Here is a 72,089-nt window from a genome sequence, read left to right on the forward strand (position 1 = left end):
CAGTGGCCACTGGGACTGGGATGAGGTGTAAAAAAACAACAACTTTATATCAAACAATATCCATCCATTTTCTACCGCTTGTTCCCTTTCGGGGTCGCAGGTGACTGGAGCCTATCCCAGTGACTTTGGGCCTTAGGCGGGGTACATCCTGGACAGTGGCCAACTCGTCGCAGGGCCAACACAGAGACATAGAAATTACAGCCATTCACTCTCACATTCATTCGCTAGGGCCAATTTAGAGTCACCAATTTTGCCTAACACATGCATGTCTTTGGACGGTGGGAGGAAGCCGGAGAACCCGGAGAGAACCCACGGTAACACGGGGAGAACATGCAGACTCCACCCAGAGAGATCATGTGATGTTGGTCTGGTCCGGGAATCGAACCCATGATCTCCTTCTTGGGAGGCAAGAGCGCTAACCGCCATTGTCACCGTGCACCAGTAAACAATATGTTTACTGAAAAACATATGACATTAAAACATAACTCACCAAGAACACAAGGTGAATTAGACTTTTGAAAGATTTGAATCAGATGAAGGAGCTTTTATTCTTTGTCCTGAGCTTTCTCGTATATTAACAAATACTAATGGAGGAAATTTGGACACACTGTATTCTATACATATTTTCCATGGTATAAAATACTTTTTTGTGATTAATGCTTTATGCAACTATTAATAATGAAACCTAACTTAAAAAAAACATCCTGATTTGGCAATATGCCACAGTTTAAGATTTGATGGACTATTAAGTGTGGTGGTTATTTCTTGCCCTTTCGCTGCTTTCAAATTATTTCACCATTTCCTAAAATACTCCATCACCACTCGAAGCCAGTGCAGACTACTGCTCTTTTGTCTGTGTGTTTTTGGGATATCCCTGTGGCAGCGGCAGACAACTCTGTGTACAGTACAGCCCCGAACCTGCTTCAGTGCCGGGGCCTATTTTTGACATGTTTGATGCGTTGACATAAATAATCGCGGTTCGAAAATAATGTTCGTGCATGTATGATGTTCCCGTCTTGTCTGTGCCTTTTCTTGCCAACATTTCTGATCGCGATGACAACCTATGATTGTCAAAACGCCTGTCGCTGGAGTGGCAGGCCCCGGCGTACGCTCTGCCATATTTTCTCCTACTTCCCTTCTCTTCCCCCGTGGTTTGTCACTGAGAAATAGTGGGCTTAACTTGGAGTGAAGGTAAGCAGGCAGGCGGCGTGAAGAACTCAATCTCTGCGTGTTCGGCCCGTTGTAGATGTCATGCGTTTTTTTTACTCCCACGGTGAAGTGCGGAAGCAGTTGTGGCGTGGTGACAGTGGAGGAGTTAAATAAGAGTTGGAGGAGAAGCAGAGTTTGGGGAGAGACTTGACAAACAAACCATACAAAAAAATGAGATATAAAAAAAAACTGACTCAATGCATTGTGTACCGGACAGGTGTGCCACACGCAATAACGATAACGCAACCACAACTGCGCACCAACATGCAAACGCCAAAAGGTGTTATCACCGGGTTAAGGGTGGACGTAAAATGAAGCCGGATAGTTAAATCAAAAAGGGTTTTACAGGCCGTTTGCAGTTTGAGTCAGCCCAAAGCACGGATGAACAATCTAAAGCAGAAAGCTCATGTTTTGGAACTCAGTCAGAACTCGGTCAGATTGAAAATGATAAGGTTTTCTAGAAGTAAAGTCATTAGATTGGATGCTTCGGTTTTGGTGCTGGAAGATTAGCAAAATCCCCAGAGCTCATACATCCAATCTAATCTGTTTTATTTATATCGCACATTTTGACTCGCACTGAAATGTTTCTAAAGTGCTGCACAGAAAACCTTCTAAAAACATTCAAATAGGAAAGTTGTTTAAAAAAATGAATGCAACAGCAAAGTAAATTTTGTTTTGACAGATAACGAATGGGAACATATAGATACTTCTCATTGGAGGACCACCAAATCACGTTTGTGTTTATTTATCTATTATTATTTGACATTTATTTAACCAGGAAAGTCCCACTGAGGTTTTTTAAGAGTCTCTTTTTCTGTGAAGTCCTGAGAGCCCCAGAGTGGGAGGAGCCTATCTATTTTGGCCTCAAAACTCCGGCTACGGACACAGCGAATGGCAACCTTTGCTTTAGGCTGCAGGACAAAAGGCAAAAAAATGTATGAGGCAAAATGAACAATCAAGGACAGGACTGACTAAGTAATGACATTAGTATTATTTTGAAAATGGACCTGTTTGACAGACTTTGGACTAAATGGAACGCGTATGTTGGAAAAGCTTTGTTGTAATGTGAATGTCTTGTGCTGTCATTGTGCAGTTTGTTCTCTCTGTGTGTCATGTTCTGTGTTTTAGTTTCTGTTTGTTTGGAAATGATTAATATTTTTTTAACGACTTTCTTTAATGACTGAAGGATGGGGAAAACTTAATTATTTAGTGTGCAATAAAATACAATATTTGATTTGATAATGAAAGAGTGAGGGTGAGTGTCCACTTTATTTTTTAATTGTTTAATACAGAACATCTGCTCCGTTGGTTTAAAACCTTCATCAATTGATTTTCTAATTATCATTTAACAACATAACATCCGACAAATGACTCAAATCGAGTGTATTTAGTAGCAGGTAGTGTGTTATAGCATCTGTTTAAGTGCTGAGCTCATTGCACTAAGTTCTCCATCCTCCTCCCTGCACTGTCACTCCAATCAAACTGTGATCGGGTTTGTCGAGAAACTGTTAATTAACGACTTGTCAAACTCCGGCTAATGATAGCGCCTTAATTTGGGGCTACAAAATAAAAGTATGATACGTCTTTTACACTCCAGCGTGAGGAGGCCCATAACTCTGTTCAGGGACGCGTTGGTCTCAGTGGAGATGTCACAGCCGAGGCAGGAGTGACAACCCAACATCTATCTACCTCCTCTGCAGCGTGTCTATTTATATGTGCATTTTCATATTCATGAGCTATCGGACCATGTGCCACCAGCGATGCATTTAGCGTTATTGGAAAAACTGAATCCGTACCCCCTTGGCAACTGACAGAGAAGGATTGCAATGCCCAAGTGACAAAGGACTGGCAGAGAGCGCTACTAAATCACTGCACCAACTGGGCCAATGAAAACTCACCCGCAGATCTGTTAAAATGACTTTACCGTCATTCCCGGTTGGTTAATCTATTAACACGTGTCTTAAAGGGACGTTATAGTCAAGAGGCAGAGGGGAAGACTACAAACAAAGATTAACAACACACAAAAAAACAGAACATGGCTAAAAAGCAGGAGAATCTGAATCAAATGAACAAGCACTTAACTTGTTTGTTAGTTGTGTGTTTAAAGTGTATTTTATAGGACATGTGGAAGAGAATGGTACTACAGACAGATATACAAGGCATAACACATTCAGTAGAATTGTATTTAATGTTGTTTAAGTGTAATATTTTTGTATGGTCACTGTGAAAAGTAGCAACAATTTCACACACAAAAATGAAGCAGGGACTAGTTTTAGTCTTATAATACCAAAGTTCCTTTGCATGACAAAGAAGGACTAGTTTTGGACGGCCCATATCACTCCACTTTTCCATTCTGCCCACTCCTCTGCGTATAACCCAGTCACTCTAACAAACCCATTACAGACTACTGTATATGTAACCCATATGGGGACTCCTCTTGCTCATTTGGGATGTTCTTTTCCAAAGGCATGAAGCAGGTTTAAAATTAGGCCCGGGGTAAAATGGTTGGAAAAATGTCAACTTTCCCTACGAGGCATTTCAACCCACTAAGATGGAAATGGTCACACAAGGCATTTTGAAGTACGGTGTGTTTTATTTATTGGCTAAACAGCTACAAAGCCTTTACTTTATGTTTGTATGTACATTGACGCACTTGTCTAATCAACAACAGGAAGGACAACAGTTTCACATCCAATTTAAGAAATGTCCAGTGTATACAGTATTTTCGTACATTTTTAGACTAATAATCAGTACTCCGACGCGCTTCCTGTTCGTATTGATTTGCGCCTCCATCTTGTCCCTCCTCTTCCTCCTCTTCCTCCCCTTCTCCCGCTCCAACACTCGCGACTTCCTTCAGGCCCGTGACAGTCGAGCTGCGCACAAAGACACTGCTGCCTTTGCATAATGCGGATGCACCTTCTGTAGGTCGTCTGACGCTGCTTCGACATGTGTCAGGAGCCGGCTGTGGAGGAACTTGGACTAATGATGGCACAGCGTCCAGCCCACTGCCCCCATATGCCCACTCTCCCATATATACACGTGTGAGTGTGTGTGCGGTATGGGGGCGGCAGGGTTCGTCATGCTGATTAAAAAGCATAGCCCCCCCCTCCCCATAGAAAAGACAGAGACAGCGGGGAACATGAACCACTGTCAGGTTGGCCCTACGACGAGGACAGCAGATTCGTGTCACCTGAATTTACCGGCCTAATATGACAGCCGAGTTGTGATCCCCTGTCTGGGACGTGTCACCATGGCGGAGTTTTGGCGCTTATTTTAATGCAAATGATGGCAGCTTTGGACAAGAATGTGAATGAGACTCGTCACACTGTCCAAGAAGGTAAACCCAAGCAGTGTATACGGCGGGACTGGTTCCTCTCCATGAAATAAATACGACATTTGACATTCAAACCTGGCAATTGTGACCAGGAATAGTTGAAAATAATGAGGAATTTGTGAATAGAACTAGAGTAGAGAGAGTGTAACCTATTTACCTCGTGCTCAGGTCCTGAATCAGGCGACGCCGGCAGGAACACGACGATTTGTTTTTTGACAACATGATGCACTGACTTGAACATTCAAAAACATAAAAATACAGGTGTGGCTAGACTAGAGTCGCGTGCATAAATGAAGAGCGGCGCTACTGTATCTGTCACTTAATAGTGTTCTCCTGTGATAAAGCCACAGTCAATCCTAAGAACCCCAAACCTGCATAAGTACATTTTATGCACTAAACAGATCAAAAAAGTCATATTTATTAGTGTTTTACAGCGTTAACATCCATATATTTTTCAGTTGTTGAAACAGTTTTGAGTCACACTATGACATAGTATTAATAAAGGATAAAGATCATTCAATCAATTATTTACATTCATTAAACATCATTTACATATTGTATTCATGTATTGTGAAAATGTCATGTAGAGATGGGATTCAGTATTAAATGAGCAGACTGACAAAAACATACGTGAAAGATTCATGACTTAAAAGATTTCACGTCTCGAAATGTTACTGCAGGTTTGAAATCCTGGTGCCACACATCAACCTGTGGGTCGAACGCCAAACCATCACTGCAGAAAACACTCCAGTCTTTGATAGATCCTAAAAGACACTCAATCCATTCAGGGCCTCGGCAGCCGTCATTATTCTCGTAAGAATCCACTTTGTCACTTCTCCATTCTTCAGGAGCTCTTTCCTGGCCTGACGAATTATGTTGTGCGTATCTTGGAAACAAGGCTCATCCCTGACAGGTACACAACACTTTACAGGACGCCCCTGACTGCTTCCTCTGCTGTGGATCTCTGTGGGACAAATGTGTCAACAAAGAAACAGCATACAGCCTCTGTCTATGACGAGATGTCTCCCGTGATTTGGATCCTTCACTATCGAAAGCTTAATGTGTTCACAAATTTCAAGGTGCAATATTATTGTCTTGCTGTCAGAAGATGGGAAAAGTCTTCACGTGGGTTGTGCTTGAGTGAGAGAAACAAGTGCACCGGGTTAGACACATGCCACCAAAACAATGAGCATTGTAAATATCAAACGAGACAACTTTTTTTAGAATCAAGTATCCTTCAGAATGTCAAGGTGTTTCTTCTTTCAACAGAGTAGAAATGGATTGGAGGTGAATGGAATAAGCTTCTGAAAAAGTGCGGAAATTGAAAACTGTAAATAAACCAAAAGAAAAACGCTGTCCTAAAGCGGCGATTCTTCCCAAAATCAGATGAGGGGCCCGAAGAGCCAGTGATCATTGTGTCATTTGAGATGGAGAATACACTCACCTCAAAAAAAAAAAAAAGGTTGAAAACCAAAAAACAAAGCATCGACTTCAAGCCTGACGCGTTGACTGCTGTGTAATTCTGCACTAGAATGACCAGTTCCACACAGACACAACCTCCCTTTTCTAAGCCATTCCTCTCCAGTTTAAACGTTTTACCTTCATTGTGACTATCGTACGTGTCTATTGCTTCCTCTGACTGCACATGACACTGCGGCCGTGCTCTCTGGCTACATTCCCTCCAGCGCGGATGGATTTACAGATGTTAACGGGGCGACTCAGAGCGTCTAAGGGCTTTTCTGATGCGATTATTGTAAAGGGATAACAGGCTCCATCCCGACGGCTCTTGTCATAAACAGCCTTTTGTGGAGCTTCAGATTGGTGCGGCTGTCTCGCGAGCCTCTGTTCGGCTGCTAATGGCGATGACACTGAGCCAATTTATTTTGTGTTCGCTTTATAGCAAACAAGAGTCAAGAGAGAACAAACAAAACACGGGGAGTCTGACACAGGCATACGGGGAGCTTTTGTGTCGCCGTGACAAGACAAAGATGTTCCCGAGTACGTCTTGGAAACAGATACAAAAACATGTCGCCGTGGCGTGTTAGCCGCGTTACTGTAATCGCAATAAGTGATGCGAGCGGGGCAGGGAGCACTGTGAGCTGCAGTTACAACTGTTGAACGTCACATTAGGAGTCCGGGATCTCAAGGGTTTTCGCTGTCAGCAAAGAGTGGCCCAGATATAAATGCACGTATAGATTTGTGATTGTTGTTTATCTCAGGGCTGACTTTTAATTGCCTAAGGAGAAGGGGTGATGTTAATAGTGTTGACCCAGGTGTTGCATGCTGCTCAGATGAAGCACCATAGTCGTCGGAACGAGTAACTTCACAAATACTTTCAGCTTTTTTTCAATTTTCCCAGATAAATTAACCCAATTTACAAGGTGATCAACTACAGAACATTAAACAGCGCTTCAAGAAACCTGCTCAAGAGGTTAATAATGAGATTGTTGAAGACACTGTTTTGTTCTAAGTCAGTTGACAATCGATGCAGATGTTGCTGAATTACATTTTTCCGATTCTTTAACTTTACATGAAAGCCTGAGCTCGCACCTACATCCAGTACAGTCCCTGTCTCTCTCCCTCTCTGACTTTTATCATTGGTCCCTCCTGTGAGCTCTTCTGCGCAGCGTCTAATGTTTCTGCTCCACAGCACGCTGCCAGGCACCGAAACTCCATTGTTTCTTTGACAATACAGAAAAAAAAAGTGCCCGGGACGAGTGTTCAAGAGCAGCGTGAGGTGGGAGCATGTCGACTTAAAAACCTTCAGTGGAGACATGCCATGGCCTCTTTTATCAGGTGTCTCTCTTAATCCCTCTGTAATGTTTAAAACCTCATGTGCAATGACACCTATTTAACTCTTAATACGTTTTTCATTGGGTTCAGAACTTTCCTGAGTGGAACAGCTTTACTTTCAGTGGCTACTTGTCATATTATGTCTATGTGATATTGATACTCAGTGATACTTTAAGTGAGGATGTTCTAAGTGATTCTTCATAGTTATGTTTAGTTAAGTTACTATACCTGGAAGTAGCAACGTTTTTGAGCAACTCAGTATTTAGAAACATCCCATTGAAAGTTCTGGCAAGTGAATAAATACTCTGGATGTCTATAAATGAAGGGAAAAAAGATACTGAGAAACACCTAATGTGAAGTTCACTATTGAGACCTAAGCGGTTCCTATTGAGGCTTGTGCTGTAAAAATAACGTTGTTAATTGCGTTTGTCAGGCGTAAGATTCTGGGCCATTCTTCAGGACCGCTCTGACCCCCCACTCTCACTCTTGGACCGAATTCAAAAGCACAGCCAGAAAACCTGCCCCTCTCCTCAGAGCTCAGAGGGTCCACTGCATTGGGACTGTCGCTATCACTTACACGGCGACGCTTGACACCTGGGGAGACTGGAGCCGGCGCAGAGTCTGGGCCCGGGCGTACGGGTTTGAAGGTTCTGTGTTTTTGGAAAGCCCCTGTCCTGAGAGCCCCTGTCCTGAGAGCCCCTGTCCCAGAGCCCCTGTCCTGAGTGGGCAGCGCACGTCTACTGAGAGGGCGGAACTATTTTGGTGCCAGACGGTGTTTATGTGAAGTGCAAGGTAAAAAATACAAGGTGTATAATGATAAGGCTACTTTATATACTTGAACATTCACATTCCTTAAGAGGGTTTTCCTTAACAACTTACATTTAATACATTTCTTACGCTTTTAAGAATAGGTCGACCTGTAACCAGACGGTAGGGCTTTAGTCTGACCTGTTGTTGTGTCCTTGGGCAAGACACATCACTCGTCTTGCCTATATGAAAATAGTGTTGAGTCTAGTGGTGGTGTAATAATTAGTGGGAAGAATTGTTATAATAAGTGTAGAAAGTGGATTCGGTCCTAAAACGGCCTGAACTAAGCTAGATGCCTATAATGCTTAAGAATATACTTTTAAGAAAGACAAGTCATTATAGTTCAGAACATGGACTTTATTTTACAACCAAGAATAAAAGAAAGTCATTCTGAATAAATGAGTTGATAAAATCTGCAAATCTATTGTGTGAGAATTTCCATTTTCTGTACACTTCATGTACACGACACAAGTCATTTCTCAGGGACCATATTCATTGAAAAAGGACGTTTTGGTCCCAACATTATTTTGAAGCTTTTTACAATTCTTCCAATATTGGTTTAAAAAACAACATTATAAAAATGCACATAGTACAAATAATGTTGAATTGAAAAGAGTAAGATATGCAGACATACATGTCGAGTACGTGCTGAGTACTCACACATAAGATCTTAACTTCATCAAACGGCAGCTTCACATGAATTAAAGTTTTAACCAACTAACACAAATACTGTACATATTGAAACAATGCAGAAATCATACTTATTGTACAAGAAACAAAGTAACAAGACTGTTGTGAGAATTTTATCAAATACAAAATAATAATTGTTCAGGGTTCAGTTCTCACTAAGTCTGTCAGACATACATTTATTAATTTACACTTTCTTAAAGTGCTAATTTCATTGTAAATATTAGATTAAACATTATATGCCATTGATTTATTGTAGCCATAATCCTTCATTGTTACAGAGCATGAGGTACACCAATTTTGAAGGGGACATTTTTGAGTGGGTCAAATACTGTATGTTCACATAAAACATGCACAGTTATAATGAAAATACAAGTTGTGTTGGAATAACAATCAAAACATCTTTCAAAAACTGTGACCAAAATAAGAGCAAGTCCAGTTTGATCAGAGGAGTTCCCAAAGGCTCAGGTAAGATGCAGTGCATTGAGAAAAGCAACACTCAGTCAGTGAATGTAGTGCCACTGAGCACCTCTGTAAAACACAACTACTTACATTAGTGGCATTAAAGCTTTTATACCACTGGGCTGTAAAATGCTTGATCCAGTTGTGGCACTATGTTTTATGACAGATTCTATCTTAGAATTATAGTGCAACAATAATCTGTCATGCTATCACTTGACTATATTCCACCATTTAACTTAACTTTTCCATCTCTTTCACAAAGACCAGGTGGTCCTCAGGAGACTTTGCATGAGTTTTACAAAGGTGCAGTTTGATTGCATGTTTGCTCACAAAAGTCCGATTGCACAGTTTGCACTGATGCACTGAGCCACCCTCATCTTCTGTGAGCCCAGAGCAAGTAAATGACTTGTCCTCTAACCGGTTTACCTGCTGCTCGATTAAATCAATGGAGAGTTTTGAGAGGTCCTTCAAAGTAAAACCAAGGTGGGACTCCAAATGATGTATGTAAGAGGACGGAGTCCTGAACTGGGACGCACAGTCACTGCACAGAAACAGAGGCTGGCCAGAGTCAATATTCTTGAGGAACTTGGTTCCTCCTGTCCGTTTTAACTGGTATTTTACATTGGCCAGCCAATGTGAGATAGTAGTCATTGAGAGACCAGTGAATTTACAAATATGGACCCTTTCCTGGGGTCCTAAGTCATTAATTATAAATTTTCCATCAGGAGTCTCCTTGAGACTTGAGGCGAATTCAGCCTGAAGTATGAGGAGGTGCTGGGGGTTCCAGTTTGACTGTCGACCTTTGCGTCTTTGGATCGTAGACAGCTCCTCCAGGCCCTCCTCAATGGTACACCCATCACCATCTGACTTTTCAGAGATGGAGGAGGGGGTGGACTTTGGTGTCAAGCGGCCGGTCAGATTTTTCACCATGTCGGATATATCCATGAGTGCATTTTCCCGAAGAGGCGATGGTGACTTAGAGAAAGATTTGAAAATGGGCTTGCTGTTGTTTGGTGTGCCAGAAGTGCTCTTTGTTGAACATCCATTAGTGTTCTTAGATTTAGTTAAGTCAATAGGTTGATCATCCTCTTCTGGATATGGACTAACAGGCTCCACTTGTTTAACCTGATTGGAGTTGTTATTAAGTTTGTATAACGTTGCAAAGGGGTCCACAAAAGGTTTGCTGACTTTTGATGCTTTGCCCAGGTGGTTGTTCATGACGGACTGCAGAGCACTCAGAGGGTTAATGGCTGGTGGTTCAGGAGAATGGTCAGTGATAATGCTCAGGTTGCTACAACCATTGGTCAGAGATTTTTTGGGTGAACAGACTTCCGTTTTGACTTGTGTTTCAGGTTTTGAGTCTGTCAGCTCTTCCTCTTTGCATTTTCTGTGATGTTTATTATCAGGAACTGGTTTGGACAGATTTTCAGGACTTGGAGTGCTCTGTCTGTCCTTTGTGGAGGTCATCGGTGACTTTAAAGATCTGTTGTGTTTGTCCAAAACCTTTTCCTCCCTTTCGTTCTTCACTGAGTTTTTTCCTGTCACCTTTTCCACCAGCTCTTCCATGGCTGACACATTGCTCTTATGACCCAGAGGCGGTGAAGGGCTGTTAGATGCCTGCATGAGTTTCCCCAAATCGGAGGATAAAACCTTTAAACTGTTGTTGCTGTACAAGGGCTGAACCTGTGTAGATGAGGGAAAGGGGGATTTGATGGATCCATGCAGTTGGTAGGCTGCGTGTATGCTGGGATACCCGCCCCAGGTTGGGGTGCCTGTCTGGGCCTTGGTGATTGCACTTGAGACTGTATTCTCCAGTGACTTGAGGATGTCTAAGCCCCCTTTTGGTGCCTCCTCCAGATCCTCTTCAGTTAAATACTCATACGGTTTTGCCTTTTCAGGTTTGTCCTCCTTTTCAGTCACATCTTCTTTCTCTTCTTTGATTTTTTTCTCAGGTTCTTTCATTTTCATCTTTTCCTCTTCCTCTTTGTCATCTTCTATTTTATCTTCAGGACTCTCAGGCTGCAGAGGAGAGCCAAGTGGTGACTTCTCGTTAGGAGCCGGTAGCCTTGTTGTAGTTGGTGGAAGAGGTATTGATTGACATTTTTCTTCGATCACTGGATCAAAGACCAGCAGCTTTCCCTTCTTAGATGCTGTATTGGTAACTTTCAGAAAGTGCCCCGTGACCATCATGTGGGCCGTCAGCTGCTGTAAAGTGTCGTGTGAACTGCCACACTCCATGCACTTTAGAATCTGGGCTTTACGGGCCTCGAACTGCCACGTGTAACTGGCACCATTCTGGTAACCGTACCGATTGTTGGGGGTGACATAGGGGTTGGACATTTTCTGGTCCCTGGGAGACTCACCCATGGGGATGCTGGATGAGACAGACTCTGGTGAGCTTGGAGACATGAGCTCTTGAAAAGATCTTTTTTTGGTTGGAGGGACCAGCTTCGATGCGAGCGCTGGCATTGGTTCTTTTAGAGGCACTTTCTGATAGTGTTTAGTTTTGATCATGTGAACACTAAGGTCTTGCAAGGACTCAAACGAATGGCCACAGTACATGCATTTCAGTACTTTTTGGGCATCTTCTTTACCCTCCATTTCTAACAATGAGCGCTTGCGTGGCTTGGACCACTTCTTGCTTCTGTCGTCCTCTTTATCTTTATTGTCGTCTCTGTAGTGTCCCGTTTCATTCATGTGCACCGTCAGACCGACCAAGGTGTCGTAGGCGCCGCTACAGTCCTTACACCTGAACTTGCTGGCCCCTGTAAACACAGGCCCATACAGTTTATTATTCTGCCGGTAAAGCTGCACGGTGCTGAAGAGGCTAGGCTCGGGGAGCAGCTGGTATGGAGTGTGCTGGAAGGTTTTGGCTAATGCTGCCTGGTGCCAGTCGTAAGCTAGCCCACCGGAGTTACCTGAACTGGCAGAGGTGGCGTTGTTGCTGTTGCTCGTCACTGTCCTGGTGGCGGTGCTGCTGCTGCTGGTGACGTTTGAAGTGGTTGCTGCATTGTTGGGGCTACATTTGCTCTTCACATTGACACTGTTCTGGTTGTGACTATTCAGGAAACCATTGCTGCCTTTGTGATTCCCCCCGTTGCCATTATTTGCCGCAAAATTGTTCCCTTGTTTACTTTTGAGCATGTCCAGCGCGATGCTAGACCAGGAGGCATCGGAGATTAGATTTGCATAGACCGCCTTCATTTTTTCCAGATTATCTTGTATTGACATGCCGTTGAAGAGCTCAGTCTTTTCACCCGACTGCTCCTCTGCCTTTTCCTGGTCAGTGAAGGGGGGCGTGGATTTGAGGTCTCCCAAATGATCGCTGGTGCTGCTAAGCGGAGACGCATACCCAGCATCGGGATTGGTGCCATTGCTGAGTGGAGAGTTCTGACAGCTGAAATGGTCACGTTCCTCTTCGTCATTGAACAGATACTCGGTGTCTTGGCCATCCAGAGAGAGCCCATCGTCCTGCATGTGCTCCTCTTCATCGGCTTTGTTGAATTCATCCTCCGATCCATACGCTGAAACACACAAAAAGAGAAAACTGAATAAAACTGATCATTTGCATGAAATGTGCTTGAGTATAAGAACGCCCTTGACGCCTACGCTCCTAAATGTAACGTAAGTGGTAGGAGCTATAACCCTGAGCCTATTATTGTCAGTAGTTCTTATGGAGGACACAGGTCTGCTCTAATAAAATGGCAACATCCATATCTTGACAGTGACAGATAGTCTTCCTCACTGCACAGGCTAATGAAGGTATTGAACACTTACGCTCAACAAAGGGAGGGGTGGTAGCAGTGAAATATAACATAAAAACGAGCAAAATAGAGAAGCCAAAAACAATTAATCCAAGTTCAGTTTTATAAATATTATATATGTGATATGATGTGATGTCTGTCTGATGGTATATTTCAGCACAATTTTTCCAGTAGCAAGCAAAAATACCAGCATTTCTTAAGCCAAAATCGTTTTAATTATCATTCAAATGGCCGTCACTTATTAGAAGAACCATGGTTCAGATTGCATATTCAGTTTGCCAACATACCACACATACAATTCGCTGAATGTACAAATATGAGATAGGGGAGGAAATGCCAGCTGCATCAGCCTAGCCAAGCTATGGTTGGCTGGAGTCAACTTGGCATCGGTTGTGGAAGTCCTCACAGCGTGATATGAGGAAGTGGCCAGTGGACATGACAAGCCATGTTGTTACTGCCTGTGCTCCCCGAGTACTCCAAGCTTCGAGTGTGCCATTTTGAAAGAGGAGAGACACAGCCATTTTCTCTGGATGCTATAAATGTCTGTCTATCCTGTCAAACTTATACCCAGTTTTCAACATACTTCTCAGTTTTAAATATGATAGTGAAAGCTGATAAAGAAAGAAGTGTGAGAGATGGAAAAACGCTGGGTTAAATATGTTTCAGCAGCTCCCACAATCCATCGCTCATAAGATGCTTGTCTGAGGTGCCAGTGTCAGTCTCCAGTGAGGAGGCAGATGTGCTGTCAGCTTCAAACAGCATGTAGCTCTCTATCCCATAATCGGAATGGACATAATACCTGATGTTTGTGAGGTGCCAGTTACTGCTGCCTGGGAGAAGCTGGAGGTCTAACAGCTGCAACATTGCTGCAGTGTGTAAGTGCACGTGTGTGTGAAACGGACTCTTGCTAATTAAACTAGTCTGATGATGGATGAAAATGTGGTATGTGAAAACAACATCATACGGAATTTCATTTTTAAGTCAAGTCCAAGTCAGTTCCTCTCCATGTTATGACTAAATGGACAGGCTGATAGTAGTTTGGATCGTAAGAGCAACGTTATTTTAATCTTTTATGTACAGTATAAGAGATACAGGATATGACATGGCAAACGGTGGATCCCACAATTGCAAATACATTTTCAAACTAAATTGGTAAAAGCAACAATGTGAAGATAGGATTTGTACCTGGTTTGGCTATAATATGTTAAGGGAGAGTGGAGCATGTGATAAAAAATAAAGATCAATATCTCAATACAACAACAACAACAACAACAACAACAACAACAACGACTACAACTACATATTATAGCAACACGCTAAAAAGCAAAGAAAGCTAAAAAAAAAAAAAATACACACACACTTTGGCCAGTGCAGGAGTGTAGTTTTCTTGTCCCTAATCCGGTGAGACAATGTTTAAATCAGACCCTTTCAAAGTCAAAGTGTGGTTAAAACAAAGCCGTTTAATGCCCAGAGTGAGGGAGAGCTGACAGCAGCACAAACACATTCACACAACACAACGCTAAACTGCACCGCTCCCTGCCATACTCCATATGTTCACTTGACAGGCTTCAGTGTCAGGAGTGTGTCCGCATGTCAGCCCCAAGGTGTCAGTGTCCACACAAACAACAAGCCTGAACGCAGGTGGGAGGGGAACTCGACAACAACAAACACGAGTCAGCCATTTTTTACTCTCTTCCCTTCTCTCACGTCGCCCAGCCGGAGCTTCTTCTCCTCCTTCACCATCTGTGTCAGAAAAGCTGCGGGTGCCACCGGCGGCTAACAAGGCAATCAGAGATGGAAAAGATGCTGACACGGCGGCTTTCAAGCGTCACTCAGAACAAAAGGAGGAGAGAGAGAGGAGAGAGAGAGAGAGCGAGGGAGAGGGGAAAAAGGGGGGTGCTCGGGATGGGGGGGATTAACACAGGGGTGCAGGGGAGGAAGGTGTCTGTTGTGGTTGTCAGTCAAAAATGTAAGCCCACTTTGTGCTGTCAGAGAGGATAGGGAAGAGCGGGGAAGTTTTGAAAAGAGTGGGGAAAAAAGATTTGTTTAGACCGGCGAATAAGCAGTGTGTAGTTCTGAATAGATGCATATTCAGGAGATAGTACACAACAGGAGGATGGAAGAATGCTGAAAACAAAAGTTCAGCTCTACATATTGGAAACATGATAATTTGTAATATTTGGAGATGAAAAATACAAGACTTAAGATTCACTGGTCCAAAGAAAGGCTACATTTTCTACTACAGCTTTTCAGATGAACAAAAGATAACTACAAAGCAATTACACTGCCTTTTCCAATATGTAGCTTATTATTACAATATATGAGGCGACTTGCCAGAGATGCTCTTTTCTTTCTGTGGAAGGCAGGGCAAGCGAGGTGCAGCGCGATCACTTATGTTTGCGAGTCAAGTGCCACATTCTGTCAGGTGCAAGTAGGGGATGCAATGTGGCGAGTGGGGGGAAAAGCAAAGCCATCTGCGTTGGGAGAGGGGCCTGTCACTATTGTTGTGCCCGGAGTCCAGGATTTGGTGCTGCAGACAGGTGACACCTCAGTGGGACATCTCTCCAGTCATGCATGCCCCTCCCCTTCTTAAAACTCCATAAGTCCCCCAAGGCAGGAGCTGTGTGCGGTCTGTAAATGCAATGGCACTGTACTGTACAATAGACATGAGGTGGAACAGGGCGAAAACATAAGTGAGTCACTATGGAAATGCAAAGGAAGTTGTTTGTAATATAACAGAAGAAGAATTGAGGTTAAATGGATTCAAAGCCCTGATTCTCAACATATGGCTGTGTCAGAGGTGCCAACTTTATAACTCTAGAAAGGACAAATTATACAAACTGACAGTCTTTGCCGACTATTAATGAATGCTACGTTATGAATAATCAACTAAAATGGGATAATTCAAATGTATAGATTTCTGAAGTTTAATGATATGTTATTTAGACAAAAATACAAAATGAGCAAGAAATCTACACTGTCCATTGGCTTTCCTTGGCTAACGATAGCAAAGTCTTTCACTTCTTATACCCTTTTCATTTATTCATGTTGTCTGTGAGAAGAGGTGCAATCCTGGCTCTCATTTGCAGTGCTAATGTCCAATTCCTCCAGCCTTCACCTGCTGATTTAGCCTTCGTGGCCCCGCGCTGTTTGCAGGACGGGGCCTTCCTCACACCGTTTAGTGGCCCTTCAAAACAGGAGCCTGGGCCCGGCAGTCTTATTTCTCTACGCGTTTCGCTTTGTCACCGGCCGCTCCATTCGCTGCCACTCACCTCTGATGGCTTTGGACAGGCCTGATCAGTGTGTGTCACTGACCTGTTCGCTGTGCACAAGTGTGTGTACGTGTCTTTCCGAACGGAGGGGGCTGTAAATAAAATGACATTATTTCCCCTGTCCTATCATGTAGAAAAGCCAATTATGGTAATGCTTAGTATGTCAGGCAATCTCTGTCTCTCTCTGCTCGCCCCGTCCACTTCACTTTGACCCTTTTTTCTTCCTTCCTTCAGCTGTGGCTGTGGTTTCATGCGAGCTGACACCCTTTATGGACTACTCTCTGGGAGACATACATTGAACCGCGCTGGCAGAGACAAGATGTGTGTTCGAAGTCTGAACAACTATGGACATATCGAGCTTTTCATTCAGTTTAATGGAAAGCGAAGCGTCCATCAGAAGGTGCTAGAGCAGATTATGCCTCTTAGGATTGATTTGGGATGGTTTGTAATAAAACCCCGACACCGACAGCTCTGTATATTTATCTTTGCTTCGGACTGACATAAGTTGTACAATAGATCCTGCCATCTTGTGGTGGAAAGTTAAACAGCAAAAAAGCTTTAAAAAAAAAAAAAATAGTATACTCGGCCATTTGGTAGGTGCATATCCTTTTAATGTTGTAGAACTCTATGATCTAAAGCAGTGATTGTCAAACTGTGGTGCACGTACCACTGTGGTTATGCAAGCCTCTTCTGGTGGTTCCCAGAGACTTCTTCTATTGAAGTGTTTCCTTCATTTAGAGTACATTCTATTCACATTTGTTCTCTTTCTTGAGTTATTTCTTCATTGACTCTATTGTATAAATGGTGTATTCCTACTTAAGACCTGGTTTAGCCCTAATTGCACCTGAAATAGTCCTGTTGTAGATCCATTTTAGATATGGTGGTACTAGGAAAGCCAAATCTTTTCTTTGGTGGTACACAACTTTAAAGGGCTACTATATGTTTAGTTTAGTTGTTGATGAGAAAAAAAAGAAACGCCACTCCAGAGACTTTAAGTGGAAGCCATATTTTAACTCACAGCTTGCTCGCCATGACATGTAAAAGCCAAGTTAATAGGCCCCTGCACCGCCCACCAGCCACCCATAACCTCATGAAACAACCCGCCATATGGCAGCTCCAGGGTTTCTAATAACACGTGTTGTACAAATCCCAACATCTCATTTGGCTAAAACTGCCCTAAATAGTCAAATCACAGCTCATGAAATATCTTCGAAGGCTTTTACAACAAACAGGAACAAATTACAAAATGTAGCCTGGTGGGGTTTCACATACGTAATAAGCAATTTGCAATTACTTGGACACATGCGTTTTATGCTAATAGGCTTTTTATGGGTCATGCATACAGACGCAGGCACACTTATTAGCCCACAATGAGAAGTACCGGTATGTGGATGTGTAAAATGTTAAGATCCAACAGGGAATGCACACTGAACAATGCATCTTGACAGAGTACAGTTATTTCTCCCTCGGTTTAAGTTTCACATATTTTGGTTACCCTGTCCTTCGTCTTCGCTTTCAGCCAATGCGTTAAACGTCCCAAGAGCTAGTTTTGACATGCCATGATAGTGACTGCAGTCTATAAATCACCTTTTCCTGGCCTGTCATTGCAGGATGTTTGAAGGACCAAATAACTGCTATTAGATCATCAATGCGACAGATTCCAGCGCTTTCGAACTGCCTCGGCCAAAACCCTGCACCCAACAATACGAGGAGGATTGCAGCAAAGATGTTTCCAGCTATCTGTTTTATTTTCTGAACAAACTGAAGTAATGCTAATTCAAGCTGATGTTGCTAAGAGGTGCTCAAGACTTTCCGAGGTCGAACAGATGAAGGGGAAGCATCGTCAGGCCCTTTGATATAGAGATATTTCTAACCACAGCATATTTTTTTATTTTAAAAAGAGTGATGCAGAAGGGGCAGAAGTGATACAAACATATTTAAAATGAATAAAACAATTGCATTCTATGACTTTCATTCCGATACAGACTACCACTGATCATCACCTATTATAAAACATAAAAATACTGTTTGTCAATATTAAATAAATTTAAAAAAACTGAGAAAGAGCATCCTGTATAACAAAAACAAACAAGAAACAAAGACATTGCCAAAAATGTTCAACGTACTAAACACTAGGGGGCAGATGAATTGTTCCGTTAACCAACAGTGGCCAAACTGAAAAGGAAAAAATAAAATTCTGAGTCATGTTTAATGAATAACATAATTTCTTTTTCCCTTTCTTCATAGATGCCATCATTTTGAATTCACCTGCACTGGCCCTGACAGTGAAGCCTCCCCTGAAACAACAGCTGCTCCCATCGCCTAGCAACAACCAGTTGATGGATGACCCCAAAGATGGATAATTACCATAAATCACTATGGTTGTGTGGAGAATAGGAGCAGAAAATAATTGTAGGAAGGAGAAACAGGCTTAACCGCAGTTTAAAACATCATGTTTAGACTAACTTTGACTGGACTTATTTTGAGAGGATGGTGTCCAAGTGCGATCAAAAGTCACATACAGTCTTTTAGAATTGAAATCAAATTATTGAAATATAAAGTACTACAACTTCAGTGAACCATAAAACCATTACAATCCTTTTACTCAAACAAATTATTAGTAGAGACGTCTCTATATCAAATGTTGGTGTTATAATTATTTTAAGAAATGATTGACGACAAAAAACAATCAACAAAAAGCAATTTTCTTTTATTCATATTGTCTAACATTTCTCAAGTATGTGAGAAGCTTTATTAAATACAACTTTCTGAATGATATAGTCAGGTTATTGTTGTATAAACTTTACTTAGCAGATCAAAACTATTTACTTTTATTAGTACTTTTTGGAAGTATTAATAGAAATGACTGAAATTGTGAATTTTGCTCCAAATAGTCTCCAGACTTTCGGGAGATTATATTGTAAACTGTATAATCAAAATCACTACATCCCTAACTATTAGCACAGGCTCTAAACAATGATTCTCACAAAATGCCTTTCTTTCCTCTCAGAAAACCCCCCCCCAAAAAACCCAACTGTATTTTGAGAGCGCATTGCCCTTGTGTGGTCAAAAGAACACATTGATAAATTATTAAGCCACTATTTTAAAACTGTTGAGTGAGCAAAGATGACTCATGGGACAAAAACCCGCCCTGACTGAGCCGTAACAAAGAAAACAAATTGATGCAAGGAAGCAAGACGGGAAACGACGAAGACTGACGGACGGCGAGGATGATGAGTCCAGTCCTGTCATCGGGATGGAAGGGGACGAGGGCCAAAAAGCACCAACAGGAAGAACAGCCTCCGCTTGCATTCGTATGTACAGCAGAGACAGACATGGCAAGATGGGAGGGGGGGAAAAAAAGTTGAAGACGAGAGGAAAAGCTGAGAAAATGAGAGGGCACGGGGCCAAAAACAGGGTCACAGCCCAACCAGCTCGGTCTAGCCCAGTCCGGTTGCACAATAAGCCATCAATCAAGCTACTCTGCCCTGTCAGCCCTCCACTATTCACCGAGGCCATCCACTTTGTACACCAAGGCAACAAAACAGACACACAACAACAAAAAATGTCTGCACACTAAAACTAATGTGATCCACGACTTGCTGTGGGGAGTTTATCGCCGCGTTGTGTTTAGATTAAGATCAGCTTATCGTCTACTCTGGTGATAAACCATGAAACGTTTTGTTGTTTAGAATGAAATCAAGAAGAAAATCATATACAATGACTGGCAATTGATGATTTATAGATTGTATACTATCTTCACTTACACGTCATTGTTTTGAATATTTGACGGCGTAAATATTTGATGCGGTGTTCTTAATATTTATCTAAATTTAGACATTTTCCATGACTACAACTTTGTATAATGTCCAGAAAAAAAAAACGAACAGTGTATAAAAACAGTGCCAGAAAGGATAAACAGTACTAATTTAGCACTGTCTATATCTTCCTAGTTCATAAAAATATAGATCTGTTAATTTACTGTCTTTTGGCTGTAGCTCTGTACACTCATCCAGCCACTTATTTTCAAGAGCAGATAAACAAGACCATTTTGTGGGAACGGGACCTCCGAGACCCAACACAGAAACATTACTTCACAAAGTCTATAAAGAAAATAATTAACCAGATTCCCATGCGCAAACCCTCAGGGCAGAGGAGGCGACCGAATGTCCCCAAACATTTTAGTGCTTTTAACTGTATGTGTCACGGGGGAAATTCCACCGCGCACGATTCAAATGCTTATCCTTTATGCATCACCACGTTTTCGTTTCACCCACAGACGCGAGACACGCTCAAGTCCATTAAACAGACGTGTCTCGGAGTGGTTCTCAAACTGTGGGACCGGTAACACTGGTGGGTTTATACTTGAAGTTCGATACCACAAGGATATGAAAAAATGCTCCCGTTTTAGTAATAGACACGTCATTTTCTGTTTGTTTTTTTGAAGTGTTTATTGGCTAAAGACTGGTCATTTTGTCTGATACTAGGTTCTGACAAAGCTTAAGATTGTTCTAAATCTGTTCAGGAAAGATCACATTTTGTGCTGTTTATCTGATTTCTTTAAGTCTCTCGTTTCAATGCCATTTTTAATATTAAGTGTGTTGATACTTTTGACAACCCCAGTCTAAACTTGAAGTCCTTGACCTGGTTTAATCTTACTTGAGAGCTGGTGGAAATTTCCGTTAGTTTAATGTGTAAATGTGTAAATTGTGTGCTGGAAGTTTCCCACTTTGGCCCAGGTCACTTTTGAAAATGGGTTTCGAGCTGAATGAGGTTTTACCTGGTTAAACAAAGGTTAAAAAAAAAAAAAACATGGTTAATCAGTCATGGACTAGTTTTAGTTTCGTCCTGGTTTTACTTGGATAGACTTCAAATCCATTTAGTCTGAGAACTGTGGTACTAGTAGATAATCTTTCGGTTCAAGTCATCATAGATATATCAAGCTTAAAAAATAAGCTAGTTTAAAATAAATGATGAGAAGAAGGATGAATTAGGGTTTGAAGAACATCCCTTGAGAAAGTCTGTAAATGATGTCCTGGTGTCTTAAAGTCTGAGGCCTAAGTGTGCTAGTGTGTAAAACTATGCGTGTCTGTGTGAGTCAGAGAGAAGAGAGTGCACGAAGCTACAGAGTCAGAAAGGAAGCCATCCGTCAACAGAGCACAATATCGGGCTGCGGACAGACAATGAGCGGCTGGAAGGTTCTGGAAATGGGAGAAAATGCCTGCCCTCCCAAAGTGCCTTCATCTTCCGCGCACACAAGCGCATAAGAACAGCACCATAACTCTATATCCGCAATCAATCTGAGGAGACGTGTCCATCTTCACTCATGTTAATGGGAGGGACTGGTGGGGGACAAGGGTGAAGCAGAGGCTACGTGGTGACAACGCTGACCCCAGATCAGCATGAGCTAATGTAGATTTGGACAGTAATAATAAAGAAGACAGACGGGATTTTTGCAATATAGTACAATCACTATGAGTTTTAGGGTGTAAAAGAAGAATTAGCACAAAACAACGATCAAAACATCTAAAAAATGGCGCCAAGAAAAACAAATTGGTCCCCAGACACTGCACTAAGCCCGATATACCTTACCTAGTTTGCAATGATTGTAAAATTGTGAAAAAAAAAATCTAAAATGTACAGTACAGCATTCATTCTAAAGTATTCTGATAAACATATTTACTAGTAGAGAAGCAGAAGTTTATCTGTTTATTTCACAGCTCTTTTGTTCACTTTTTATATTGTTTTTGCTAATACATCTGTAGGAACATTATTTACATCCTGCCAGCAACGCCAAGTTTTAGATGCTGGATCTTGAGCTCTAATGATTGATTTCTATTGTGAGATTACATTCCGTTTAAATGTAACACTCTGTCCCAACATTTTTTGAACTGGATTAGCATTTGTGTTGAAAGGGTCCAGTGTGTGTTTTTGTACGTGGGAGGGGCGGGGGAAGAGTGATGGCTGTCAGCTTGCATCTGGCAGTGAAAATAAATTAGGCTTATGAAGACAAATGAACGGTCGTAGATAGAGTAAACCGGGGGCGGAGGGGATCAGGACAGACCGGGGGATTAGGGAGACGCTACAGAGGCGTGTTCAGGACGTGTGGTTTTATTTATGTTTAAAAATAAAACTACAATAGTGTCGAGTTGTATCTTCACTAGGACATTTGGATAATCAACAGTGCAAAGCTAAACCACGTGACTACAGATGTATCAGAAATATACAATGAGTTATATTGTTAGGAGGTAAATTGTTGTTGTCCATAAATGTGCCAAAATAGTAGATAGTTTGAGTTTTCTTGAGCTATTCTTCACAATACTAATAATAGAAATACAAACAGGCTTTGTTTCATTGTTCAATTTTTCGCTTTAACTTTCCCGTAAATGTTAGTGCTAATAAATACATTTTGTGAGGCCGAAGCTAATATTACATGACGGTGTTATTGCAGTGGCATGGATGAGGCGACGTTGCCAGTTAAGGGACTTTGCGTTGTCGCCAGTGACCATTCATTAAGTAGTCTCTGAGCTGGCAACCACAGCGGCTTTGGCTGCGGCTCTCTCTGGCTGCAGGGGAATCATATGTGTGGGTGTGGATTCCCTGCCAGAACATTCAAATTCATAAACTATATTTATTTTTTGCCTGGGTTGTTTTACAAGCTCTCACAAGGCAGTCGTGGTCATGGGTTAGCTGTGGTACTTTCTCTTTGTGTGTTGTTGTGCAGATTTGTCAGTGCCTGTCCCGGGACACACTTCCTCACAGCCAGAGGAGGAGCACTCTCTTGGGGCTTTGTCACGCGGCCGCTCTGTGCTTTTCCACAGGCCTGGAGCCCCGTGTTTGATAAATGACACATGTCATTCTGTCAGCCCCTGCCATCCGGACTGGGAGGCCCCAAGCTGATGTATAGCCTCCCAGGCAAAAAGGAAATCAGAGTGTTTTAACAGCGCCCTGAGAACATGGCCTCTTCACTACAGTTTTGTCTGTTTATGTCTGTCCATAACCTGAGTGTAATTGAGCATGTAAGTCCTTTAGGTTGTGTGATGTGTGATCATGGGATGTCAGTGTTCTGAATGGACAATGTTGTGAAAATGACAAGGACAAGTTGTTAAGACTAAAAAGGCAGAAATCTTGGAGAGGAATTTATGCATAAAACACACATAAAACTAAAACTGTCACAAAGAAAACATTTGGATTGACAAACTAGACAGCATTATGCAACAAGAATTATAGTGTAAGATTGTAGACTTGCAAACAAAAAGATAAGATGAAATAATAGTGGACCTTTTAAAATCATTGTAGAATCTCGCAAACCCATAAACTTTGCCCCTTTCCCTAAATTTGAGTTTACTATCAAATAGATGTGAGGAATATAAATGCACTGTATTAGTAAGAGTTTCTGCGTTGCTGCGTTGCTCTGTAGCTGCTCTCAACCTGTCAGTTGGAGGGGCAGAAAGAGACAAATCATCGTCATGGCCGCCCCAGCTGTTCTCCAAATTTGGTGTGAGGAGTCCAGGGAAGGGGGTAGGAACAGAAAAAAAAAAAAAAAAGTTGCAGTTTGAGTTTTAACGGCTGACACTTCCCAGAATCAGGCCGGTGAGCGAGGACAAGTGGTGCTGCTATCACAAACATGCAACTGACTGATCATGATGACGCTAAACCAGGAACAGACCCAGCAATGAAAATCCTGCTTGAAATTAACTCTTAGACATGTCGACATAACTCTTTGGACAAGGTATTTGCACCGTTGGAAACAAAACCGACACATGTTCCAAACAAAACCTTTACTTGTGTTTACAAAAGTGTCAGCAATGAATAGCAAGACTCATTGTGTCCATATTTCCTTGGCATTATAAAACTGCCCCTGACTTTCACTGCACGCGGCTATGAGAGTCCCGCCGGAGAGGACAGTCCCACCTGGAGGTTGTGAACTCTACATGACCCCGTTTGATTGGCCAGGCTCCCAGGCCCCTCCCCCTTGTGCACAGAGAAATATGAGAGCGAGAGAGAGAGAACACCGGAGAGAGACATCATTAAGCTGTGAGTGATGCGTGGCAGCCATGGGTGACATCTTCCCCTCTTCCTTTCTTTCCTTTTTTTTCTTTCTTGATACTTTATTCACCTCCCTCCATCGCTCAACCCCTCCAGCCATTTTTCCACTCCCCTTTCTCTTCTTTTTGTCTGCTGTCACTCTCCTCACATTTTTTACTGCCTCAAACACACAATAGTGTCTCACTCAGGCTGCAGTCTATAGCTCGCTTGGCCCGGTCATGTAGACACTCATAATACAAGCCAAAAGAGGGGATTTTTTTCACATTTGTCTTCCACTCCACCATTGTACCATCAAATTCCTTTCTTTTTTTTCTAATACAGTGTGGCTAAGATTGTCTGATGCTTAAAAATAACGGAAAAGTTATGTGGTAAATGTCTTCCCCCCCGTGAGAACACATTGATGTTATGAATCAACATTATCCTAAATATCTGGCTGATATTTTCATCGTTATTATATTTTTCATAAAAGGGAAAGGTGATTTGTAAACTTTACTTCAATCTGTGGTTGTCATAAAACACTGAGATATAGTCAAATAATCTGCCATAACAGCAAGACAAATGTTGGGCGAAACACTGATATCGGACAGTCCTTGGCAAGTAAATATACTTTTGAAAAAGTATCTATATCTACTGTAGGGATCTTACCTGGTGCAAGAAAGTCTAAAAGCTATATCAATCATTTATAGTCATTAGTTAGAGTTTACATTACTATTGTACACTTTTTGGTGGAACACATTAACCATGGCACCTTGTTGGGCTCCTGCTGATCTGTTTGCAGTCCACACCAGTGGTTTAATGGGCCAATCACATGGTATTTAGGGTCCACAGGCAGGACTGGAACCAATCACAGAGCTGACATCTGTACTTCAGCCTATTTTAGGAGAAATACGAACTATTCTGTTTTTCAAAAACAAGCACACAATGGCAATTTGTGCATTTGTGTATGAGAAAGACAACAGTGCTTTTAAGAACACTGGATTTAACACAATTTCGATTTTACTGCTTCTTCCAGCTTTGACCAATCAGCGTGAAGTATTTTTTTGATTTCCCGACTGCTTTCGGCGAGAGCCTTCTCAGATTGATTCATATGAAGAACTTCAGAGTGACACAGAGATCAATCTGGCGTGAGCCAGGTTAGGAACACAGCCAAACAACAGAAAAAGAAGTGTAAAACTGTTCCATTTCGTATGTGCTTCAAGTATTCAGTTACCTGACAGATACAGTGTACAGAGCATTGGTGAAGCAGGTACTGTGCCCTCAGACTTTAACAGCCTCGATCAAGCAAAGAGACAGAAAGCAGAGACACAGAGAGGACAGTGATGAACAGAGGAGGGCTCTACCAATCTAAACACACACGGGCCCCGGAAAATATTTAACCATTCGAGAGAAATCAAATCCTCAAGCTGCAAACTCAACAGTCAAGAATGTTAGCAGAGGTTGTTGTTGTTAAAGGTGTATTGTATATACATTTCCCGAAGGAAGGGCCGCCAGCTGCTCGTCTCCATGACAAGATGTTAAATGCTTTACCTGGAATGTTCCACAGTGTGTTATTAAACACACTGTGGAACCCGGCCAAGTTACATGCAGTTCTAATCTGTGGAGATGTGTTTCGAGCAATAAAAACACTAAATTAATATAATGGTGAAACATTTGGTGTTAAAAATAACCTTTACATTATAGAGAATTATTGATTGTCCAGGTCACAGTGCAATCGTAAATACAAAAAAATATGATTTTAAAATGAGTCTATTCCCTAAAAAGTAAGCCTAAATGTAAAGCGCTCTATGTCAAAGAAAACTGGTGTCAATAATCGAGAATAACTGTTGAATCTAGGGTTTTGTTAAGTTAGATATTGCAACATCCCTAAAACAAATCTTACATTCATCTAATATTCTAGCAGAACAAAACACTACTGGTTGTCTATTGTCGAGTTTTGATGTATCTTGTAATTTCTGTGTCACGGCTGTTGACTGACAGAATCTGGAGAAAGATGGTGATGGACAGGTAAACACAGTCCGGCCTCAGACAGCTCAAACACAAGCAGCTGAAGAGACGGGCCCAGACGGACCAGATACTTACAGACAGGTGGGCATCTCAGTGTGGGCATCTCAGTGTGGGACAGACTGATGTAGACAGGACATTTGGGGGTTCGTGAGGCCTCCTGCTGTCCCAACGAGACAGGCGACTTAACGGGACAGGGCTCAGCTCGGACCCCCTGTGGAATGTCTCTGTCTGAGCGAACAGGGGATCAGGGCAAGTTTTAAATGGAGGTCAGTGCAGTGTTGTTTCATAGATACCAAGACAGGTCAGCTTCATTCACTGGCTACTCACATAAGATACGGGCATTTAACAACAAGCTAAACTAAAATGCCACACAATAACACAGGTCTGCGGTCGGGTAGGGCAATATTATACCAATATATATAATAAAATACAAATCGATAGTTTTTTTTTTTTTGGGGGGGGGGGGGGGGGGGGGGGGGGTGAGTCCGATGAGTCAGACCTTATTACTCCTACTCCTACAGTTCTTATTGTGTACAATTTGGGTCGGATTACAGAGATGCAGAAACGTTTTGAGAAATAAGAGACAAGCTTAAAAGTTTTCCTTTTTAATTAGCTTTTTCTGTAGCATTTTTTGCCCAATTTTTAATTTAGCTTCTTCAAATCAACATTCACAATATTCTCTAAATTTGGATATACTGCCCACTTCTAATCACTAAACTAAATGACAAATTAACTAAAATAGACAGTGAAATTAGAAAAAATATGATGGTTAAATCCTAAAACTGGATAGTTGTATACACTCTCTGTGCACTCAAGCTGTTCCAGAACTTTTATGGATTTCATCGGGACAAACAGCCCTCATAGTTGATGTGACGGTCATGAGTTTGAACTTCAAAGACGACTCCACCAGACTCCACTGCCCTGTGACCTTTGGGTTTCCCACCAGACAACATTGTGACTACAAAATGAAACCACTGCCACAAAGGTTTCTGGAAATATGTTAACACAGTCAAGCCAGAGAGCCCATAAGGGTTGGCAGTATTACGGCCCTGCCTCTTTCAGATGTTCAGACTTCATGTTCTTGTAACCAGTTCACTGACTCCTGAGCATCCGGCGAGAGAGCACTAGATGAGGCCTGGAGACAGCCGCAGAGATGAAAGAAAATATGAGCAGGCTGCGGGAGAATTGAGTCAGTAAGATCCAGATTGATGACAGATAGGAAGATGAGAAAAGGCTTATAGGGAGCAGGCGGGAGGCAAGTAATCCCCCAAAAAACAGGAAAAGGAGAGAGACTGGATGGAGATGGAGAGTACTTCCTCAAGGACAAAATGTCATCTGTTAACTGTATTCACACAAGCTTTATCTAAACCAAACTACTGTCCATGAATTTACTACAGATGTTTCAAGACAAGAACTGGCCACTCCTTATATATATATAATAAAACTATGTAATGAAAAGAAAGAACAGATATAGGAAATCATGCTGTTTTATATCTGGAGAATGTTTGCACTAAACAAATGGGGCTAAAAGCAGAATATTAAACAGCTAAAATGAGACGCTTTGGCTCATAAATTTAACACAGAAACATGCTTAAACCTTATTATAATTTAGAACAAACAAATACCTAATAAACAAGAGCTTTCTGTTTAAGTGTAAATGAACTCATCCATCATCACGCTCTGTTAAGCAATGACATTATCCATGCGATTAGTTTGATTGACAGATGTCTGTTAGCCGCCCCAGCTGTGCACTGAACCGCACATACACCTCCGCTCAGGGTTCTGCTCTTCCATCCATTAGCCCTGTTGCACTCTGACTGGTCTGATCTGGTTTTACAGTCGTATAAAGCGAACCTTTCTGCTGGTGTGTGGGTTCTTTCACATGTGGCAGACACGTAAACCTCAACATTTAAAGACGCATTTTAGCATATTTCTTATTTCCTATTGATAATATGGTTGCTATCGCCACCAAACTGGTATCAAAGTGTGTGCAAATAAGCTATAAACAAAGGACAATAAATGTGTAATGGTGGTCAATTACTTTAACCAGCAAAAAGGTGAAATATTTAGTGCATATTTATACTCACAAGAAGTATTACGCTGCACATATCTACCTGGCAACAGTCCAGCACAAGGCCATATTATCAAGGACTAATAACACCACGGTCAGAGTCGCCAGCCCGCCATAAATCAATGCTCAAAATAATTGCTAATACACTGGTTATCGATTAGCATGTCGCCCTGCTCTCATTTCACAGGGCGGCGGTGGCTAAGCACTGGTGCAGGGACAAGGGTAAAGTGTTATTTCTCCAACAGGCCCAGAGACAGACAGCTGGGCACAGGGAGATGACTGGAGGGGCTGCCGCTGTAATTCTTAATTGACACCTGTCAGGGCAGTGGCGGCGCTCGCAGCTGCTGCAGGGGAGTGCTGCTCATCTGTCACTTTTCATACGCTTTCCTCACACACTCATCTCATCTTTTGTTGTCTTCTGAACCGCTCTGTATGTGAGGCTACCAGAGAGCACCTCAGACATTATACCCTTGCACTCACATCTGATGCAAAGGAAAAGATTCAATACTTGATAGCAATTTTGACTTAGTTATAGTTTTCCCCAATACCATATAATCATATGGTGGGCGATCATTACAAATATATATAAATATTCTTTTAGAATGTCTTGATGACGATATGCAGACAATGCAGAAATCTGCTCGGATGTGTCTGTAGTGTTTTCAGGGTTGATGTATCGCTATAAAACATGATAGGACTGTGAAATTAACCAAAACGTGTTAAAATAACTCATAATCCTTATCTTAAAGATTATACTGCAACTTTGTTGTATTTTTTACTGTTAAATTGATTATTTGGCAACCTTTTTAATAGTCAGTCCAAAACATCTACTGTGATATTGCCCCTTTTGATACATCTCCCACCTCTAGTTCTGATATTTTTATATATTTATTTATTCAGAAAAGGTCGAACGTCATAATTTCGTATATAGATACCTGTTTAAATGAGTATCTGGTTTCAATTGTTTTGTTTCAAATAGTAATTGTTGGGTAAGGTTTTGTCAACCCTAGTAACAAAAGATAAACTGGTACTGCTAGTTGTGTAAATAGTGTTGTGTCATTATTTAGACTTTGAGGTCTCGACCTGGTTAAATAAAGGTTGGGAAATAAATTGTGCAAAAACATGTCACATTTAAGGAACAAACAACGTTGAAGACGTCCATACATGGGTTTCAAACTAATCTTATGTGAACACTGGCAGAACATGCTGAACAAGATAATGTAATAGTGACTATGTTACAGCATATGTTGTTAACCAATCCAAATACATCTACAAACAGTGTCATTTTAGCATAACCTGAATCTTTATCAACTATTTAGTCATTTCAATTTGTCGTGAAACCATATCAAGGCCTCTTGTACCATTATAGATATTTGCATTTGCAGCTTTTGCCAGTACACAAAGTGAAGCTCACAAATTTTCCCACAATCCTCTGCAACCATCAACAGAGCATGTTTCCAATTGAGTAAACACGGGTCAAATACAGTTTGTTTTGTCCTTTCCCTCACAGCCCGTATCGCTCAATCACCAGGCGGATTTGGACCCTCTAATGCTTCAGAATAATTAGCAATCAGAGCGATCTTTCATTCATAACCGTAATCCCCGTATTATTTTACATCCCCGGTTTCTGCATTGTGCTTTTGTTTAGCAGCTGTTTTGAATCACGGCCAGGGGGAGATCTTTGTCAATGGAAAAACATAGCTGAAAGACGTTCTATGCTGCAGGACGCTGGTGTCTCAATGACCTTGTTTTCTTTATTTCTCTATCAAAAGCTCCTTGTGTTTTGCTTGAGTGAAAATCCAGGTTTTCCTGCTTCCTCTGAACCTCATTAGGCCCAGGGATAGTTTTACCTCTTACACCCAATCTCTTTACGCACTACCCAAACCTAATTCACCACATATTTTCAATCGGTCCCTCTTTTATTTTTTTTTTCTTTCCATAAGAGCGGTCATCGATCTTCATTTGTCACTTAACCTCCATGAAGACGAGGACAGGCCGTGCAGTTGTGCGGGTCTGCGTCTTTTGATTTCCCCCTTACATGCAAATGAAAGAGCGGGATTAGGCAAGTGTGTGATAGCAAATATATCCAGCGACTCCTTCAGTCAATGTCACCTGTTAATGACACTTTACACATGCTGCCTTATCGCGCCGTCCCATATTCTTCGCCATCTTCGCAAATGCAGGGTCGCTGATGCATAGAAAAATACATAAACTTGTTCGGAGCTCATATACACGCTAATAACACACAAACACGGCCGAGCCAGCTCCTGACAAATGTCGTTAAATACTTGATCGCGAGCCACTGATAAAACCAACTGGAATAATAGTCATCAGTGGATTGTTTGACAGCTGCTGCGAGCGGAAAATATAACGCAACGTAACAACAACAAGAAATTATTTATGAGCTTTTGGATATTGAATCATTTTTGAAACACAATCAAAGTCAATCACAAGCCGGCGATGCAGCAATTTGGCAGATCAATTATGCAGATGTTTGTTTGTGTCGGATGCCCTTCCTCTGATGCAAGGTTGGGAGAGTTTCCATAAAAGACCTTGGACATTAAAACAAGTCTGGGTGAATGTGTGCTGAATATTTGTGTGTGTGTGTGTGTGTTAGTAAAGACAAATTAGATGTTAATTCGGTGTTCAGTTGTGGCTGATCTGTTTAGAATGTAACATGCCCCACTTTTAGAATGAATAAATTAGACACTAATTCGTACAATTCAATTAAGGACAGGAGAATCCTTGCACACGAGGGCCGGAGTCGACTACACACATTCTTGGTCGACTAAAGACATGCCCATGCATCGATTAAAATGGGGTGTGGCATGGCGCTGGCAAAAGCACTCAGACTATTATCATCATTTGACCCAAACTGCCCTCATAAGATTCACAAAAATCAATTATAGCAGTAAACAGCTTCTTTATGTGTTAAAAAGGCACAACAAACTCTTACCTAATCACTCCATGCCTTCTCTTTTCAGCTGTGGTCCACATACATTTTTATTATCCCAATAAAATATTTAGAATGATGGACTAAAGGACTACTACGCCACACAAGAAGCTGAAACCACATGACTGCATCGGTTATAAGAGCTCTGCCGCTACTATGTAACTTTGAAATGTTAACGCGGATGAGGCCTTCTGAAACGAGATTTCCCAGCTCTGTTCAACACCCCCTCAGTACCCAAAGCAGCTACTACCCTTGCACTTACTAAATTACAGTGTTTTAATCAGTGCAACCTCAGGAATTTGCCAATTTTACACCGAAAAACACACCAGGGCTGGAGATCCGTGAGGAGGCTAACATCACGTTGATTCTATAAAGGCAGCTTGCAGACTTGACACTTTGCAGAATTTGTCAGCATTAATCTCTGGGGCCCTGTCACTGATCCGTCAGCTACCTGGATAATTAGGGAGCGCGGCTAACGATGGCATTGAAAAAGAAGAGAAGACGACGCAGAAACACTTCCCCCTCAAACGCCTTCAAGTTGTAATTAAGAGACTACTTTTTGCATCAAGGTGGCAGTGTAAAAAGAATCCTCTAACGTCACTCTACTTTTACTAAGCGATTTAAGTGAATAAATCCATCAGGAGCATTTTAATACAGCGTTGCATCCATTGATATTTATATTACTATGGTTTTTGTATATGTAGTTGCACTTTTTAATTCGCAATGGTAATGTATAGACGGAGGAGAGCAATATAGACCTTTCTATCACTAAAGCATGTTCCTATGTTTGTGAATTCTGTTTATAGCAATGGCCATAAACCATTTCTGATTCTGGTTCTGATTCTGGTGATTCTACTCAAGAGACAAAGGAAAACTAATTACTGTGTGGTGGAGGTTTGGAGGGACACATCCCCAAGCGTCAGGTTTGACAGAATCACAGTGTCACTTCCACTGCTCTCTGGACCAGAGCGAGGAAAGAGAAGGGGATCAAGAGTGCCAAAGAGATGGAGGGGGAACAAAAAAGTCAGGTTGAGATGAGCAAAAAAGATTGTGGCTAAATGTTATGTGTAGGGATGTCAAGATTATCAGGTTAAATTGATAATCGGGATTATTTTGGTCACAATCTGGACATTTTAAGATTCAATTGATTTAAAACTGACAATTTTCAAACTAAATTAGGTATTTTTTTCAACAAAATGTGGCCATTTTAGAAGCAAAATGAAGTCCTTCCTAAAAAAAAGTAAAAGTAAGTGCTTTTTTAAAATCTTTATGTCAAATGAATCGTTCAGAAAGTTTGATTTCATAAAGCAGGTCACATATTGAGGAGCGGTAATGTAAAGAAGAGAAAATGTAGGATTTTATTGTTGTTTTGGTAGTGATAATTGCTAAATTGCGATGTCTAGTCTTGTGGTACACTAAAGTTTGAAAATTGTGACATCCCTAGTTGTGTTGCATGTTAAAAAAATGTCAAAATGATCCTTTTCTTGGCTCTAAAGCTACTTCCTCACAGCTTTGAAGAGCTTGGACAACACACAATTTGAATATTTGCCCAAAAAATAAACTAAACTATAAAATAAGACATTTGAGACAGTAAAAATAACGAATAACTTGTTGACGTGTGTGCGGTGTAATGCAGAGCAACCAAACATAAACATTTATTAACTTTGGTCTACAACATCTGAACTTGTCTGGCAAAAAATACAAACAAAAATTGTTAAAAAAAGTGACCAAAGATACCAATTGAATGCTAAAACTATTATCAAAAGTAAATACTTACTTGAACAAGTATTACAAAAAGAGAACAAAGTTGGACCTGAATAGTTTTAGAGTGGTCTGAATGCGTCAGGGTGTTATTTTGTGTTGAAAAATGCTATTTTCTAAAAGAATGTTTGTATCAGCACTATGTTATTTATATTAAATATAAATAGTAGTACCGGTAACCTTTATATAGACTTTCAATATTCTGACAACACTAATGCACAAATATCTGCATCTGAATTGCTTAAATGTCCTTTAAGGCGACATAACTAAAAAAAAGGGGCTAAATATTGTTATATATTTACTAAAAAGTGGGTCTGCTTCACTTCATGACTCTTTAAAAAAAAAGAACATTGCAATACCTTTTTCACGTGTGCATAAAAGCAGTACATTTTCTATTCTGCCGTTTAACCCTTCGAACTTCTATACAATAAATGGAAACTTCACAAACTCAGAGACAAGTTGAGTGATTAGTTGACATATTCATTACTTCTGCTGCTGACAGGGTGTGATTTGTGCCCTGCCAGAGAAGGTTGAAGTTACTGCATTGCCATTAATAATAGTACGTGACCTTTGTGAGGAAAAAATTGCAAATTGGGTGTCCCTGGATACACTTTTTGTAGGTTTGAGTGCGAGTCAAAAGGAGTTTTAGTGCAATTGGTGGTTATTACCATAGATTCAAATAGGGATGTCACAATATCAAAGTTTAGTGTTACGATTATTGTGAGAAAAAACATCATGATTTAACGATTCATCACGATTATTGAGACAGTGACTAAACAACAGTGAAATCTTTAATTTTCTTTCATTCCCGTGATCTGACATGTTTCTATTCCTCTAGTTTGTGACCGGCTTTTAAGAAATTAAACTTTCTGAAAGACAAAATAAAGCAACACTTGACAAAAACCACCGGATTAGAAGTTATTCACATCTGTGATTGAGGCTTGATTTTGCTTCTGAAATGGTCACGATTATTATTTTTGTTAGTTCTCTACGGTATTACGGTATATTGTGACCTGAATCATCACGATTATCGATCAAGCGAATAATCGTGACGTCCCTACTTTAAATGGTGTTATCTAAAAATAATGATCATGTTTTGTTGCCATGAGATTAATTAGCCACCAGAATTTACAAATTAAAAAAATGCAACTGATATAGCCATTGGTTTGCTGTATATAATTCTCATATATGTACTCAAGGCCAATACTAAATGAAGATAGACAGTTTAATGATCCAGAACAGTTGGTCAATATGAAGTTTAATTTAGCAGATGCAGATAAACAAATCGTACAACAGAAAAACAACTCCTTTATGTGATTTCAAAAAGTGCTTTTGCCTTGATCTTTAGTTTCCTACTGTCCCCTCTTATGCGAGATGCAAAGAGATACAATTACTAACCTAACACGCTCCAGTGCTGCCCGCGCCGTACATTTCCTGCAATACATCATATCATCGCGTTGTTTACCTTGCATTAATTACAAAAAGGTAGAAAATGCCACAAAACCACAAACTCCGTCAGAGGCAGAGGGAATAAAACAACAGTGAAAATGACGACAAATGACTGCAGCAAAAGTCGGCGCTGCTCAAATTGCACTGCACTGAACCGGACTGCCAAAACTAACAGATGCAGTAATGCCGTTCCAAACCAAAGAACACTGATGTATTGTCACTGGTCATAAAGTAGATAGGGAGCAGCGCCATTACCGGGGTCTAAAAATCATCAACGTGAGTGATGAAACAAAACCTATTTCAACTGGCATACAAAGAGGCATTGAAACCGTCGTCGCTGGGGAGCGTGCAACACTTTGTTTCACTGACGAATCTGGGCTGGTGGAAATATCTGCTAATGTGCTATGAAAAACACAGGCTGCTTTATAGGTAGAAGCAGCTCATACGTATTGCTATCGGAGGAGGTGTTAAACTTTTGGATCCCGCAAATAGCAGCGGGAAATAATATAGAGACAAAGCCTGCCAAGCCCGGATTGACCATTACTGCCTGTGATGTATGCGTCTGTCACACGAGTGGACAATTAAATCAATATTCAAAAAGCGCAGCGAGAATGAGGCCACTTCAGAGTGGGGCCGGCTGACCACGGGACAAAGAAAAGACACATTTTTAGTCTTTGTACGTAGGGCTGCAATAGTACGATTCGATTATTTATTGCAATATCGGCGACTGGAGGAGCCTTATCAACACGAACTGCATTTGAACGGTAATTGTGATGAACTGTCTCTTGAAACGTGAGACCAAAGAAAAAATGTCCAGCTTGTTTAAGTTTTGAATTTGAATGTGTAAGTCTAGGTTTTTAGAGAGTTGTGGACAAGTAGACACAGTTGTATTTATTCCGTATTGTTATAAAAGTACATAAAAAACCTATATTTATTGCTATTTCAGTTAACAATGTATTCAAACACAACACAAACTGCACGTTCTTGGATCAATCTAAACATTGGCACACTCTGATGACAAATCATTCCCAACTTGGAGGTAATAGTGGTGTCAAAAGTGCAGAAAATCAGATACTAATCAATACTAAAACTAGATAGTAATTTGAGAAAGTATCGATACTAAACAAATCATAATAACAAAATGTGACCTTTTGTGACTGGTTTGAGAATGATTTGTAGCTTGAGCAATACTAGAATAAGACCACAATGTTTAATAATAACTGTTATTTTGTGTTGAGAGTCTAAATCCTTGCACTAAAAAGCATCATTTTTTATTATTAGTGTGGTATTGAGTATGGAGACTCAAGTATATTCCATAGTATCGACGGTAAATCGGATTTGAAACGTTAGAATTGTAACACTAATGGTTTAACAGTAAATCTATAACATTTAACACCATTTAGCAGTAGCGTTATCCAAAGGGAGAGTGAGAATGAGCCACGTGCTGAATGACCAGTGGATGTGGGAACAGAGAGACGCACACTTTTGCCCCGTCTTCCTGGCAGAGGCTCTCCACCAGTGTCCACGCTCTAAACTGGCACAATTCATTTCACTGATACGGCTCTCTGCCTCTTCAAACACATTTCTCCAGATCCGTCACTAAAGCCTCGCTTCAATTAGAAATTACAGCCCCACCGAGTTCAAAGTCTTTTTCGTCACAACCTTGATTAAGTCTGCTTAACCTTACGTTTCCACCGACTGCTTAGCATTCTGGGGCTGTTTTATGCGGCTTTGGTCATTACGCTGCACACTTCAAAGGCAAGTCATTTGGAAATGTGTGTCAATCACAGACATCTCCCAGGAACATCAAATAGATTTAGCCAAAAACATGCAATCGGGGCCTTTCTGCGGGGCGAGCGGGGCACGTATGGCCAGGCAACAAGGAAGACTCACTGTGTACGCTAAAGTAAAGTTAACACGTAGTACTTCCAGCTATTCTGCCACAACAAACTTGAACCAATGTTTGGGAGTTGACATTTCGAAATACCTCAGCTGCACACGTAGATAATAGAATAAAATGTACAAGAGTGAGAAGAGTGGAGAGGATAAACATGGCATATTGTTCTTGTCATCCCAGTGTAGGTTATGGTTGTATTAAAACGTTTTAATGACTTTCTTGTGGCTGGAGACGACAAAGAGCGTCTCGAGGATGAATGAGGATTTACCAACACTTCCTGCTTCTGAAAGGACAGGTCAAGAGCCTGCAGTGACCATTAGAGCTTCAGCCCATGGTGTTGGAGGTCTGTCCCTAATAGATGATCCTCTGTGTGATCTCGCTCCGCACCAGCACTCCTCGCTCCCCCGGGCCCTCCCCCTTCGGGCATTAATCGCAAAGTATTTACCCTGCTTGAGAACTTTTTCCTTTCAATTTGTCTTTTCTTTTGCTTCTCTGCTGGGGGGCAAATAAAAAAGAGAAAAGTTGTCCTTTGAGTGAGTCCAGCTGCCGGCGCATGCGTGTCTCTCTGCTGAATGATTTACTGATGTTTATCAGGAATGAATAGATCAAAGGCAGTCGCATGACAGGCGATCAATCAAGCATCAAATCAGGGATGGCAATCCCAAAGCGGAACACAAGCTCAAAATACGCCACTTCTTTCTTCAGTGTTTTTTTTTTTTACTGGCACTAACACATCAAACACGCTGGCCTGTAGAAATGAGATAAGATGAGCTTTGTTTGGAGAACTTGAATGCTGGCACCTAGTCGAGAATCAGCTTTAGCACTGAAACAGAAGTGCAGCATCCATTTCTCTCAAGCAGAATTGGCATTGAGACACAGCCGTATAAATGAAACAATACTGCTGCCAGTCAAACATGCCCCAGCAGATAAGTGCACATAACACATATTTATCACCTCAAATATATAGGAAGAGCTATAGAGTTTGGTTATACATGAGGACTGGAGTGTTTTAATGAAATGAATACTCAGAATGTCACTGTCACTGTGTGACCTATTTGTGTGGGAACACTAACGTGGGCACTGGGTCAGTGCTTTACTCTGAGCTTTAGGTCCTGCTCCTCATTGTTGCAGCAGGAAAAGTGAGGAAAAGTCAGATCGACCTCTCCTAACTAGAAGCTATTTAAATCCTCTCTGAAAAGGATAAAGTGCAGTAGTATTGCAGTAGTATTGCAGTTACTACGTAGTAAAGGCTACATGAGGTCGTGTGGTGGGACATGGAGCCCGTGTGCGGGTGTCGGTGCCGGGGCTCACCTGAAGACCGCCGCGGCGCTTGCTGCTTTCTCCTCGGCATGCTGCTGCAGGACTTTCCGATGGACTTTTCATGCGAAGACCACGATTAGTGGACGGGAAGAGGAGGAAACCTGGACCGGGCAAAATCAAATCCGTGTCGTCTCCGCCGCACCTCTTCAGACGCGGTCAAAACAGGAAAGTCACTAAATTAGATCCCGCGCAGTCAGAAGTTGTGCGTAAAGAAGTGCACACTTTACGCACGTGTGTCCATCTCAGTCATGTCCCGTTACGCACGTGAACAAACGTGTTACTACCACAGGAAGTGCCTCGTTAACTTCTGTCGTAACTCGACGCTGGCCGAACGGGCAGAAAACACACGGAAAGCCCCGGAGAGCGGGCAGAGGGACGGGCAGAGGGACGGGCTGCAGCCGACAGAGCTCCGCGCCGAAAAGGAGAGCTTCACCGCGCTTTCCGGACCGTCTCTCATTCCTCTTTCGGTGTCTAAACTAAGTAGAACCGCGTCCAGAGCGCGACGCGTCGTCTCCGTCTCGCGCGGAGGTCTTCTCTAAACGTGGGGAAGACACAACAGAATGACAGTTGAGCCGCTTTAGCCGGACGTCAATCACTCAAACTGAAAGCGCAGCGCGATCCGGCGGAATACTCACATCTCCGCCGCTGTCGACGCGGACACTTCCTCCCCCTAAAGCGCGCGCGCTCACACACACACACACACACACACACGCGCGCGCGCGCGAGCCTGTCCCGTTACAACCCGGACAGCGCCCACGGGTCCCGGGTCTCGCGTTCTTCTGTTGATTCGTGTTGATTTTCGGGAGCGGCCGCAGTCAGACGCGCAGCTCCGGTTCAGACAGCTCGCTCTGATCGACAGACACATGCAGCTGCCTCTCTCCGGCCCGCGCGCGTTACTCCACCCCTCCGCGCGAGCGTCACCCTGACAGTCAGAGCCCACCTGTCAATCTCTGCCCCTCATCCCCGGGCTTTCATTCGCTGCTGTCCCCGCCACCATCACTAATGCGGGCGCGTTCGCGGACGGAGAGGAGCGCACCCCCCGAAACTGTTGTGTGCGTGCGCTCTTGCCCCAGACTCGCTCCATACTGGCAACAGCTTGTGTGTGTGTGTTTGTTTATTTCAAATCAGTTAAGGTGTGTGTTTGGTTTGTGATACATTTGTCAAAATTTTATTCGTCCAATGTTGCTATTTATTTGTTATTCATGTTGCCAATGTATAGGAATAAGCTGCAGTCCTACTTTACGCGCATTTCTATCAATATTATAACGGAATTTGAATTGTTGGGGATTATAAAGCAAACTCTGTGCAGGAAATTTGACAAATTAGACACATTTCCTGTCAAAACAAAACCATATCTGTAGACTAATACACGTCAATGCATGGAAATTGAACCAAAACTTCATCAGTCCTAGTTCATCTTATCCATTTTTCCACTTCTGGCCAGGGACATGTTTTGTGTGTGTGTGTAATTCTGTACTTTACGTGTGATAAAAGTACATTTCCCGTTGACCTTTAATGCACTTTATTGAGCGGTGCAAGACGGGTGCGTTCTGGTTCAAACTTCTCACACACAAAAAACGTGGATATTTCGGGGTGACCTCTTTAGTGGGACAAAGGAGACTGCGGATCGATTCGTTCCACCTTTTTGGAGCGGCTTCTGGGGAAGGGGAGGGGCTCTGAATCCACAAGAGGCGCACATTAATAGCCTACTCTCCATCCTATAACTATTATGCACCGTAAAGTGTTTATAAAGGGCACGGGCTATGAAATGTTAACCTACACGAGGCGCTTGGTGCAGCTCTTTTACCTAGTCTAGTTTATTTGTTTTACCGTTTTTGTTTTTACACCAAAATGCACGGGAATAAAAGGGAAATATTTGATCACAAAAGCTACGGGACGGCATGACACAGTTTGACACGGTTCTCCACACAAGGACGCAAGAGATGGACTGAAGAAGAGGTTGTAAACAGGATGCAAACTTTTGGAAACTCAAGGTAAGTAAGTGGGCACCCATCTCTCTCTCTCTCTCTCTCCCTCTCTAAGCTGCTCTGTCTCCGTCTGTCTATTGGGTATTTCTGGGGCGACGGGCAGTCTTCAAAACGGATTATCGACACGGGGAGCACGTCTGGAGTCGCTTATTAGGAGCAGAGAGAAATAAAGTACCGCCCCAACATCTGTCTGTCGCTGTCTGTCACGCAGACCCGCGCGCTGATTGATGGCGAGCACTTACGTCACCGTGTTTCCGCCGGAGCCCGTGCGCGCGCGGGAGAGAGAGAGGGAGAGGGGGAGAGAGAGTGTCCCGGGAAGATGGAAGTTAAAATATCAAACAGAAATATGATCAAATATGACAGCATGGAAGTGTGAAAACGTGCATTCAGTTATTAATTACTAAAATTGTTTCAGCTTAAAATAATGTTTGAACGTATGGGCAATACTGTGTGGCACTAGAGGTGGGCAATGTATTCAAATATCGTGAATGTTGTTTTGAAGAGAGGCAACATTTGAATATCAAGAAGTGTATAATTTATACTGAAACGCATATTTATACTGATTAAAATAAAATACAAAGTTATGTTGTGTTCGTATTGCAGAAATAGCACCTTACATCCTATACAATTTGTATAGGGTGTAAGGTGCTATTTCTGCACTTTTGTGATTGATTTGACAGACATTTTACTGATAATTAAATCTCAACTAATAAGTTTAACAACAAGTTATAACACATTTCTGTAGAATGTACATAATATAAGCTGAATATTGTTATCGGGATACTCGAAAACAATATAAAGATATTTGTCCATATTACCCAGAACACGCATAAAATAGTGCATAGACAGACAGTACAATATCAGTTTTACAATAGAGTTACCTTGAATTACATTTCTGACACATTACATATATTTCAATTGATTTATGAATCAAGTGAAATATATGTAATGTGTGGATAGTTTTGAAATCTCCTTCAAATTTCCTTCTTTCTTTTTTTTCCAAGTTGTCAAATAAAAGTTTCATGGTAACACAGACTGGAAACACCACGACTGACTCAATTCATCCTGCACAAACTGCTTAAATGAAGTAAATGTATTAAATTCTAAAACACAAAGTTGTCCCAAATGACGCTCACTCGCACAACAACAAAAACAGAGCGTTTTCTGAACTCCTCTGACATTAAAAGCCCGGTACATTTGAGCTGCAGCCCTTGGCAGCAGTGTTGCTTGTGTGAAGGCTGTTTGTACAGAGGCAGCAGCAGATGAGAGCGCAGGCTGCCTCTGATGTGCCAGCAGGGGGGGACATGTGGTCCAGGAGCAGTGCACTCTTTATCTCTGCGCCCTCAGATGCGAATCAGCACAGGAAAATTAAAATCAACAGGGTACTTTCTCATTAAACATCATATATCTACAATAATTATCCTCAATCTTAAATATATTTGGTGTGGCTTAATATCTGTAGAATTAAAAGTGTCTGGTGCAGATTTATGCATAGGCTTCAAAAACAAACCTGCCTTTGTCCCCTTCTCTTCAGGTTGTATCAAAGTCAAATCAAATTACAATGACTTTTTTTCATATAATAATTTTCATATTGCCAGAAAACAACCCTAATATAGCTAGCCATTGTAGCTCTTTGAAGCAACTTTCACACATGTTTTTCAATCACTGTTAAAAAAAACTGATGGTCAAAAATGTACTATGTTGTTCTTTTTAGTACATGTTTCCTTTCTGACAAAGTTTTTGTCTCTTTTTTCAGACTTGTGCTCAAATGAAGCGGATGGTAATGATTTTCCACACACTGCCTAAGGTGAGGGACAAGTGTCACCAAAAAGTACTTTGCTATGGAGCTTTTAGCATGTATATATTACACTGTAATATGTTCTGAAAACAGGACAAAATATAAACCTGATAATGAGTTATGTTGTATTTATGGCGTTGTATTGTTACTGAAAAAAAATGTTAGAATGTCACAAAAGAATATTGCTTTCACAATAAAAGTTGCTTTAATTACTACTTGTATTTTTATTGCAAAAATAGATTTCAACATGTTTATAGAATTGTTTGAAAGACATTCGATTTGGAACACAAATCTTCTCATTTGGGAGTTTGTCGTGAACAGGTTCTCACTGAAGCGACGCTATAAAGTTTTAAGGTTTAATTTCTCCCCTTTGGTGAATCGTATCCACCTAAAACAGCACAGACAGAAACCAAGCGTTTAATGTCTACCTTTTAATACTCATACATAGTTAATGCTCTGCCTCATATTTTGGCCCGTGGCACAGAGTCAGAGCTGGTTTAGAGCCGTAAACCTCTCATGTCAGAAGGTTCAGGCTCCACACACTGTGCATTGGTGCAGCTGTGGTTTTTCAAAGAACAGTTTGACAAATCTGCTCCTTATTTGAGAAGCAATAACTCTTATTTAATCACTTAGTTTAATTAATCCATGCATTTAATGTCTTAACAGATTTAAAATTGGAGATTGCATATTTACATTTTCACTTTTGGCTACTTAACCCAAACTTGAACAGCTAGAGTTAGTCATGAACGGGCACTTTTAACTTTATTAACTTTACTATCCAGAACCCAGTGAGTGAACTGTGTGAGGTTTTTAAACTTGTTTTAAATGTCACTTTTAAGTTTACTTTTAAGAAAACCTGTCATTATGCAAGGCGGGCAAACTTACTCACCTTTCCCATAATGCCATTCATACCAGGCACCTCCTCTTCATAATCTTAAATAATCTTCAATCATCGATGGCTCTTATCAGATTGTCGACAGTCATTGACAGCCTGAATATAAGAATATATAATAAAAAATTAATAAAGCTAAGCCTCTAACTTTGACATGAGATATATCTCTCCACATCTATCAGATAAGGCTGCATAATTAAAATGCCAAGTGTGGAGCACCGAGAGAAAAAGGTTTTGATATTTTATGAAGATTTGCATTGCGGTGACTTGTTTAATGTGTAGGCTTTAAAAACGATATGTTGCAGTGAGTTTTGACAATGCAATTAAAGTTTTGCAGTCCCCACCTGGGTTTGGAATTTGTCACTCTGGACGGATCCTGTGCTGCCGAGACAGATGCAAGTTTATTAAAGGTTTCCCGTCTCGCAGGGATAGTATTTTATAAACAGCCACAGCATCATATGGGAAAACGATTTCTTTCTTATTTACATAAAAGTGGAAAAGATATACACGTTTGAATTATGTTTTTGCTTCTTCCAGTAAATATTCAACATACCATGCACATGCAAACATTATCTATAGGAAGGGTTGACATATTGGTATGAATATTAATGTTTTCCACAATATCAGAATGTGATATTGAAAAATGTGCCCATAATTGGCGTCGATGTGTGTCCATGTGTCAGTTTGTATTGAGTGGGTACATTTACATTGCCAAAAAAACAAATCTGATAATACTCAGATAACCCAATAGTCAGATCTGATTCTTGATGTGGTGTCAGATATTTAGTGGATTCTAACTGTTGTATTTGGAAGACAAATTCATTTCAATATTTATAATGATCTCTTTGCCACATTAGTTTGCCTCTAATTTGCATAATGTTCCTTGTCAGAACCTGCACAGGTGTGAACAGTCAGAACACATCAGATGTCTCGACATTTCAATAATCTGATAACTCCAGAAATCAGATAATGATCAGATTTCTGGCGTGCATGTAAAGAAAGCTACTGTGAGTTCAGATGGAAACAAAAATTCAATTAGGCTAAAAAATGGATTGTATGTTTACACATTCATGCAACAAATTACGTCAAATCTCACATAAATCTATTTTGTAATTATTTTTGACCAAAAGGGAAAAAATGAGAACTCAGCTTTTAAAATACTGATATTGGCAAATACTGTTTATCGGGTATTGGTATCGGGGGAAAAATAAAATCTTCCCAGTTCAAACAGAGATACAGTAAAACAAATGAAAAGTACATTAAACATTTAACTTTAAATAATGTCTAGACCTCAAATTCAATAACATTTAACCTGGCATTAAAATTAATATTTAAATCCACAAGGTACAAATTTAAAACAAATGGCAATACTAATATAAACAATATACTGTTAATGTTTTTTACTGTTAATAATAATATAAATAAATGTATATAATAAGTATACAATAGAACACATCTCCTCACATAGAAATTCCAAACCAACTCAGCAGAACAAAATGACAGATTCTTTTCCCCACAAATACCAGGCTTCCTCTGACATGCTGCTCCTTCCTCTCCACCTCCTTCCCTTTTGTTTTTCCTGACACGTGCACCCCAATTAGCATTTTTCAGCCATTAAGGAGAAAAAGAGAGAGAAGCCAATGTTTGTCTCGTCTTTTACCGACAAGACTTTTGAGCCTCACGGAGTAGAAAAAAACACACAAACAAAACAGTCAAGGCACATCCGATATCAGTGTCAATGTTAACATCTCACAACAATTACCATTTCCAAAACACCCAATTATGAGAGGAATTGTCAGCATGAATTTTAGAGCAATTAAAATGATTAAGTCCAAATGATGAGCCCTTATTTTGGTGACGTCTTGGTTTTGGTTAAACGATTTCATCTCTTCCTACACTGTAAAACCAACAAAAGTCGTAAACAGGAGAAAAGGTGTATTCCTTAAACTCGAGTGCTCTATTAGAATCTATGAGACATTATCACACGGTTACCTGAATTATTACTGTATATTTGGTAACACTTTACTTTAAGCTCCACATATTAACAGGCAGATCTGTGTTGGTGCTTATGTCATTATTCTGTGTCACTGAATTTAGTCCTAAACGATTTCTTTTTCCATAGATACTCTTAATAACTGTTTTTTTAGCATCATATGGCTGTTATTGGAGTTTAGTTTTTATTGATAATGTTAATCATATTCGGTACACGTGCACAAGCAAAATGAAACACAATACAAATGACACTATGACCACATTGTTGTGTGTGTGTGTTATGTTCTAGTGTGCAACAATCTTGACTAATATGGATTAATACGTTTTTTATAAATACTGCCAAAAAACAGAAAAACTCACATACTAATTATTACTTAGTTAACAATTAAGATGTGTTCCCTAAATAAAAGTGAAATAAATCACCAGAATGTTCTAAGCCAATTCCTGAAAAGCTGAAAGGAAAATAAATATGTATAAGTCATATTTATATGTGATTAAAGAAACTTACTGTATAAGGATCATCCTTTGACATTAACCACTGCCTCGCTCTACCTCTGGGTGTAAAGTGTGTGTCTAGTGGTTTTGAGCCTGGATTTTACAGTGTGGACATTTTGCTATCTCAAAACTCCCCCCGTGGATTACTTGTAAAATCGTACATTGTTCAGGCGGACAGTAAGTGAGCGGTAGTTAACACTTTTCTCCCTATTCTCCAAGTGAAATTACACTATCGTAATCTGCAGCTTTTCTCCCAAATCTAAATCTTGTGAATCTCATATTGCACGGCTGCCTCGCGGTGCGCTTTCGCCTCTGAAATCTGTCACCGCCTTTGCCACAGTGCCGTACATCAAGGCAAGAAAATACTCTTAAAAAGGTGCTTTTTGTGACATTAAAATGACTTGTGTGTGTGCGTCTCGCCCGGGCCCCCGATCCGAGTAGTTGGAGGCATATATTTATGAATAGGAACCTTTAATTAGGGCTTGTGTTTCCTTCCCCAGTCACATTGAGGGATGGTCCTCTCCGACATTCATTAATGATAATCACCAAGAGCGATGGCGTAGCTACAGGCCAAGTCTCCGGGGAGCCGACACTTGAAAAGACGCATTAAATTACACACGGGGACTCTTTAATTGCAAAAAGGGAAATATATAGCCATCATTGTTAAATATGATCTTTTGTAAGCCTTTACTACTTCAAGGATTTGTCTAAGGGTTTCTTATCTTCCTTGCAATTGGAACGTTTTGAGCTGAAATTATGGATGTTCTCTCAATACAATTTTTCCCTTTCTTTAAAATCTATACATCTACCGAGAGTTGCTGTCGTTTTAGCTTGCGGAGCAGTTTTAACACAAGGAGCAGAAGTGCGAGAGGCATCCAAACACATGACCCAATTGTTCAGGCACACCTAATTAATCGCAGCTGACTTAACATGACGACAAGGTTAGCCAGGTGACACTCTCCGAAAACGTGTCATTCTGCCCCAGATTCTGCCGGTTCTATCGACAACTTTGTCAGTCCAATCAGAATTATGATCTAATAAGCTTTTAATCTAGCATTCGTTGAGTCCCACTAAAAATTCGAGGTCTTCTTGATGATCACGATTGGAAACTATGTACGTTGTGTTTCACGGTAGTCGAGTGGTTCCCAACCTGAGGGGCAGGGACCAACATTAAATTTGTTCTGAATAATTTGCCTGGTAAAACAAAGGTAAAATAAATAAGTCATGTATTTTTGGACTCTCCACTAGAATTAATGGCTACAGGAGAATGTTATTATAATTATGTCTAATACGTACAATTAAAATGACAAAAATAAATACAAATTAAATAATAATAATTAAAAAATATAAAAAAAATAACTTAACTATTCTAAATCCAAGGGAGACACCCATCTATTGTATTTTGACCAAGCAAATGTGTCAAACTTACAAGCACTATTAGGCTTTGCTAGCAGTGTTTCCCCGAATGATGTGAGGGTTTTTCCAGGGGTTTCAGGGCAACGTTGCCATAGCAATTAACCTTTCAAAACATGTTAAATCGTTTGAACAGTGACTCGAAATGGCACCTATAAACAGGATACTGAATACCGTAGCTACTTTATACTCCACAACTGTGTCCATTTTTGGAGGTTTGGAGTCAGCACAAAGAGCTCTGACCTCTGACCTTTCGTGGCAGGATAATCCACTTACTATTAAACCGGGAAAAAAAAGAAAAAGTATCTTCTCTGCTATATCTGCTTGCCATCTTTTCTCTGAACCATCATCGCAAGCGCACGTTGGCCCACATCTATTTTTACCTGACGGGGGCTGGCGAAGAGGTGGTTTTCCTTGGAGGTGAGCGCAGTGGGCATGCTGGAAAAAAAAAAAAAAGGGAGAAGAGAGTAGAAGGAGGGTTGGGGGCGGGGTCACAATGCTCCATTAATCAAAAAGAATGACACTCACGTCGTGTCTGACAAGCATCTCTGCCACTCTGCCCCCCCAGCTCCCCATCCCACTCAACTCCACTGATGGCTCCAGACGAGCGCGGGCCAACTTTATTAATCAAGCAGCTAGGATTAATTGTTATCAAGTGTCAGCCATAAATTCTCCATTTGGTTTTAATAATCTCGGAGGTAGACTTAACAATCCGTGTCGTGGAGTTGAGTTTTATCGAAAGGGAAAAAGAGGCAGGAGATGACGGAGGCAGTGACACAAATAGCTTCTCGGTGGACAGTGCCTCTCCACATGACAGATATGAAATACAATTATCTGTAAGATCTGCTTAAGGATTCATCAACTGCTCTCCTGCCTTCCAAAGAGAGACAGAATAAAACCCAACATAAAGCTAGAACAGATAAGTCCTCCTTTTACCCCGATCCCTTCACTTCTCGCAGTTGTCATACTGTTTGTAGCGAAGAAATACATTAAGGAAAAAAAGAAACGCATAGAGCAGCCATTTATGTTTTAATATTAGATTTATGATCAAGTTCACATTTTAAACATTAAACTAATACAAGGATCACATGCTTTTCAGAACGTTTTAGTCGGTAGAGGAGTAAACTAAAGATTTGCAGGTTTTATTGTGTTGTATGCAGATGAATCAATGTTTCTTAAATAATTTCAGTCTTTGCGATTTGCTAATTGCGATAATTGATTCTCGTGGCTTCACTAATTTGGAGAATGTTCAATCTCGTTTGATCTCTGAGACTAAGCAGGGTTGGGCTTGGCTGGTGCTTGGACGGTGGACTTTTCTTTGAATAGTTTGTATCTTAAGTCACAAATCTGAATCTCAACAAAATAAATGATCGAAATGAATTGGTTTTGTTTAGCCATTTAATCTATATTTAATAAACCACAAATGTTTCAAAGCTGACTAATAACTAAAGGAACGACTGTAAAAACGAGCCTACCGTCTTTCAAAGCGCAATTCAATAGATAAAGGCTTATGGCTATTTGCAAATCTCACTGGGAGAACGCAGTTGGTTTGAAATGTTTTGGCTCTCATCGGGGTCAGAAGTGGCTCCTCATCTTGTGAACACGCTGTCAAAATTTGCACAACGCACAAAAGTATTGCAGTCATAAAACGCAAGTCAATCAATTGTCGCCTAATTGTGTCTGTATTTTCTGAAATGAGACGGGATCAGCCCTATGTAGGTTGACAGTGTGCATAAAATTAGCATATGTTTGCATATCACCACACCATTAATGTTAGTTTTATTGTCCGTCTCACCTTATTATTTTTTTTTAGCATTTTCTTAAAGGGACAAGGACAAATATGTGTGTGTTTCTGTAGAGAACGGGAGGATAGTTAGAGCAATGGTTTTACACGGGACACTTTAACAAAACGGAGCTAATTTCTACATCAAAAGACCTCCATCTGGCCTTGAACACTAGTTTGTCTGATGCTGAAAAAAAGCAATTTCCTTAGAAAACGAATGCGTCTGGAGAGGACAGTTGACAAAAGACAGATCTAAGCAGAAGAAAACGCGTCTGTCTTGACTCACAGTAATAATGGGAAGTATTTATGTGACAATTTTGGGGGAAATGCAAGAGACTCTTGTTAAACCTCTAAGTCCACATTGTTTTTCAGCAGATATCATCCTGATCAATGGTGGTCTGCTTTGTGAAAAATGATGGCTTTCTGGAGAAGTGCTTTGACTTTCAACAGCATTTGAGCCAAAATGGTCACATCTGCACGGATGCTTCATCATCCTAGTCCACCACAACAGAAATTGCACTTGTCTAGCGTGTATTGGGCCTTCCAAACAAGTTCATTCATTTCCCCCCCCTCAAACTTAAAAATAAAGTATGAAACAAAACATAGCATACACACAGCATCAAACATCCAGATCAGAGGCTGTACCCAGTACACGTACCCAGTACAGAAATATTGTAAAACCAGCTCTTAGGGGCAAAATGAGACCACAGAGTTCATTCAGCATCTAAATATACATTTCTCCAAAATTTTCCCAAAAACAGGAAGCGTGTTGTTAGCACGCTAGATATAATTAGCATTACAGTGACTCGTGCTGGCCTTTGAAAGCTGTGAAAAGCATGCTGCTCGGTGGCTGAGTGGATAGCACATGTGCATTCCATGTGTTGTGAGTTCAAAGACAATTTGACAATTTTCACAATTTCATGTGGTGCTGTACAAATTCTGGTTTCAAACTCATTGAGGTGAATTAGGATTAGAATAAAGTATTATTATAAATGCAGTAAATAAAGCAGTATTTATGCAGTATAATGCAGTAAATAAAGATAACAGCTCCCGTTTAACCAAGACCAATTCTGCCAAATACAACCCTTCAGCAATTTGTAATCACATTTTTAAATAACGTATTACTTTTCAACGGTTAGCTCACGTCTATCTGCCACAGCCATTTTGGAAAATGCTTGAGAAGCTTGTTAAAGCCATTGTTTTTCAGTAGATACCATCCTGATCTATGGCAGTGCTCTGTGAAATATTATGTCTTTGTGGGTAAATGCGTTGGCTATCAGCAGCCTTTGAGCCAACATAGATGCCTCTGCACTGACACTACATCACTGCTTAAATCCCGGCCCATCTCATCCCATCAGTAATTGCACTTGTCTCCGGCTGATGTGTGACTTCTGAATGACTCCTTAGCTTCACGCTCATCTGTTTTCCTCCAGTTGCATTCCAATGAAACGGCATGGGGATTTTATAAATAGTGTTGTGACACTCGGGCTCTGCAGGAGGCCCAACCACAGGCAACCCCTAAGTGTGTTTACAAGCACTGTAATAATGTGATTAGGGCCAGTGTAAAGCGGAGCTAATTGGCGCCAACACCATGCTAACATAGTTGTATTAAGTGGGGTAAGGTCAGTATCAGTCAATGTAACATCAAAGACTGAGCTGAGAGGATTTTCACCTCCAAATTGCATAAGGGAACAAATAAGAGTCTGGAGGATTATCAGTATTATTTGTACTGTGGATATTAACAACATTAATTCCAAACTTATGAAAGAAGTGACCAAACACAACTGAATGAACCTCGTAAACTTCAACCTTATGACCTTTGTAATACATATCCAACATGGAATAATAATGATTGGCCCGTTTGACACTGGTGCGAACTGCAAACCGATTATACAAACTGAATTTAACTTTATTATGAGTGAAAACAAAAACATCATGGATATGGTGCTTTTTTCATCGTGTGATATAATGGCAATTATTTTTGCTGGCGATCATCACGATTAAAATGGTTCACGGTTGGTTATTGTCTACCTTTTTATCATGATAAAGAATATTTCTGCGTATTGTCCCATTCCTAGTTCCCTTCCAAGATCAGTGGAATGGCCCTTCCAAAGTCACTATTACAATATGCCAAAGGGGGATTTTTCAGAAATTAACAACATATTTGGTTGGGAACAAAATGTGTATTAGTATGCAGTCATTTTATTCAAACATTCACACCAATAGGTCACATTTTCAATACAAAATGAAGAACAGGGCCGGTTGAGTCTCCCCCCGGTTTGGTCCCTCCATTGTGTCTGCCCCAATGGTCAAGGACACCCGTATCAGCGGACGTCAGGGTAGGCCCCATCCATCAGAGCCCTGTGGGTAATGGAATCAACCCGTGACAATGATCATCAGCACTGCAAACAATAGGCCATAAACATCCCCTGACAAGTGGTCAAATGCAGGAGAGAGCGGAGCGGAGCGGGGGCGGGGCAGCGGGAGTCAACCACCGCCGGGGGCAAAGAGGTGGATATCTCCGGAGGCTAATGTGGTTGGTCAATGCGCTGCCTGCAAAACAAATGTCCCCCCCATGGGTTGAAGTTCAAATTCATGTTCACTTATTTTGTTTTCTACTTTTCTTGTTATCTCGGGCTAAGACAAGGTGTTATCGGGGCTGTGCTATCAGATCGTAACTTAAAGACACTAAACTCTAGGAGAGAGAATTTGTGAATCACATCGATTACAGGAGAAGCTTGGCGTGTCATTGCGTTTTAAAATGGTTCATGGACTCGGACATTTATTGATTCACAAGTTCAGTAATGTGAATAAAAGTGAAATAAAAAAAAAAGCAACAATACAATATTTCTATTCTAATACACACAACACTGACACAAATAAATATTTCCCGATAACATGAGACAATATTGTGTCAATTCAACAGAAATGTGTTAAAATACTAAGAATATAATATGACAAATAGACAAATGAAATGTCTGTAAATTAATGGGGGAAAAAAATGACAAAATCACTTTTTTGTTTATTTAAAAAAAAAAAAAAAAAAAAAAAAAAAAAAAACAGTTCTTTTTGTTGCATTTTTACTATATGAATGATACACTCAATATTAAAATGTTGCCTGTCTTTAAAACAACAATCTACTTTGCTTTACTTGCCACCTCTACCTGTAAAATTCCCCCAATTTCTAACAGAGGTGTAGTTTTTGTGTTAAGCTCTGTTTAGCATTCAGAAACGCACTGGACCACATGACAGAACAGCACAAAACTTCACTCTAGACCAGGAACAAAAGGTCACAACCTGACTGTCCATTATGTAAATTTTGGGACAAAACTCAATGACCTAAAACAAAAACATTTCAGTAAATTGGAAGCGCACTTGTTGGAGCGATAGAACAATATTCACTCATCACGATTTAATGATGATTCCCGATAATTGACATCACGACACAAAGTAAGTGACCATCTTTATGAAATAAAACCTTCTGTAAGTCAAACTAATGTGACATAAACAGCAATAGAAAAACGCTCATACCATTTAGAAAACCTTTTTTTTTTAGTTCTTAAAGGTTGAATGGACGATTTTTTTGGCCCAAATCTGAGTCTTATTTCCTCGTGGCGTGGACTGCCCATTTGTCCTGCCACGTATCAATCATAAAACGCACCTACCGCTCACCTACAGCCTCGTGCGGTTCATCCCCACGTTTCTGCTTATCTAAGCGCAGTGATCTATCATAATATAGTTCCCTCAGTGTACGGGACAAAATGAAGACGGAGAAAGACAGTTCGAGCTGACTCATTAGAAGACGAAAATCTACGGGAGACGAGAGATGCGATGCGCTCCGTTGCGCTAATAAACAAACGCACGTGTGTGTTGTATCAGTCCACACGGGGGAGTGCACATGCGCATTTCCGCCTGCGTTCTCAAATCGCCGAAAAATCGTCCATTGCGCCTTTAAGACTTAAGATTTAAGACTATATTGTGACCTGAATAGTAACGATGATCAATTAATATTGGATAATACATTTGCCAGATCAAGGCCTAATTGCTGAAACGTTGCCTCTTCACCTGTAAAGGAAAATTCACCTTGGAAGTAAGACAGTGTGCAGGATTTCTTCTTCAGATGATCAATTAATCAAATTATCTTTGCAAGTCCACATTTCACGCAGGAGAAGACCCAGAGTAAAACAGAGACTTCACTGGGAGAAATTCTAGCACACTTTTTGCTCCATGGGTCTTTCTAAGGCAGTCCAGGCGCCACAAAAGTTCAAATCGTCGCATACATTCTCGCTTTTCACAATTATAACCCGTCTTAACTGAATTATTACAATCAAATAACAATTTATCCCTAAACTTTCTCAATACTTGAAATAGTTCGTCAAGCTGAGCTTTTCGTCACTCCATTTTGTTGTCAGCTGGATCCTGTTTGCTCTCTTACACACACAACCACACACATCTCTAAAGTTTAATTAGGCACCATTTGTCTCCGCTCTCCCCCTTTTCCCTGTGTTTATCCTAACGTCAGGCCTGACACTGGCCAATTAGTGCAATGAAATAGTTTAGCCCACAGTAACACTTGAAAGCCAGCAGCGGTGTTGGGGGTTGTGGTGCAAAAGGGTGCCCAAACAAAAGAGAAGAATAGTTGATGTTTTTGCCACAATTTGAATCAGGTCAGCCATTTTAGTTCTAGAAATAACTTGTCATTGCCATTGACCTTAGATGCACAAATTCACAGAAGCAGCTGGCACAATGATTTACTAATTGTCACATTCAAATAAAAAATCAGAAAGGCCTTTGCTAAAGTGAATCGTTGTCTTTTACTTGCAAGAAAAAATAAAAAAAGAAGACATCATTAGCAGTCTCTCCAAATTGAAAGCGCCATCAAGAGCGTTTTGTTGAGTGCAAATGACAAGTCGCTCATTTTGCTGGTGGCTAAATGACTGATGTGTTGAATGAGATGATTTTTTTCCCCTTTTTTGACGCTTTTTTTGAAGTATCTGATTGTGAAGTGGTGGCATATGCTCAGCGAGATAAGTAATTTGACACACAGACATCACAGCCCCGCAAATCTTTCTTCGCGTGCCGTCCTCGAGTGTCCACATCGGGCGTCTGTTTCAACAACACTTTACAACTGTCACAACTGACGCAGAGAAACGGAGACATTTTGAACACAGATTAGACAGCTGTCACATCGCGAAGGAGGCTAAAAATATACTTAATTTGATCTCGGCCTGTTACAAGAAATTAATTCCTATTTAAAAACCAAAGAATAGCGTTTTTCGCACATCGGTTTGTTCATTGAAGTAATCAAATTATCTACTTAGCTTGCCAACGTGGAGCTAAGATGTGATGCTTATTGAATATAACACAGCTAACTTTTCTCCATTGACTTTGAAGCATTCATTGAATTTGGGGGGACATTTTCAAATTGTTATTATTCATTTTATAAACTTAAGCAGACATTTGGCATTGGGAAAAGCAGACCTATTTACAAATGTGGGTGGATTTTGAATATAAATGTACCAATAAATAAAGAGTGAATTGTTGTCCATATACAGTGTGACTCCACAACAGATGATTGTCTACAAATGACCATAGTAACACAGTATCAGCAGCTGTATTTAGTTTTCTATTACTCATGAAACACTTTTGGTTATTGAGAAGAAACACTGGCAGCAGGGTTTGAATCGTGGGCCCCTGGTGGAGGCTTGGTGTCTGCCTCATCTTTCCTCCGGGCCATGTGTCCGTGTCCTGTGGCTGCAGGCGACTCTGCTCCTCTTCTGATGGCGTTTCCTCAACTGGTTCATCTGTATTCGACCTCATGTTCATTATTTTAGTTTGTGAATGTGCGTGTGAGGTTGTGCATGTGCATGTAAGTGTGTTTTTGTGTGTGTATAAGTGTGTGTGTGTGTGTGTGTGTGTGTCAACAAATCTCATAAGTTGAATAATTAGCATATTTACACAGTTCTATCTCTCCACAGGCTTGTTTTTTGGCCCTAGGTTGGAAAAATATATTTTTTTAAATGCTCCTCCAAATACTTGCTTAAAATGTGAAACAATTGTTTAACAAAAAGTTATTGTAATGATTTCCAAAGCAAGGCTTTCATAGCAAAAACAGCTTATTAGGAAGAATATATGCCTAAAACCTACTTTAGTTCACGTTTTAAATGAGTTGCATTGGTTCAATTACCTTAAAACTCTGTTTAGTTGTCCACTGAGTCTAATTAAAAAGTGGTATTTTGTCATATTAATATCCTTTGTCTGGTCATTTTAAATGCACTTGAAGCCTAACTTTTACAGAGCTCCCCGTGAGGCCTGGTATTAACATATGCCTTTCTTAATAAATTATCACCCCAAAAATTAAGCACAATTCTCTTCTTCTTTATGAGGCTGTAAAAGGTGAAGGCCACGCATATTAAGTTTTCATGCACCGTGAACTTTGGTGCTACGCTACAATAGGTGACATCATTAATTTCAGCTCTGGACTTGGAGCCATATATTTGTGACATTTGCCTCATTTTTTAAGGTTTAACTGTGGTCACTGTAAAAGGAGATGAATGGAGGGCCCACCTGCAAAGTTCAAAGATAATTTTAATGGAACAACTTTATGATTTAGGAGTTAGTAAAAAAAAGTGTCTGGTCCCTTAGTAGACTAATCGAGTTACACAGTTTGGCAAAGAGCATTTCAAATAGGACAAGAAAGCCTGCAATAATGTAGATTCTCCAAGCAATTTTTGTATATTCGACGCAAACAAACTTGAGAAGTTTGTCCAACAACTGCACAATGTATCGCAAAAGTATCAATCTCCCAATAGTGGGTAAACAATATTGCAAACAAACTAAATATATTGCAATAACATCAAGGTCTTCCATCCGACAGAAATGTTTTAGTAATAGTCGGATTATATTCATGATTTCCTCTTGTTTGACGTATACATTATGGTATGAATGTATTAGTTTTACACTAACTGAAATGATTATGTCAAAAATATATTCAAACTCCAATACAGGGCTTGAAACTGGGTAATTTGATCATCTTCACATCATCCTAACTTGAACTTGATCTGGAACTTGGTAATTATCTGGAAGAAACACAAGGCAATCAAACTTATGACAATTATCTTCACCAATAGATAGTGTAATACATACCTGTCCTCAACCTTAACAATGCAATACTTTGTTTTCTGTATCACAACTGCATATATAGGATTGCCACCTCCTGCAACTGGGTCAATTTACACATGCCCAGCGCTTTTTGAATCCAAACATGAATCAAACAATCAAAAGACACGGCAGGTTAGCTATTGCTGTGGAAAATGGCTATATAAGTGACGACTCTTGTGGTAAAACAGCCGTATGTGGACTTGATCCTGAGTGCAGTGCAGTGTGGAATAACTGCAGACAGGTGAACGCCATCCAAACAACACGCCCGTTTCTCCAAACCTGAACACAACACGGGCACACACCGCTCGCTGTTGCCACTCAGCACTTGACAACCTTACGGCCAAGCGGGGAAAAGTTTGCTTTACCTTCTCTGCTTCTAACACACACACTCACACACACAGACACAGAAAAAACAAGCAAATCCAATGCACTAGAGGAGTCTGAAAACGACACGCAACAATAGCATCCAAGCGATAGCACTGTCAAACAACGCCATCTCTCTCGGATGTTAAAAGCCTTAAGAGCTGAGGCTTCGGTGACACCCGGAGCTCGCGGATGTCAAAGATGGCTGAAGACTTGAGAGCACAGGCCTTCCCCGTTTTAAAAATACTGCGGGTGGGTGTGTGTGAGCAGCAGAAGTGACATTTGAGGGGCACTTTACAGAAGCCAGTGGTTGCTTGGGATCTTCTGTATCACCTAAAGAGCCTTTGTCAGTCATTGGGAAGCTGTCACGGTAGGGGGAGCCGGCTGACAGGTAGGAATTAATGAGAGGTGTATGACGGCAGACCCCAGCGCTGTGTGCGAGAGCGAGTGAGAGACAGTGTGTCCACATGTGTGAGGATGTGGTCCCTTTGTCTCAAGAGGACAACTTCTTTGTCATCGGTGCGTAGCGAGAACATCCGAACAAAGGGACTCGGAGGCAAGGCAAAGTTTTCCAGACAGGCACGCTGGCACTCGGAGTTACACATGTCCGCTGTATGTGAAGACGTGTGCGGGGTTTGTACGACGCTTTAAACAGTTGACACGGCTGGTTAACATGTGAGGCGATGGTGAGTCACAAAACGTGTGGACTCAAATTAGTCGGATCAAATTGTGGCATTAATTCTTGCTGGAAACTAGATGTGCGATAAGTAAGTTTGTAGGTAATTAGGTTCAATATTTTTTACCCAGGTGATTAAGCAGTTTTTAAGTTTTTTTTTTTAGTTGATCCAAAACTGGTGGAACAAGTGATGATGCAAAGAGGGGCATCCAAGCCTTTACCAAGTCATTAAGTAGAACTCCAGAGAAAATGAGCCAGGGTCTGGTCACGAATGAATGGGTAACAAACGTACTTTACGAAAAATATGTTTACAATCTACTGAACAGAAGAGTTGTGCGTTTAGCGGCTAATTAACAGCCATATGCTCAATGGTCTATTTTTGGATTGCGCATATGCTTCACCAACGAGCTTTAAATGTTCTCAAGATTGAACTTTTTGTAAATCACGGACATTTGAAGGGCTGTGTTACTTCCCCCAAAAAATACACTGAAAGACTAAATGTAATGTTTGTTGGCCGTTTCTGAACGATTGCCACACAGCTTCAATCACAAAACATTTGACCTTTTCTTCGACTATAATGTATAAATCTGAGGAACTGACTGTGCCAAAGTACTTTCTCCTCTACATCGGTTTTGTACGCCACTTCAGCACTGATTCAACCTGTGCTCTTCTCCACACACACTCACACTAAATGAGGTCTTTCAATGTTTCTGAATGTCAATTAGCCAGAGGAAATCACAAGCAATGGACTTGGGGGAAGTAGTAGTAGAAGTTATATAGTGCATATCCCTGATTCCCCGGGTACTAAATGGTGGAAGGAATTATTACATGTTGCAAGAGAAATGGGAAACTCAAAGTGAGACTTGTTGGTGCAATAAAAAAGCATAAACGTGAACAATAAAATGATTTTCAGAAAGCAAAAATCTACCTCTAGTTGCTCCTTCCAATAATCTTTAATGAGAATCATGAACTGAAAATGTTACAATTTGGTTGATATTAGAACAAAATAATGTAGTTATTAAGCATTCACCATATTTTCCCCTCATAAAGTGACTCATAGCTGCCCTGATTTGTAAATTAGATAAAGATTTATAAATATGAAATGTCTTAAAATAAAATTATTTATTTAAGCATTTCTTATTTTTTCAATATTAGTATTAAGAACTCAATGACATTAAAATTACTACTGAGCGTTGACAGAACAAACATTAAAAACCACAACAGCAGAACGGGGCATGTGAATTTACTAAATGTGGATGGAAGATATTCATATTTTTTTCACATTTAGACATCATGCTGGTGTTTGCAAGAAAATTCAGATGTGTTGATTTAAATAAGGCTCTCTATGGATCTGACATACAAATGAGAAAAGAAGAAAAAGAGAAAGATGGAAACAGAGTAACCCACACATCCGCACACACCGGCCTGAGTGAGTTTATCAGCTTGGCACCTGCTTCTGGAACATTCTTGATGAAGCAAAGGTTGTCTTCATTAGGCGCATTAATATTCATGACGCATGGTAATTTTGACACAGTAAAGGTCTTGGTAACCTTTTCGCGTGTGAGGGAATTTTTTTTTTTTTTTACTTCTCGAAGGAAATTACAGTCCGGCAATGACTTAATTAATGCTTGCTTTCTTGGCTGCGTTTTGAAGGCCCTGTCAGTTCTGTGCGGCGCTGGCTGTCAGACACGCCGAGGGTTTCGCCGAAAGAAGGATTGAAAGAGAGGAGCAAGGAAGGAGGGAAAAAAAACAAGGAGACAGATGAAGTCAACAAGAGGACCAGAACATGGGAGTAGTCTGTGATACGCCTTCTGGTCTGTCTCACGTTTACCCTTCGCTGATGTTGGAGGTTGTGGTGCGGAAAACTCGACTTCATAAAAATAGAAAAAGCAGCAGTTATATAACCTCCATTAATGTGGCTATAACAAGATCACCCGCAGTTAAAGGTGCACTGTGTATCTTTTCTGATGAAGGGTACAGTATGCTATCTGTTTGTCTTTATGTCTTTAAAAAGCCTGAGAATTTCATCACTATCCCTTAGCAATAAAATACAGGCACTTGAATAAATGCATGATAGAAACGGTTAGATCTACAAAGATGGGGTGATTGATTTTCAGGAATATTGTATTGAAATCTGTTCCTAGCTCACACAAACCCGAAGATACAGCGACGTTTCCGCCTGGAACACGACCTCGTTGGCCTCACCTGCACCTTTACCTACCTCCACCGCTCCGCTTGCGAAGATACCGTTAGGCCGCAGTTATTTTATTACTTAGTTTATGGATTTTTAAATGAAAAATAGTGAACAGGCGGGCGAAATATAAATATAATTTCAATATCCAATAGATTTTTTCTTCCGGGTTTACACAAAACGCACCAGACTCCCGCAGGAAAAATTGCTTCACGCGCTCTAATCTTTTGACTTAATATCGCTTTTTATATTTCATTTAATGCTATTTTGTCTTGTCGGCGGTACTTTACAAAATAAAATTGATAACAATTTATTTTATTTATAATTATATTTATGTAAGTGCGGCGGATCCGTAAAACAAATAATAAAATAACTGTGGCCTTACTTTGTTTAATGTTTGAGGTCTTATACATGAGCCCGTTTGTTTCGCCGTTTGCTTTTAGCCTCTCCGCCCAGCAACACACGCACGGCTCACTCACACACACACACACACTCACACACACACACACTTACACACACGCGACATAAACTAGTCCCCAGTAAAAAATGTGAACATAAGGTAGCATTTCCTTTATCATGTCCAATAAAAATAGCAATTTGCCCAGGCCCTTGTAGCACAATATGGAAGGCGGTGTGTTGGGCTGATAATGTTGAGATGACAGATCGCTCCATACAGGGAGGTTTCTGCGCTGTCCGCCTGCCCCGCGCAATAAATCCTACAGGAAGACCAAAGGAGAGAGAGAGAGAAGAAGAAGAAGGAGGAGGAGAAGAAGAGGAGGGAGTGGTCGAGAAAGGGAGGAGAACGCGAGAGAGGCTCAAGGGTAAGGGCTTAGGTCACACAGAATGGACCTAGGAAGGAAAAACAGATTGAAAAAAAAGTAAAACCCTATGCAGAAACTCATGTTGATAATGTACAGGTGGGTGTACTTTGCTGGAGTAACATTTTCAGGAAATTGTAGCTCTTGTGAGTAAAAGTTACCCTTTCCAGTGTAACTAAGTCTAAAAGTGATAAAAGCTTGATGATATTAAATGATTTGGGCATCCTTTTTTGTGTCTATCCTTTGAAAATATCAAATTTAGTGCATTATTTATTGTCCTTCCAAATGTATTACCTTCACATTATGACTAGACTCTTTCCCCCAAATACTTTTCTTTACTTTAACATTTACTTGAGTAATTTCTCTTCCTTCCTCTGTTTATTTATTCTTGTTTTTTACCTGCTCAATGTCCTCAAATTGTATCTTGGAGATAAATAATGTTATATTGATTGCTTGATAATACCTTGCTGTACTTTATTCTCTAAAATTAAAAATAATGTTATTGTGTTTACTCTGTGTATTTTTACTTCTCAGTGCATATTAATTAATAAGTATTTCAGCTTTATCCGCGTGTAATATACTGCCTTGCTAACAGTCCAAACACTAATTATCTTAAAACACTGATGTCCTTTATGGAGCCATTGACAAGATATTATGTCTGCAACATACAGGGGACATGAAGTACTATCATTGCAACATTTTATTAAATCCACTCATACCTTGTAAAAAATATACTGGCTTGCACTGCTCACATTGTTCCGATGACACCACTATATTGTCACTGTAAATATTTAACTCATCACTTAATGCATTACAAACAAATGCCTCGGGCTGACAGTTAGTTGAATATGTAAATGCACTCAGATCTGATAAAATGTCGAAGTGATGTATATATTTTTTGCTCAAGATGTGGCGCTGTGCTGTTGCGGTTCTTTTGAGGCTTTGATCGTGTTTTCTTGGCTCACTGCTCACCGCTGCCGAGCCCGCCTCGAGGAAAAGCGTGTAAACAACTGTGTCCTAACAGTGTCCCTCCTAAGTTCAATTTATTCATGTCAGCGGTAAAAAGTAACTCAGCTTTAGCCTGCTGTGGTCTGCATTTAGCATGTCAGAGTGCTGGATGCAGGGCTGCACCTCTGGCAGTGGCAGCACATTTGCAAAGGAAGATGTGCGTTTCAAAATCTGAAACTGAAAATTATTATCATGTCCCAGAAACAGGGTTTGGCACTTTATGCAAAAGCTGACAACATAGAAGCCCTTTACTGAAGATGACAGTTGTAAAAATAGATTCCACATACTCTTTAGATAAATAATGCCAATGATATCTGTGCTTGTGGCATTTGCAAATGCAGCTCCAACCCCTCACCTGTCCTGCCCCTCCTCGTGCCTCTGTGCGGCGTCTGCGGTGCCATTAGGCAGATAGTTGCCCCTCTCATCTGTATCATGTCTACACTGGCCCCATAGGAGCAGCACACAGTTGCTGCTTAAGGATTCAGGAGCCACAGCCCTGTCCCACTCTCTACTCCCATGGATCAAACTGACACTTGGTCAGCATCAGCACATTATGAACTATGGCCACCTGCCACTGCAGACACATTGTTCCTTCTATAGTAATGTGAAGAATATAGAGGGGCTGCTGAAGCGGCCTGCTGACAGCTTATTCTGCCTTATCGTCTCTGTGTTGTGCCTGTGAAAAGTGGACCATAGCTGCATTGAAATGCGAGAGGATAGATCATCCTCCAACACACCTTTCCCTCTATTCTGACCTTCCTTTCAAATGTTTACAAGCTAAATCTGCCTTTTCTGTAATCAAAAAGTATAAAAGAGATGTGCTCCTTTTATGTTAGTTGGTAAACTCGTCTACTTGTTTCACATCCAGACAGTAGAACTGGCGCTGCATCTGGCCCCAATCATTCAATCAATACGACACACAGTAAGTAGCACACTGTAAAACTGCAGCTCCCGCCAACCTACTGAACATACTTTTTATAACGATGCAATCTCCAGCGGATTAGATTTAAAAAATGACCTCATTTCTAAAGATGAATCGGACCACGCGGATACAATCAATTTCTTTTATTTCCTGAATTTCAGAAAAAGCCCACAGCCGCACAGAAAGACAAATGTGCCAGTGGCTTTCCTGAAATAGAGAAGCTTTAGCCGACTGGACTCTGCCAGCGCCACACTTCCTGAGGTCTGCGTGCCACATTGACAGCCTTCATGTGTGACCAGGTGGCACCCGTCCACTGAATAATGAAACAGGTGATTAAAATGACTGATGTTCCACCATCTATTCTGCAGGTCTCCTCTTTAATGCTGCCATTACGCTTCTGTGTCCAAACTTGGCTCATCAAATGGCCTCATTTATGGTTAACTGGCAGTCTGTAATATATTGAGCCAAGATTGAGGACTACTTCACATCATTCATGACTGGATTTACACTCACAGAGTAAAGGGGGCAGAACAGTGGTCAGGAATGAGGACAAAAGAAGCACTACTTTTTTGTCTACAATAGTTTTTTTTGTAAGAGGGGAAACATTTTTACAATCAGCATTATACATCTGATGCCAAGCCCATTGAATTATTTCACTCATATAAATACATGGATATGGGTATATGGATTGAATATTGTCTCAATAATTTTTGTCTATTCAAAATCCATAAACTGGTCTCAAGTGTATCACTACAGTTTATCACTAATGTCAAGTCCCCCACTCACCACTGCCCTCTTAAGGACTTAGTTGTTTGGATATCACTGCCAAGAAAACAACATTGGTATATTCATTTACAAAGCTATTCTGGGGAAACTCCCGAAGTACCTCAGTGACCTCCTCACTGTCAGCTCAAGCAGTTCCCGGCTTCGCTCCTCCTCCCAACTACTTTTCAAAGCGCCTCCATGCCTTACAGAGCTGGAAAAAACAGCTTTTTCCTACTCTGTACCTTGTTCTTGGTATAATCTACAAAAAGATCTTAAATTGGAAGTTGAAGGCGAAGCTGAGTCTCTTTTGCAAAATCAATGGAACCTCCTGGTTGAATTTTTTTTTCGAAAACATTAAAAAAGAGGGCGAGGTAATCATGGAAAAGAAGAGATCAACTACATTTTTTGTGTTTGCTGGTACGTACTGGAATTATTTTACACAGCCACCTGGACAAACACAGACAAAAGTAATTTTGTACTTTTCAGGATTTACCCCACTTTAGTAAAATGGAGCTGTGAATATATCGGGCCAGTCTCTGCAATTATGAGCCCCAAGAGACGAACACAAAACACTAAATATTGAGCAAATAGTCACATGTTTGATACAGAGACAGGCACTCCAGATTAAAACTACATCTCTCTTATGCTGAATGTTGAGTTACCAATTTAAAACAGCTATAAAAAAAAGGATGTAAAGACTGCAAACCATGCTATTGTGATCCTTGAATCTTTTCAACTCTACAGCATAAAAACTGACAATAATTAGGGTTGGGCGACAGTGACAAAAAATAATATGTTGATATATTTTTGGAGTATCCCAATAATGACAGTGAAACAGTATTATGTCAATCCATCTTTTGTATTAATTGAGGTTTAATTATCAAACAAACAAAACAAATCTTTAAAATGAATCAAAAAAGTGCAGGTAGATTTCATGATACACTTATTTGAAAGTTTACAACATAGGTTTTCTATTTTGTTTTCATTTTTGTTCAACTCTTTTTGGTAAACTTTCTACTATAATAAGTGGTGCAGTTGGACTTGAGCTTTAACAAAATCAACATCAGCAGCTTTTTACCATTTTAAATGCATTGCCAAACTCAAAGTATATATAGCGTCTAAACCAGACTTGGAGAGACTTATCCATGCGTTTGTCTCCAGTAGATTAGACTACTGTAACGGCCTGCTCACTGGCCTCTCCAAACGAGCTGTAAAACAGCTGCAGTACATCCAGAACGCTGCTGCTCGGGTCCTGACTAGAACCAGGAAGTATGATCACATTAGTCCTGTTCTCAGGTCTCTGCACTGGCTCCCTGTGGCTCAGAGAATAGACTTTAAAGCAGCTTGCTTGTGTACAAGTCTCTCCATGGCCTAGCACCAAAGTACATCTTGGACATGTTAGTGCCATATGAACCATCTCGGACTCTGAGGACCTCAGGGACTAAACATGAGGAGGTTTTATGCAGCTAAAATCTGGAACAGTCTTCTGGAAGATGTGACACAGCCCTCTACTCCAGCAATGTTCAAATCTAAGCTAAAAACTATTTTGTTTAGCTGTACACATCTCCCACGTGACACTTTTCTCTTATGTCTTTATCTGTTTTGTGATTTTAATGCATTTTTCTCCTGTTGTGTGAAGCACTTTGAATTGCCCTGTGTATGAAGTATGCTCTATAAATAAAGTTCCCTTGCCTTGGCTGTAAACAATATACTCAATATCAAAATGTTGAATATCTTCAAAACAACATTCACAATTTTATCAAAATTTGAATATATTGCCTGACTCTAACTACAATATCAAGTTCATGTTGTTGATATCTACAAATTGACCACAAGCTTATCATTTTAAACCCAGACTCCTTTCATTTCGTGTTGGGCAACATCTATCAATATACATGCTCAGTCTTAATCTGATTTGGTAACCAGAGCTTGTGCTCCAGGTGATTGTGCAGTTCCTTTAAGACACACAGCCTTCAGTGAACAAGTGCTGTCAGTCAAAGGCACAGAGACTCGGTACAACATCCCAGCTGCTCTCAGAGTCAGTCTGACATCAAGCACATTTAAGACAAACCTCAAACATTGGCTCAAGAGGAACCGGGTCTGTAATCACAGATTCTCAAGTGTTGTTTAACTCTAATGTTGTCATTTGTATTGATTGTGTGTAAAGTGTTATGTTGTTTCTGTCCTGACCTGCCAGAGACTACAGATGGAAAGTAGCCAATAGTAAAGAAATCTAAATATGTTAACACTTAAACAATGAATTAGAATTTTCAACTAGTAAATAACTAGTTAAAAATCTGCTTTATGTCCTGTCAAAGCACCATTTTCATCTTTGCACTGTATATCCTGTATCTTCCTCACCTTGTATACAGCCACGGTATATACTTTTGCATTTACTTTTATTTTAGTATTACTTGAACATTTACTTATTTTTACCTAATTGCATTTTATTTATGCTACTTATTTTTTATCTGGTTAATATATTTCAATGTCCAATTCATTTCCCTTGTAGAGCAACAAAGCTTGCAAATAATTGTTAATTGAAAGAATCAGGTCAACCCAGTGCAGAAGAGTAAAAGTATAATTTTCCCAAATAAGACATTTAGCTTAAGAGTGAAGCCCACCAAAGCCCATGTTCTGAGGTCTCCGGAGCGGTGGCCCCTTTATGGCAGCAGACCTGTCGCGGGGCATGTCAGCGCTGTCCGTCAGCACCAGAGCCTAAGTAGAAAGGGGACCCATCTGTGTCACTAGCACTTGGGCATTACACAAGGCTAAACGTGCTAATGGCCTTGCTAATGCAGCTCTATCCACCGCGGGGATGACCACACAGGCTCCAACTCTCTCTGTCATTCAGTCACACAGAGGTACATGGATATTCACTCAGACATTAACACGCGGAACAGGAACGAGTCTTAAAGGCACCCGCCAATGCCTCCCTCCAACTGTCACTCACAGATAATATACACTCAGACAGGGGATGTGAATTAAAGCACCCACTTTGGCTAATATCTCATTCATTCTTTCATTATAGATATAAAAGGCAGCAGACAGGTTACTGTTTTCTGACATTTAAGAGTCGGGATGTACGAATGTATTTCCGATCTTAGATGTGATTAGCCAGAGATGTTCAACTTTCATTTTTTTTTCATTTTCAGAGCGGTATATATTTAAACCATAATTATTTTACCTTCTATTATAATTAAACCTTAATCTAACTAATGGCTAATCTATGACCCATTTGCAGTGAGGCAGAAGTGGTTAGCACTCAATGTTATGACACAGCCTATGTAGTGCTTCCCAACCAGAGGTACAAGGACCGCTGGGAGGATGCTTACCACGGGGCACTTGTAATGATTTCAGATTTAGAAAGTATTTTAATATAAAATGTACTTTGAAGGACAATTTATGCCTTATGACTGTTTATTTAAGATGATTTGGACATCAAAATAATTTGCCTGACGAGCCAGAGCATGTGTCTCTCTGAATATCATTCAGAAATAAATAATTATATAGTTTATTTTACCTCAGATTGACATTAGTTGATTCAGCAGAAATCCGCTCTGTTTCTCAATCCCCCCCTTATTTATTCACCCATAAACAACCATGCGTTTCTCTGGTTAATCTACCTGTCACTCATTCCTGTCAATCAAAAACAGTATAATATAATTGATAATTATAACAAACAGAATCAGTAAATAAAGAATCCCCATTACACAAATTGGGGGGACTCGGGAATGTGAGACGAATCTTACTTGAGACAAAAACGGTGGGGAACCACTGGGCTAAAGAGACCCAATAATTATTCATTCCGAAACAAAGGAGTATGAAGTTTTTCCTGTATTTTCATGACAGAAATAAGTTGTAGCTCTAATCCATTGAATCAAAGTTTCTCAGTCAGACTGCTCAGCTCAGGCTGTCGCTGATCTAAATACAGCCTGGTTAAGTGAAGACAAAGAGAACTTCACTGCTGGGTCTCGTGGATCAGGACTTGACATGGGTGTGCGTGAAACAGGGTCGTACCTATGGGTTTTCTCAGTGGGACACGCTCCTCTCTCGTGCAAAAGCGCTAAGACTGACGAAAGGCTTTGAAAGCAGCAATTAGCACTCCTGGTGGTCCGCGCTGTTGTGTTTCCTCTCCTTTTTACCTTCCCCATCCTCTTTCTCTGCTCCTCCTGGGAATAGCTGTTAAGGGATACAATTAATTTTTTGACACAAAAATGAAAGTGTTAATTCACCTGTGATAATTAGAGCTATTCTTACCGCATGTTGATGAATGTAAAAATGCAGTGTTTATTTATTAATTAATTTCCCGTCGAAGCGTCAGAATGAGAGCTCTCATAATTGTGTGATCTCGACATAAGAAGAAGTCTCAGAGGAAACAGATTATAGACCTGCCCGCTGGTAATGAAACATTGTCAAAAATGTTCAGAAAAGTTACGGCGTCTTAACTTTGATCTTAATTTTTTAAGCACACATTTGAAGAATCTTTGAAGCAAATAGATTTCATAAATACTTTACAACTCCCTGATAAAACCAACATCACATGAAGAGAATTGAAAGACACAAGAGCACAGTAAAAAAAATGAATCACCTTATCAATAATACTTTAATCCAAACTGTTATATTTTTTATTGAGAAGTGCAGCCCAACAGACTCTAAAGGAAAACTATAATACAAAATCTATTTTATTGAGCCTTTAACTTAACTAAGTTTCATCCTCATTAGCGTACTAAAAATTTAATTTATTTGATTTATGAATAATCAGTATCAAATGCACGAAGCCTCAAAGTTCACCTTCCCCCTATTCCAACCCACAATGTTTATTTCACAAATTAAGACATGGCTGCATCCGAAGGTCCACATTATTCCCTAAAACAAGTGGCGGCTGGTGGTACAAAATATAGGGGGGGCTATTTGACATGACCGTGTTTTTTTATGTCCAAAATTGAATATTTAACATTGACTGTATGGATACATAATTTTAAATACACATTTACAATGGAATAAATTAAGTAAACACACTTTATTTCCACTTGTGTTAATGACAGTATGACTTAGAGGCAGATGCCATTTGTGAGAAAATACATTTGACATAAAATTACATTTTACACTTTCTAAAATATCAGACTGAAAAGTGCAAAACAAAAATCTCAGTGATACTGTAACTTATAATGCAGAGTAGACATTACTACATTAAGAGGAAATAAAAACATAAACAATTGTTGGTGTTTCATAAAACAGCTTCTAAGTAGCATTAGTTACCCTAAACTACATGTGTAACATTTACATTCTTATATTTAATCATCACAGACATTATTGCTGCATGGAAAGTTGTCATTTATAGCTTTCTTTCATGGGTTTTCTAATAACAAAATCATATTTTTATCAATAGAAGTCAAGCGATACTTAATGCTTAGCATTAGCCTTATGCAAGTAATAAACTAAAAAGAACACTGTTTAGTGTGTCTGTTGTCATGGTAACGGAGATCTGAGTTTGATTGATCACATGTCTCGGCTCAGATTGATATGAAATCAGCCGCTTTCACTTCCATCCATCCATCTTCTGCCGCTTTATCCGGGTCAGCCGCTTTCACTTCAACACGAATAAAGCAGCAAACAGTTGAGCAGCTCATTCTGAGTCGTTTTGGACTTACCTTTTGTCACAGATGTCTGTAGATGCAGTTTTAAGACGTAAACACGGAAAACACGGCGTGTGGCATTTTCGCGTAGGCGCGCACACATGTCTGTATCTCTAGCGTAAAAAGCGTAGCTCCGTGGCGTAAATACTACGTTCAAAAGGGCGCTCGAGATTGTGCCCATAAGTCGCTATTTTCCTAGGGAGAAAGCCATAGTGACGTAGTCACTTTTGATTGTGATTTGATTAGACCACGCGCCGCGCAAACAAAGTATACATCTATAGATACATATATGGATATATATTATTATTTTACACATTTACACTAATAAGAAAATAAGATATTTCTGAATAAATTATATTGTTTTTAGACACCAAAAATTTACGTAACTGGCAGATTGACAGGGGGGCGGCGCCCCAGCGCCCTTAATGGACCAGCCGCTGCTGCCTACAACACATTAGGGATTACGTCATTTTGATGAAAAAGTAGTGCACTCAAAATTTCCCCCAAACCACCTTGAAAAGTAGTGTCCAGGGCTGGTCACTAGAGCAGTCAGTATAGACCACAATTCATTGCATGAATCAGAAAAACAACAGTGGACAGCGAGTGGTCTTTGACTGGACACAACACGACTGAAAGCAGATAAGAACTGTTTTAATGCACTGTTGACCCGTGATTATGAATAAACTGTTATGGTGTAAAGTTGTTTAGCCATCTCACCTTAATTTGATCTTGTTTGATGATTAGTCCATAAATACAAGTTGGATTTGATCAATATTTGTTACAGAAATCCATTTCTAGCTGACTTTACCTTCACCCAGACACCAGAGTCATGTGACCTGCGGTGACAATGTGCTGTTTACTATGATGAAAGGAAGTCATTGATCCCATTTCTATTGTCAGGCCATTTATATCAACATTTGCAATTATAATTTAAATGTGTTATGGTCTATATGAAAAAAGCATAACATGTTTTGTAGTAAAGAATGTGGTCTCACAATTAATATGTAATCAACTCAATTTATAAATTGAGTTGATTAAACCGTAAAAATAAAAAGTGTGAAATATTTCTAGCACTGCTTCATAATGCAGTTGAGCATCTGCTTTGTCAGTCTGAGTTTTTGGCAATACAACAGTTACTTGACTTTGCCTGACATTAAAACGTTGGCTTGTTAAACAAAGAAACTTGACCTGGACACCCTGTTAATCAGACCAAGGTTAGTCCTGGTGGCAGTCTGCTACTCGGAGAGGCAAAAACATACTCACATACTCAGTGACAAAAAGCCACTTTGTCAATCAGAACGTTGCCTGTTGATGTGGGCCAGTCCCATCCCATCTCCGTCGTCAGACACATAAAAACGGCCATCTTAAATCACGTCTCAACGGTGCGCATCTAATGACTACTGAGTCCCTGCATATTTCAACATTAATTCATTAGAGGCGGGGACTGGGGGAGGCAGGGGGGAGAGGGGGAGGAAGTGGCTCGGGAGGGGGAGATCCACAGCACACTCTGATTAAGGCCGTTATGTTTTATAGGAGCCATTTTTCAATGCCTCTTCTGACAGCACTTGAGGTTATTAAATTGCAGGCCTTCAAGGAACAGAGCGAGAGAAAGTGGGTGAGAGAGAAGATGCGATGAAAGAACAATTAACAAAAGTAAGAGTTGGCTTGACAGGATGGGTTGGTAATATGGCAAAGTTGAGGATATGTTGGTGTGTGTCAAGCGCCCGTTATCAGATGGAGAGGTGGGTCTGGAGTTATGGCACTGGTCTATTTTCTCTGTGTCAGCGGTGATACAGGGAGGGAGCCAAGATAAGAACAAGAGGACTCCACTTTGGACACAGCGTGACCTTGAATGAGGCGGTAAATGTACAATGGTCAAACGTTTACGAAGGGTAAGTAGGGTATTCAACGCAGTGGTTTTCCTTCATTATCTGTAGTTTGACTTGATGAGAACGTGATGGTTTGAGAAAGGATCTCCTGAACATCGCCGTGCAATACTAAAGATTTCTCTCAGAGTATATAATGCTGCTCTCTATGACTCGTCTGTCCTTGTGAATATGTGTCCTACTACACATATTGGTGGTCAAAGGTCAACTGTGGCTATAGCAGTAGTAGTAAATTAAGGAGCAAATGAGTAAAACTATTCTTCTTAGTCCTTATTTGTTATTAACTGTACATTAAGGCTGCACGATTTTGGGAAAAATAACTACCGTAACTGGGATTTTTCTGACAAATATTACAATGAGATTTAAATTTCATACCGTATTTTCCGGACTATAAGTCGCACCGGAGTATAAGTCGCATCAGCCAAAAAATGCATAATAGAGAAGAAAAAACATATATAAGTCGCAGTATGAAATGCGGTTGCAAGCGTGAAAATAACAAATAATATCACATATAAGTATATAAGTATAAATATAAGTATAAGGCCAAAACTATGAAAAAAGGTGCCACTTATAGTCCGGAAAATACGGTAACAGGATTTCTTTCAATTATCACATTTTAAACGGGCCCAGGAGAATTGACAAAAAGACTGAAATTGGCTTCTGAACTGACAAACTAATAAAACAATGTATTTTAGAACATGATTGTACAGATATAAGCTAAAGGGTTAGTTTAGAATAACAGGGTATTTTGTAGAAACAAACTTTTGACATTCAAAATTGCGATTCTAATTCAGTTACGATTAATCCTGCAGCCCTACTGTATATTTTATGCAGACACTTAAACACAGGCCTATCCTTAAAACCTTCATGAATGCATTTTGAAACAAAACACAAGAGTATTATGTCATCTTGTCCTCTCCTGAATCCATTCATCCCGAGCCCTAATGCACCTCTCTTTCCCCACATTAACAAGCAGAGACAGTTCCTCCTCAGACTGGATCTGCTTCACTTTCCAAATGACTGCTCTGTGCCAAAATCGCCCTGAGATTGAGTTATCACGCTCTGACAGACGCCTCTCTCCTACAAGCCGTGGAAGTCAAACACAAATTAAATTGGGCGAGATTAAATGCATGTGAACAGATAAATAAAGCAGCAGAAATTGATAGCGAAAATCAACATGAGTGACAAATTATCAAAAGATCTGAGGTTTGATCAAAATGGGAGGGATTTTACAGGCATGTTTTGGCACATCGCAGCTATTCAGTGAATACAAATTTGTCATTTATCAGTCTAGGACTACACCCTTGTCATGAGGAAATCCCCCAGAGTTGTTACATGTTCAATTATTTAGCGCAGAAGATGACAGATCCAAGTCTGATAGCATCTTTTTAAGAACACGGACATTTAAAAAACTAAGACAAGCCTTGGTTGTGTTTGAAAGGGCATCTGGCATAAAAACAAGTGTACTTCTCCAAATTAGTACTCAAATCACCACACATGAGGGTCGCAACGTTGTCCCAAAATATAAATGAAACCCAGCAATGGTTAAGGAAATATGCTCAAGGTTTTTATCATTATACACACAAGTGGAACAACCAAATTATTGGATGTAATGATTGGTGTACATCTCGTCATAGGTTTGAGCCACAGTGACCGTGCTCCACCACTATTGGCCAATTTTACTCATGTTTTTGGAGGTTGGAAAAAATGGAACCGCCCAATTCTATAGGAGGGAACAAGGAGAACAAACTAAGCAAAAAGGCCCCAGAAAGAAAGACCACAGAAGTTACACAACATTTTAGATACAAAAATACATAACAACACCCTTTCAGTTTATGCCAATTCAATGTGCTGTCATAACACCAAGCATTTACCCCCTGTGGGTGGGGCAAATATGAATGAGACCACCACACACAAAAGCATGCATAGACTGAAGTGTTTGCACAGTTTAGAGACAGAGGCGCGATGAAAGAGCAAAACAAAAGTGTCTCTTTTGGGCTAAATGACGCCTGATTCCCTGGATATTTGGGCTCCCCAGGGGAAAGACATGCAGCAGTTGTTTCCTGGCAGTAACAATCTGAGAGCGTCCACAGGGAGGAGAGAGAGAACAGAAGAAGCACACTTAAGCAACTCAAAACATCTTCTGATACAGAGTCGCAAGATATGGTAAATGTTACGTGGGGAGCAATTTGAGCATCATATCAAAATAAAACATGTCTAATGCAGTGTTTATCAGGAAGAAAGTGGAAAAGAAAGGAAACAACATCAAAGAAAAATGGTCCTGTATGTGTTTCAATACTACTCCTAAAAGAAACAATACTTCTAGACAATAATGATTAGATCTATACATTTTGCAATTGGAATTGATTGGAATGGAGTCAAAAGTGGAAGCTGATATTGCACATTCCTTTTAGTTAGTCAGCAAGGAAATTAAACATTATTTTGTATATTGGGCTGCAAGAAAACT

General features: G+C 40.4%; 1 protein-coding gene across 1 annotated transcript; it reads right to left on the reverse strand.

Annotated features, from left to right (window-relative positions):
* Positions 1–8,479: 8,479 nt before the first annotated feature.
* Positions 8,480–38,346, reverse strand: LOC140361940 (teashirt homolog 1-like). Its single transcript, XM_072447853.1, has 2 exons — positions 37,824–38,346; positions 8,480–12,816 (listed from the first exon to the last, which is right to left on the reverse strand). The coding sequence occupies exons 1-2, from the start codon at positions 37,861–37,863 to the stop codon at positions 9,524–9,526; spliced, it is 3,333 nt and encodes a 1,110-aa protein (XP_072303954.1). The 5' UTR covers positions 37,864–38,346; the 3' UTR covers positions 8,480–9,523.
* Positions 38,347–72,089: the final 33,743 nt, after the last annotated feature.

This window comes from Eucyclogobius newberryi, unplaced genomic scaffold (assembly GCF_026437365.1).
Source record: "Eucyclogobius newberryi isolate DKJ021-1_F unplaced genomic scaffold, fEucNew1.0.hap1 SCAF_16, whole genome shotgun sequence".
Classification (NCBI taxonomy): Eukaryota; Metazoa; Chordata; class Actinopteri; order Gobiiformes; family Gobiidae; genus Eucyclogobius; species Eucyclogobius newberryi.

Excerpts from the sequence above, each read along its gene's own strand:
- LOC140361940 (XM_072447853.1), bottom strand. The coding sequence starts at position 37,863 with ATGCCGAGGAGAAAGCAGCAAGCGCCGCGGCGGTCTTCAG. Across the intron at positions 12,817-37,823 it reads AGCGCCGCGGCGGTCTTCAG|CGTATGGATCGGAGGATGAA; the intron begins GTGAGCCCCGGC and ends TGTGTGTTTCAG.